At 48.2% G+C, this 72,089-nt stretch overlaps 2 pseudogenes; one reads left to right on the top strand and one right to left on the bottom strand.

The window, feature by feature from the left end:
• Positions 1 to 27,070: 27,070 nt before the first annotated feature.
• Positions 27,071 to 38,994, bottom strand: LOC149337674 (endothelin-converting enzyme 2-like; annotated as a pseudogene).
• Positions 38,995 to 62,102: 23,108 nt separating this feature from the next.
• LOC149337673 (uncharacterized) overlaps positions 62,103 to 72,089 on the top strand; it is a 25,075-nt pseudogene continuing 15,088 nt past the window's right edge.

Below are 72,089 nucleotides of genomic sequence, written 5' to 3'. Positions count from 1 at the left end.
TGTTGTTGGCAGAGCCATAAGGCCGTCATGGAGTTCAGTGGAAACCTGCGGCAAGCCTGCTAAAAACGCAATGTGGAAACCGCAATGTGGAATGTGGAAACCACATTGCGATCAAGTAGATGGAGCGACTGAGCAATACTCCTGAAATGGCTATAAAACGCACTGAAATTCCTGCCACCTGGTTGGGACACAGCCCCTGCGGTAGATGTAAAGGCAGGGGCACCTTGAGGGCTCAACAGCTCTTGACGCGCAAACCGAAGTACCTCGGGATGAGCAGTGGACTGCGTCGACAACGCCATGCAGCAGCTGTCAAAGAGGAGGCACGTAAAAGACGCTGTAGGCGCTCCGAAAGCTCATCTTTCCATGCGCACATAAGCGACGAAGGCGACGGGGTGCGTTGAGAAATACGCAGCTTCGTCGTCACCACGCGCACCTCATCTGACACGCGAGCCCTAAGGGCTCTACCAGATGCGGCGCAATGGTGACGCCACTGCTTCTTCAGACGGTCCCAGTCACCAGGCACGGCCCCAGCAACCGGCTTCTGGGACGTGCGCCGAGCGTTCAGCAGGTGCGCATCGGCTCTGCCGATTCTCGGCTGGAGCCCCGGATTTTTTCCACCCCGGGCCAACAAGACCTGCATCACCATGCTCCAGAAGTCACAGGGGATCGGCGGATATCTTTTTTTCCGAGGTGAGATCCCCTTTTACAAATCCTGGCAAAGCGAAATTTCCACCACGCTCGACGGCGCCGCTAGGCCTGACAGCGGCGCCAACGCCCGGCGCGGCGGAGCCCCTGCTCTGCGATAATATGGCCTCCCAACAAGCCACCAGCCAGGGATATGACCCGGAGGCGATGGCGTGGACCACCGTTCATCCCCAGAACGTGGGTGAGACAACAGTCATCATCATCATCATCAGCCTGACAACACCCACTGCAGGGCAAAGGCCTCTCCCATGTCTCTCCAATTAACCCTGTCCTTTGTCAGTTGCCGCCACTGTATCCCCGCAAACTTCTTAATCTCCTCCGCCCACCTAACTTTCTGTCGTCCCCTGCTACGTTTGCTTTCTCTTGGAATCCACTCCGTTACCCTTAAGGACCAGCGGTTATCTTGCCTTCGCATTACATGCCCTGCCCAAGCCCATTTCTTCCTCTTGATTTCAACTAAGATGTCATTAACCCGCATTTGTTCCCTCACCCACTCCGCCCTCTTCCGATCTCTTAACGTTGCACCTATCATTTTCCTTTCCATTGCTCGCTGTGTTGTTCTTAACTTAAGCTGAACCCTCTTTGTTAGCCTCCACGTTTCTGCCCCATAGGTGAGTACCGGTAGGATACAGCTGTTGTATACTTTTTTCTTCAGGGATATTGGTAAGCTACCATTCATGATCTGAGAGAACCTGCCATATGCGCTCCAGCCCATTCTTATTCTTCTATTTATTTCCCACTCATGATCCGGATCAGCGGTCACTACCTGCCCTAAGTAGACATATTCTCTTACTACTTCCAGCACCTCGCTACCAGTTGCGAACTGCTGTTCCCTTGCTAGGCTCTTGAACATTACTTTGGTTTTCTGCATGTTAATTCTTAGCCCCACCGTTCTTCTCTGCCTGTCTAACTGATTGAGCATGCTTTGCAGTTCTTGTCCTGAGTGGCTTAGCAACGCAATGTCATCAGTGAATCGCAAATTACTGAGGTATTCTCCATTAACTCTTATCCCCAACTGTTCCCATTCCAGTCCCCGGAATACCTCCTGTAAGCAGGCAGTGAAGAGCACTGGCGAGATCGTGTCTCCCTGCCTGACACCTTTCCGTATTGGAATTTTATTGCTGACTTTATGGAGAACTATAGTAGCTGTGCAATCGTTATAAAGCTTGCTACAACTTGCTACAACAGTAGCAAGCTTCAAGAGCGCCGCGCTCGCTGCCGCGGTAGCTCGCCGAGCGCAGGGCCGTGCCCTAAAAGCGGCGTCCGTCGACGCGGCCTCCCCTGCCGCTCCCGCCGCCGGCGCAAGCTCCGAGAACTCCGCTCAACGCACAGCGGGCCGGCCTCTTACGACCTGGAGGCCGCAGCCATTACCAAAACCGACACCCGAAGACTTCGTGGTAGTCCCCAAGCCGCGAACTCGAGTATTGCAAGAGGTATTCGAGGAGAACGGATACGGGCGGACGTTCATAGCCTACCTCGGACCGGACTGCTCGCAATTTTTCACAATTCTTCTGGTACGCGACCAAAATTTAATTCTGATTTACACTTCAAAAGCCGAAATTGCAGATAAAATTATCGGGGAGTTCGAGATAAATCTGCAAAATAAGAAGGTCCAACTTACAGGCCACCTAAGGCAAGACGGTGGTAACGTCTGTTACGGCGTGGTAACAGTACGAAATACACATACAGCGAAATCCCTCCGCTCAAGTCTCGAGTGGTGCCATGGCGAGATTCTGGAGATACGCAAATTCGGCACGTCAAAAAAGGCGCGAATAACATTTTCCGGAAAGCTGAAGCCGCGCTACGTACATTACGAGTGCATGCTCATCCAAGTCCGTGAATACCAGCGCACCATCCCGGCCTGCGGTCACTGCGGTGTTGTCGGTCACCCTATGGATGCTTGCCCCGGCCCAAGACCGGACAAATGTGGTGTGTGCGGCCAACAAGCCGAGCTCGTTGAGGGGGTGCGGGTCTTTCACCAGTGCGTTCCAAAATACTCTCTGTGCGGCGGAGCCCATACCACGGGGGCCCGCGTGTGCGTTGCAAAATATCGAACCCTCCAGCCCCTGCGCCCGGATCAGGGACCGACGCTGAAGAAGGGCCGCCGTAAACGTCGGAAACGGCGGCCCCGCCGAGCCAAGGACAAGGGAGCCAACCAGCCACCGAGCAAGCCAGGCGGTCCGTCTACCGGCAAGCCAGGCGGTACATCTAACGGCAAGCCAGGCGGTCTATCTACCGGCAAGCCAGGCGGTCCATCTCCCGCAAAGCCAGGCGGTCCTTCTACCGACAAGCCGGAGTTGCCTAAGGCAATACCACCACCACCCCAAGCCGACGTGGAGAAACGAACGAGTTACCCCCCCCCCCCACCCCACCAGGTTCTTCGCGGACGTGGGCACAAGCCGTCATCCAGGTATCCCAGGTGAGCAGCAAGGGCAGGGCAGCCCCTCCTCATCCCCCCCCCCCTTCCAAACCGCCGACAAAAACGGCCAAGCAATCCCAAATTTCCGCCCTCAAAGAGGAAATCGCTAACCTACAGGAGCGTCTTGCCCTCACGGAGGCGCGCCAAAATTTTACAACCCAGAGGCCCACTCCCCCCGCGGTGGAGGAGATGGATAGCGACACACCGGCGAACGCGCAGACTGCAACCGCGCAGTCTGCGCTTGAGGCGAGGGTTAGCGCACTGGAGGCCCAGATGAACTCCGCATTCTCCGCCGTAGAAATGCAAATCGTAACCACCATCAAGGCGGCTGTAGGCAAAATTCCTACCATTATAGCCGCACATATGACGAAACAAACTCTAACTACCAGGCGCTCCGGCCAACTCAAGCGTATAAGGAGCCCCTATATTAAGGCTGGTAGACCAAAAGTCGCACATGAGGAACAGGAGCCCGCCCTCAACCTGTCCAGCGTGACGCAACCTGCTGTCATTGGGGCACCCGGCTCAGAGGCGGGCCCCTTCCTAGTAAGCATGAATTCTAATCATAATCATGGCGGACATTAATAAACCGCGATGGTACTCACGCAGCTATTCGGCCCCTGTCCAAATTTTACAGTAGAACTGCAGAGGTTTCAAGGCCCGTACTAAGCAGGCCGACCTACGGCTTTTCCTAACAACGTCCTCCTGCTGTAGTGGCCCTCCAAGAGCCGGGGGACGCAGCCACCCACACAAATTACTCGGTGTATCAGCAGGATGCGCAGAGCTGCCTCTGCGTACATAAAAATTATACGGCCTCCGCGGTGGACCTGGATTACAAGGCGATTTTCTCGTATGCGATGGTGACGATCCTTCCGCTACGCAAACAGGACCCTCCATTACACGTACTCAACGTTTACAGCTCTCCCAAACTTCCAAACGTCAGATTTGCAGACTTATTCAGTCGGGCGTTAAAGGTGGCGAACAGGCACCCCCTCATAATCGTTGGGGACTTTAATGCCCCCAGCCCCTTATGGGGATACATACTTGAAGAAAAACGAGGACGCAAGCTGGCGGAACTTGCGTACACGTCGGGCCTTACTCTTCACACGGACCCTGCACAACCAACTCGCATTGGGAACTCCGTGGCACGCGACACGTGCCCAGATCTCACCTTTACCAAAAATATTAGATATGCAGAATGGCACAACACCGAGGAAACCCTGGGTAGCGACCACAATCGGCACCAACCCCCTTACAAGACCTCACACTAAAGCAACTCTTCCAGACTGGACCAAATTCAGATCCAACTACACTAACCCTACCCCTATACAGGATCAAGGTTACACTACCTGGTCACAACACCTCATCTGCCAACTAAAGGTACCGAACACCACGTTCAGCTCTCAGAGGCGAACCCGGCGGGGGACAACCAGCTTCTTCACCTCTGGGAGGCCCGGCTCAGCCTCGTCCGCCGATGGCGCCGGCAGAAGTACAATCGGCAACTCAAAATCCGCATCGCGGAACTCACCCATCAAGCGGCAGAGTATGCGGCCCAACTCGCCGAATCGAACTGTGTAGACCGATGCAACACCGCTGCTCGGCAAATGTCGAGCCGGAGCACATGGCGCCTTTTCCGCGCCCTCAATGATCCGACCCAAACCCGCACCGACACACAAAAACATCTTCAACGAGCAATTCACACCTTCAACGGAGACACAGCCAAACTGGCTGACGCGCTCCGAGACAAATATCTGTACACAGACCAGGATTCGCGTGGTCCGGCGTACTCGTATGCAGGTCCTGAGAACGCAGAGCTGGATCGAACGTTCCAGCTTCACGACCTCAAAGCTGCCCTGGCCAAAATGAAACGAGGGACAGCACCGGGCAGGGACAAGGTAACTCTGAAACTTCTCGCTAACCTACCCGAACCGGCCTACGAGCGGCTGCTCGAATACTTCAATGCCATCTGGACGGGAGGTACGCCTCTCCCAGTGGATTGGAAGACGGCTCTCGTCCCATTCATACCCAAACCAGGCAAACCTCTCAACACTGAAACCTCCGGCCCATATCTCTCACTTCTTATGTGGGGAAGTTGATGGAGACCATGGTCCGTGACAGACTATCCACCTACCTAGAAACGCACAACGCCTTTGCAGACACCATGTACGGATTCCGCCCACACCGGTCCGCACAAGATGTGCTGCTGCAACTTTATAGAGAGATTCTTGATCCCGTCGAGCACCCTAGCTATGACAAGGTGGTCCTCGCATTGGACTTGCGGGGGGGGCTTTCGACAATGTTACTCATGATATATCCTCTCCCATCTGTCCCAAGTGAACTGTCGGTACAACACATTCCAATACATCAAGCAATTCCTCACAGATCGGCGATCATATATCCGACTCCAAGACAGTGAACATGGCCCGTACCAACTTGGTACGCGAGGGACTCCACAGGGAGCAGTCCTCTCGCCTCTTCTCTTCGATCTGGCCATGATGAAGCTCCCTACCCTGCTGGGTGAGGGCCCGGGTGTGCAGCATGCCCTGTACGCGGACGACATCACCCTCTGGGCAACACACGGTTCGGTTGGACAAATCGAGGCCAACCTGCAGCAAGCGGCGGCTATTGTGGACGATTATGCACACCGCTGCGGCCTTGAGTGCTCCCCGAGCAAATCGGAATTCGTGCACATACGTCCCCATCCAAGGTGCCCAACCAAAATTGCCCTCTCCCTGCATAGTGGCCCGATACCTGAACACGATGAAATCAGAGTATTGGGACACTACATACAAAAGAACCGCAAGATTGACACCACGCTGAAGAAAATCTGCAAGGTGGGGGATCAGGTGGGCCGTATGGTCCGCCGGGTATCAAACAAACGAGAGGGGTTGCGATGCAAAGACGCCCTGCGGCTGGCCAATGCATTCGTAACCAGTCGAATCCTTTATTCGGCACCGTACCTCCACCTGCGCAAATGCGATGAGAATGTTTTCGAAGTGATTCTCCGAAAAATCGATAAGAGAGCTCTCGACCTCCCATTTGCAGCATCCAGCCAACGTCTCCTCGGCCTGGAGATGACGAACACCTTTGGGGAGCTGCGCGAGGCTCATCTCAGCAATCAATACTTGCGATTAAGCAAAACACGTGCGGGTTGCCGCCTACTGACCCGCCTCCACATCAATTACACAACCCAAAAGGAGAAGCGGGTATCCATGCCCGAGGCCTGGCGCTTCGCACTAAAGGTTCGCCCCCTCCCCAATAACATTACAAAAGATGCCCATGATGGCCGCCGCCTCGCGCGAGCGGAGGCCATTTCCAAGCAGTATGGTGCTCGACCAGGGGTTTTTACACGGACGCGGCAGGTCCACACCATGGGGGTTGGTACACGGCTGCCGTTGTCCACCAAAACAACCGAGTTCAGGGTCTCACCTTCCGTGCCCCCAACATTACATTCGCGAAGGAAGTTGCTATCGCACTTGCAGCTGCGGATCCAGCGTCCCGAGTCATTATCACCGACTCAAGAGAAGCTTACCGCAATTTTGAACAGGGCCAAATTCCAGATCGTGCTTTCCAAATTTTACACAGATGTGAGTACCGGGATTTCCCAACCCGGCGCACCATCATATGGGCCCCAGCACAAGCGGGGATAGAGGGAAATAAGGTAGCGGACACTACCGCCCGCGCGCTTAGCCACCGGGCATCGCCTCTCTCGCCGCCTGATCCGGCTTCTGATTTTAATCCGGCTATTACTTTTCGGGAGATCTCTCTCCTGTATCAAAACGCTCACGGCCGATACCCACCACCCTGTAAAGGCCTCAATAAGGCAGAGGAGCGTTGGCTACTTCGCCTCTACACCAACACGGTACTGTGCCCGGCAGTAGTCAAACATTTCAATTGTGCCTTTTCGGGCGAGTGTCCACACTGTGGGGAAGTGTTTGCGGACACGTATCACATGGTGTGGGCATGCCCTGCCAATCCTGCTTCTCTCACCCCACCCCACCCCACCCCACCCCACCCGAGAGGACTGGTAGGCTGCCCTGCTCGGCTGCTCAACTCTCCAGGACCAACGGGCCCTGGTGACAAGAGCCCGGGCCACCGCGGAGGCCACGGGGGTCCCGGACTAGAGATCCCTCCTAGTGATTGTGAGGGCCGGGCCCTTCAGGCACGGTCTAAGCAATACCTCTGTATATAATATAAATAAATGTTTTACACCACCACCACCCAGCAACCGTAAAACGCAAGACCCGCGTGAGCCCTTCTTTAGTGCTGGCGTCGTGAAGGATGCGTACATCCAACCGCCATATCTCTGAGGAGATACTGCAGTCGCTGAAACCGCGAGTGATATAAGAAAAGGGCGGTGGTATGATATGTGCACCGGCGAGGATGGCAGCGTCATTACATTAGCTGCACACACTGTCCGCGAAAGGCTCGTGGGAACATACGCCCTGTCTAACCTCCTCGCCGATAACCCGCGACGACAAGTCCACACAAAGACGTTGCCATAGAGGAGCTCATAAGCGTCCGTGAACATGAAATGGCTGACTAGGCGGCGCAACTCGCGCGCGTTCCAGCCTGGCCTACCCCTTCCAGGGCCCTGCACATCAGCGGCCTTATCGAGCACGCAGTTGAAATCGCCTAACATCACAACATTAAGCCCTCTAAGACAATACACATCTAAATCTTTAAAGAATATGTTTACCAAATTAGAATGCACAAGCGCATAAATGCAAAGGATTCTCAGGTGAAGTGCGTTAAATGTGCAGTCGAACGCCAGCACTTCCACATCTTTTCCGCGAACATACTGCAAATATATCCGCTAGCTAGGGGTTTCCAGTAAACAGCAGGTACTATTTTTAACGTGCTTCGAGACTCTAGTATTGCTCTCCTAGATGTTTGAAAATTTACTCAAGAAATCAGAGGACTGCCAAACTTTACATCCAACGAAACATTCTTGGCATACAGCTGATAGTTTTTATATATTATTTTCTATCGAGATGGCTAAAATGAATTCTGCCCGTCTCCAGGAGCACGTTGTCGAGCGAGCCAGCGTAGACGACCCGTGTAGAAAACTAGCGTAGCTTGAAAACACGTGAGGGAGCCACGAAAGCTAAAAAGAAAGTTGGTTTATGAGCAAAGGAAATGCGCAATAATTCGTTCGCATCTCGATGTACACCCGAACCGCGCCGTAAGGGAAGGGAGGAACGTGGGAGTAATATAAGAGAGAAAAAAAGAATTGCCCTGTTGGAGGCCTCCGGGATGCTTTCGACCCCCTAGAGATCTTCAAAGTGCACTAACATCGCACACCACACGGGCGCCTTTGTGGTTAAGATGAAGGCGATACGCAGAAGGCGCCCGTGTGCTCTGCGTTGTCAGTGCATGTTAAAGATCCCCTGCTGTTCGAAATTACTGCGGTGGTGGTGGTGAAGAGCATTTATTTAGTAATTTACAGAGAGGTGCTCGGGGAGAGGCCCCTAATGGGTGTCACCCCTTACAATACTAGGCGGAGTCCCTCATTCCGGGATCCCGTTGTTCGAGACCGCTACACAAGTCCGCCGAACCAGGGCCTGTTGGGCCGATAGTTCCTGGCAGCTGAGCAGGGCCGCCTCCCAGTCCTCTCGGGTAGGGGAAGGGGTGATTGGGGGGAGAGAAGGATTTTTTCTGCATGCCCAAACCATGTGGAAGGTGTCGGCCACCACCCCACAGAATGAGCAGCAGCCGTCAAAAGAAGGATTAAAGTGCTTGAGAACCGCCGGGCACAGCAGGGTGTTTGTAAAGAGCCTGAGGAGAATTCGTTCGCCAGCTTTACCCAGTCCATTCATAGGAACTGGGTATCGCCGGTGTTCGGCACGATAGTGCTCAGTAATTTCTTTAAAAGAAAGGAGAGGGCTGTGATCTGGGTTAAGCTCCTCCCAAGGGACGCCTGGTGCCCGGTGAGTGAGTGCGCGGGCTGCCTCATGGGCGGCTTCGTTACCTGGCATGCCTTGGTGGCCGGGGACCCATATGATTGAGCGATGAGTTGGATCGCCGTCGCGAGTACTGCGGTGTAAGATTTGTTGAGCGAGTGGAGTGATCCAACCGAACTCAAAGTTACGACAGGCTCCGCGAGAGTCTGTGAGGATGAATTTAGAGTCGGGATGGGAGGCTGCGAGGGCGATCGCCACCTCCTCCGCATGCGTTGAGTTGGGCGCTCTGAACGAGAGGCCGTCCACCTGTTTTCCCTCGTGTATGACTGCAGCCGTGTACCATTCCCCCCTGGAGCGGTAGGGGCCTGCAATGTCGACGTAGAAGACGTGTTTCTTTGAGCCATAGTGGCGGTGCAGGGCATTCGCCCCCGCCTGGCGCCGGCCATTATGGTCCTCCTCGTTCATCTTAGTCGGAAGGGGTCGAACGTAGGGGGCGCTTCTCCACAGTTCTGGCACTCGAACCCGTTCCATGGTATGGTGATCATGTCTGATATGTAACCGGTCCAAGAGGCGGCGACCGGACACGGTCTGGGCGAGACGCGTGTATTGGTTAACGAGATGCGCCTCGCGGAGTTCTCGATAGGTGTTCACCACCCCCAACGCGAGGAGTCGCGCGTTGGAAGTGGATATTGGGAGGTCGAGGGCTCTCTTGAAAATTTTGCGGAGTACAATCTCCAAGTGATCTTCGTCATGTTTCCGTAAGCAGAGGTAAGGAGTCGAGTACAGTACCCGACTAGTTACGAAGGCATGCGCGAGCCGCATCGCATCCTTATTTCGCAAACCTCCTCGCTTGTTGGAAACGCGGCGAACCATTCGGCCCACCTGGTCGCCGACTTTGCGGAGTTTGGCAAGAGTTGTGTCTGCCTTACGATGTTGATTTATGAAGAGACCGAGTAGTCGTAGCTCCTTCGCTTCACGGATGGGGCCGCTTGCGAGAGAAAGCTGAACGGAGATTTTGCATTTCGGAGAAGAGCGAATATGCACAAATTCAGACTTGGACAGGGGAGCACTGGAGGCCGCAGTACGTGGCATAATGGTCAACTATGCTCGCCGCTGCTTGCAGGCATTCCTCCATCTCTCCTATGTTTCCTGTAGTGGCCCAGATGGTGATGTCATTGGCGTAGAGCGCATGCTGAACACCGCCGACAGCCGCCAGCTGTGCCGGGAGATACATCATAGCAATGTTAAAGAGAAGCGAGGACAACACAGCGCCTTGTGGTGTGCCCCGTGTTCCCATCTCAAACGGGCCGTACTCGGTCTCTTGTATACGTATATAGGCCAAGCGGTCTGTTAAGAAATCTTTGATGTAATTGAATGTACGAGGACCACAGTTGGTCTCGCTAAGGTGCTTTAGTATGACGCCGTGTTTTACATTGTCAAACGCACCCTTGAGATCGAGTGCTAGGACTATTTTGTCGTTGTGTGGGTGTTCTATGGGTTCGAGAACCTCGTGATGAAGCTGTAAGAGGATGTCTTGCGCGGACTTACTGGGTCGGAAACCGAACATGGTGTCGGCAAAGGAGCTCTTGCTCTCGACATATTCTGAGAGGCGGTCACGGACCATCGTTTCCATCAGTTTTCCTACGCATGAAGTGAGGGAGATGGGCCGGAGGTTGTCTGTGTTTACCGGTTTCCCCGCCTTTGGGATAAAGGTTACCAACGATGTCTTCCAATCCGATGGCAACGAAGTGTCCCCGGTCCAAATGGCGTTAATATATTCGAGTAGGGTTTCGTATGCCCGATCAGGAAGGTTCGCCAATAATTTGACTGTGACCTTATCCCTCCCGGGCGCCGTCCCCCTGCGCATTTTGGCAAGGGCCGCGCGAAGGTCGTGAAGCTGGAAAAGTTGATCCAGTTCCGGATTATCGCAGCCTGCATACGAATGATCCTGCCCGCGCGGGTCTTGATCCTGACTGAGGTATTGTGAGCGCAAGGTGTTCGCTAGCTGCTTCGTGTTTCCTTGAAAGTTGTTTATCGCGCGATTGATGTGTTTCTGGGTCTCCGAGCGTGTTTGTGTGGGGTCTATGAGACTCCTGAAGAGCCGCCAAGTGTTGCGGCTGGACATCTGTCTTGCTGCGCTGTTGCATCGATCTACCCAGTTAGTGTGTGCGAGCTGGGCAGCATACTCGGCAGCTTGTTGGGTGAGGTCAGAGATGCGAGCGCAGAGTTTACGGTTGTGTTTCTGCCGCCACCATCGCTTAGTGAGGCTGCGGCGAGCTTCCCAGAGGTGCCTTAGGTGGTTATCCACGTCAGGTGCACGATCCGTAAGCTGGATATGCTTTTCTTGTGAACGGAGTGTTTGCATGAGTCCGTGTGCCCAAGTGGAGTAGTCCTGTTCCATGAGAGAAGTTACTGGAAGGACCTGGCGGAAAGCGTTCCAGTCGGGAAGTTTGGCTTGCGCAAGAGGGCGACGTAAGGGCCGAGTGTAAATGACAGTGTTCAATATGCAGTAGTCGCTACCGAAGGTTTCCTCGGTGTTGATCCACTCTGCGTGTTGGATGTGTTTCACGAGGGTAAGGTCGGGGCAGGTGTCCCGAGTGACGGGGTTCCCTACACGTGTTGGGTGGACCGGGTCGGTTAGAAGAGTGATGGCCAGCGTAGATATAAGTTCCGCCAACTTACGACCACGCGTCTCTTCCTTGCAATAACCCCTCATGAGACAGGGCGCGTTAAAATCGCCCACTATCATGAGGGGGTCGCGACCCGCGATCCTTAGCGCTGCGCTTAAGATGTTAGAAAAAGTGATGCTTTTGAGTTTCGGGGGGCAGTAGATATTATGTATGTGTGCGGGGCTATCTGTTCGCCGCAGGGGGAGGACAGAGACCATCACGTACGAATATTCCAGATTTAGGTCGAGATCAACCTCCTGCGCTGTGTAACCCTTATGGACTAGGATACAGGTGAACTGGTCTCGTTGAAAAGTGTTATAGCCCGTGAGCTTAACCGCATCTCCGGTTTCTTGCAACGCGAGGACTGCGGCGGGATGTTCGAGGTTGTCAATGTACGCCCTTAAGTGGGCGCGTTTGGTCCTGTTTTTGAAACTCCGACAATTCCATTGCACAAGGGACCTCTACTGCGGCACCCCTTCTCTCTCTTCTTTCACTCCCATTTTCCTCCCTTCTCTTACGGCACGCTTCAGGTGTCAGCCGAGATGAGAGACAGATAATGCTCCATTTCCTTTTCTCAAAAACCAATATTCATTCATTGAAATTGACTTTTGAGGAAAGGAAATAGCACAGTATATGTCATCTCGATGAACACCTGAACTACGTCGTAAGAGAAGGCATAAATTTCAAGATTCTTTTTTGTTTTTAATTGGTTCCTTAATTATCCGCTTCATTCAAAATTTATTTCAATTTACCTCAATTCATAAGCATTAACAACATTCGCAGTTATTTCATTTTAATTCAGTCTTAATGCACCTAGTGTACCACTAATTCGCATTAAATACGCATTAAAACCCCTTAATTTATAATTAAATCACATTTCACAATTAGTGATTAACCTTAAGGGGGAAGAGGGTCTTAGAAATAAATTTTTAATAATGAAGTCACAACTATGAAACCTTCAGGCAACATGCATTTTTGCGTGCTCAATCCAAATATCTAATTTACTTTTATGTGCAACAAGTCTCTGTGCACTTTAGCAATATGTTAGGTAACTTTTGCCGAGAATGTTTGAAGAAATTGTACTGCAGGGAACTTGTTAGGTTGCATGCCGTTGTTTTCTCTTGCCATCAAGCTATGCAATAAGGGTAAAATTATCAGCCTGCCTGTTATAGAAGGTGAATTATAGGATTTTGAAATCAGCAGTTCCTTCCCGTTTGAGAAGTGGCAAAATCAAAACCTTGTAACTGTACTTCTATGATAGGCAGGATAATAATTTTGCCCTTATAGCGTACTTTGCAATGTCAAGACAAGCCAATGGCATGCGTCCTAGCAAGTGTCCTGCGGGAAAATTCATTGAAAGCTCTCGGGAAAAAGTTATATAATATATTATGTAAGACCACAAGGACTTCTTTTACATGAAATTAAATTGCATATTTGGAATCAGCATGCTAATATACACGTTCCTTCAAGATTCCATTATTGTGAATTTATTAACAAAATTCTTATGCGAAGCATATTACAATAGGTAACCCAAGCCCTTCGTGACGGTTACACGCCGTGCACACCACGTGACACAATGACGTCACGACAGATGAGAGACGGGGCTCCAACTCGTGCCGTCGCTGCGGTTGCACGCCGTGCAGACCACGTGGTATGGTGACGTCACACCACGTGACACAATGACGTCACGACAGATGACAGACGGGGCTCCAACTTGTGCCGTCGCTGCGGTTGCACGCCATGTGAATCACGTGGTATGGTGACGTCACACTCCCGCGCATTTCGAACGCGCGTTCACACTCGGTGTAGGTGAAACGCTCGCTCCACCGGGCAGGCAGACGCGGCTTCCGTGGCAATCCAGGCGCTCACCCAACGCGCGTCTCGGGGTTAGTCGGCGTTCCGCTGTAGCCATGCCATTGTCTTCCCCCACGACGAAGGCTTCTAGTGGTTGTATTAAAATGACCAAGTATTCAACCAAGGAAAGCCATGTATTACCAAGCCTAGCGATCAATATGCTTCGCATCTGACTAGGCTTAACCTTAGCTAAGCCTCAGTCATTTTTTTTTCTAAGACCAGCTTCCCTCCTTAATTCACTCTTGACACTTTCTATAATCATTAATTATTGAGTGGATTTCGATTAACTGCACATTTTTCCTCGTTACATCTCAGTATTCAATCCAACCCTATTGGAAAAAAGGCAACGATGGGAATATTGGAAACCAACATCCAGAACCTTGGTGGATTATGGTAATGGAAAATACGCTGGAATGACTGGCCATGTTGGAATGACTGGGCAGGTTGGAATCACTGGGCACGTTGGAATCACTGGGCACGTTGGAATGACTGCGCACGTTGGAATGACTGGGAGAAGTTGGGGCAGGGGCCACACAGCAATGTTACCTATGTCGCAATGAGACAGCAAATTTCAAAATAGATGAAGCTCGCGCAGCCAGTTTTATTTTCTGTTCATGCTCCTCTTGCTCTTCTTTAGCCACTTGTCAACGCAGCTGGGCCTTATGAAACAGCCTTGTTGATGTACCACCGGTGCATGAGGGCTTGGGAAATCTGGGCGATGCACTCTGCAGAAAAGATTCAAATGAAAGAATTAGGATCCACAAGTTTTTGTTCTTGCCAGTATTAGAGTGCTAAGAAAGTAAACTCCGTGTTGTGGCCACAGAAATAAAGTGAACCTAAATCAAGAACCACTGAAGCTATTCGCACTCAAAAAGAAAAATAATTGGAGGTTCTTATTCAATATATCATATGCTCGTCATTAAGTACCATCATCAGCAGCATCACTAGCACCACTGCAAGACCTTGGTGCCTCTCCTATATTCCTACACATAGGCCTGACGTGTGCCATAATGAGCAAAATAAAAAAAGCCATCTTTTTTGTCCTCTGAAGGCTTTTAGTGGGGTATTAATAAGAGCGACAATATAAAGGTAACATCAGAAGGGTGACTGCAGTAGCACAGCTGAGATGTCGCAGACGATACACTAAGAAAAGAGGCATACAGTCCATTGATACATCAGTTGCAAAAAATAAAAACAGCCGCAAACAAAAGGTAAAACAAACCAGTGTCAATGCTCCAAGGGATATCACTTATTGCCTGAATTTTGAGGGACCATATGCAATGAAAATGTTTTGAGGTAGTCAATTTATTCTTCAATGTGAACAGGAAAAATTTCTTGAATTAGTGGTGATGGCATCCTGGTCTGAAGCGGGGCAACAACATTTAACATTAAGTTGTGGAAAAGTTTTGTAGAGTATATGGAACACACCTAAACGAGCGATTTCCCCTTTTATGCAGTGATGTCTGGTGGTCAAATGAGATGACTGATTACACATATGCTGTACGAAGTGTCGCTGTTGGATTAAAGGGAGTTGTTGGCATAGCTTCAAACAGTTTGGTGCAAAATTGAAAGAGCTAGGGAATACTTCAGTTTGGAATCAATAAAATTTTTATGCATAAACTGCGCAGCACGGCAAGAGCACACAGATCACGACATCTCCTGATAAACCCGAGTGCGCTTGTGGTGCCAGCAGCATGTATCGTGACATGCTCCAAATATGTGGGGCTGCATCTGGTTAAGGTTTCTCCATACCATTAACCCTAGAGGCGGGAAAGGAGGTCAATACGTTGTGACAAAACAATGCAGACAAGACAAGGACAACGAAGGAATAAATACGATGGCATCAGTGCTGACTATCGCCAAGGTGTATTGGAAACCACGTCAAAATATATACACTGTGGCCTAAAAAAACCACGAACAAAGGGCACCTTTTGTCAACCAGATTGCATGAGTTGAAAACAAAACAAAAACTGATAAAGAAGCAATTAAGAGCGTGAACTCTTCCTTAGGAAGCGATAAAGAAGGTGTGCTAACAGAGTGATTGCGGTTTTTTTTTTAATTTCAGCGGCCTCGATTATCTCACGCACAAACTTTTTTGTGTCTGTCAGGCAAAATGCAGAACGTGAATTCCGGTTCAAAGCGTTCAGGATCTGGCATACAATCGCAATTGCGACAGTGAATCATCAAAGTTCTCCCGCCAGCTTTGTTCCCATCATCGTGGCGGTCTTCTAACCTCTCAGTGGCACAACTGCCTGTTTTCCCAATGTAAAAATAGCTGCATTTCAAGGCGTTCGAACACACTGTCTTCTGTGCAGTGCGCGAAGAGACTCTTATGGCTAATCTCGGTTGACTACAGGTACTGAAGCTTCATAGGTTTAGAAAAACAATATCAACGCCAACTCGACTGCCTATTTAACCGGTGCGACGAATTGTGGATGTAGGGAACAGGTACGTACAACCTTCCTTTTGGGAGTTAGTCTCGATGGGGGCACACAAGGAATGTTTCAACTTCTGCTTAAAGCAATCGGCTAAAGACACTGACAAAGGTTCTGAATATCCAGTAAAGGACAAACGGCATATGAGCTGGGCAAAACTGGATGTCATGGCAAGCAAACAGGATTTCATTAAGGCATTTTTGAACCAAAGGTTAGCGACACCTCTTGACCAGCTTAGACTGAACCGAAGAAAATGGTAAAAGTAGCTTGTTTTCCCTTGGCTCGTAAGCCCAACAAGCGTAGCCACACAAGATTGAGATCCAGTAAATGTAATGACATATCCTCTATAATTTCAGTGGTGATTCAAAGTGGACTGAGGCTTTGACTGAACTCCTCTCTCACCTTAGACAATGCTTCGTCAGGATTGGAGATCCTGCAATAAGTCATGTAGCAGCTGCGCTAATACAGTTTTTTTTGCAAAAACAAGCTATTCTGAAATGTAACAAAGCTGGACTGAAGGTATGAGCTTAAAAGTGCGACAAAATTATTCACCAAAACACCTGAGACGTTTGGAATGCCACTGCTCCGTTTAGGTTAATGAATTCTTCAACACATTATTGATCCTGATTGAGAGATGGCGTAATAAAAATCCTTGATATCAACATAGCACCCCATGAAACTGGTGCGAGAGTTATTGTGTAGAAACTGCGTTACTTTCTGTGCAGATCTTACACGAGAGGAGTCACCAATGCTCAGCAACTTAATTTTATGTCGCAAAGAGAAGGCGATTTGTTTCTGACAGGTTGCATTGTCTTAAACTACAACCCTCAAGGAGCAGTCACCTTTATGGGTCTTTGTGGTAAAGAACATAGCTGGACAATTTTCTTACTGAAGTTGATGGCATTAGCCTGATGGTTCAACTCTAGATTGTTAATGTTTCTTGGCACTGGACTTTGCTTTTAAAACATCAGATAGTAAGTGGCACTCAAACTCAGAATACACTGCATCTGTGGCCTTGGACTGAAAGGCGCCTTTCGATACGACCACAAAACCACCGTTTATCAGCAGTTGAAAGCAAGATAGCCCACCCTCTTAAATACGACACAGTTCGGCCTGTGGGCAAGTTCCTAAAGAGGGTTAAAACTGTGGCACTGCATCAAAACACCCCGAAACACACCTGTCACACTCAGGTCTGGGCGCGGAAAAGGCAACTCGTCAAACCATGGCAAGCATCTCCACAATAGTTCTCTTAGGAGGATCGGAAAATTTTAGTCCATAAGCACGTCAAGGACCAGCGAGGCAGCGACTCAAAGCTGAAGGTGTGCACCTTGTTTTCAAACACTTGTGCCTGAAAACAAGCCAGGGAGTGGCTGGTTGACGGTGTCACGCACCGTTGACCAGGTGAAAGCCATCTGGAATGCCACTTTGCAGCCACTTTGCGCTCATTAGCCCGGAGCAGAGAAGCCAAGGCACGAGTGTATGAAAAATTCAGGGGCACTTTGACTGTCTAAAGTGGGTAGAGGCGGAAGCGCTTTCCGCACCACCTTCGCTGTTTCTGTGGCACCGGTGGCGTCACATATAATTGAGTACTAATTACTAAGTGATGACAAATCACTAATTAATGGTTAATTACTGATTCATGCCAGAATACTAATTTACTGCTAATTAATGACGCTTAAGCTTCGCCTTTAGTAGTGAAACGCTACAGCGCGTTGTAGCGCTGCCAGGGAGTCCACGGAACACCAACCGTTCAGCGCGATGCCTTGCCCTTTGAACGCAACGCTTTTTGAGGAAAGGAAATGGCGCAGTAATTCTCTGTCATCTCGGTGGACACCTGAACCGCACCGTAGAGGAAGGGAGGAAGTGGGAGTGAAAGAAGATAGATAAAGAGGAGCCGTAATGATCTTTTAACTCTCCTCTATCTGCACGTGGCAGCGGTGGTGGCTTGGCTCGAGCCAGTAGCAGGCCCGTGCAATTTCCTCTTCATCCTTCTCTCAGTCACAACAACAACAACAAGAAAATGAAAATTGTATTTGAGGAAAGGAAATTACGCAGTAACTGTCTCACAAAATTCAGGGGGGCGCTTTTTTGACCTAAAGTGTGGTCACTGATGCCCCTAAGAGTGGAACGCGACAGCGTCTTGCAACGCTGCCAAGGAGTCCATAGAACGCCATCGCCCATTCGGTTCTACGCCTCGCTCGTCAGTAAATTGGTTTTTGAGGAAAGGAAATGTATCTGTCTCTCATTTGTCGGTGGACACCTAAACCTCGCGGGAAGGGAATGGAGGAGGATGAGAGTGAGTGAAGACACCGTATTCACTAGACGCGCCTTTGTTCATTCCAAACCATCGAGCTGGCATGGCGGAGTGGATAGCATGCTCGTCTCTCACGCCGAAGACCGGGGTTCGATTCCTGAGCTCGACCGATTTCTTAATCGGTTTTATTTATTTATATGGCCTGACTAGTAAAGCTAATTAGGCTAATTGGGTAATTAGGCAATTAACTAAGCTCAGTCCCGCTTAATTGGAGCATCACTATACGATCCCTTCAATTGGTTGCATGGTGACTAGCCAAAGTACAATTGGCCCCGTTTGAAATTCGCGCACTGTGACGTCACGACCATTTCCACCAACTGAAAAGCGTGACATTTTCTGTCGACAACTGCTGCTTACAACGATGAGACATTAAAGGCTTCCGCCTTAAAACAAGGTGCACAACGTCGACGCTGAGTTGCTGCCTCGTCTGCTGCTTGAAGCATATACGGGCCAAAATTTGCCATTGTTCCTTCGAAGAGGACTATTCTGGAGCTGTTTGCCATACTTTGACGTCTTGCCTTCCTGCGCCTGGACCTGAGCGTGACAGGTGTGTTTCAGGGGGCGTTGGTTGATGGGGTTTCGTGGTTTTAACCATGGCACGAACTTGCCCGCAGGCTGAACTGTAAAGGGTTTAAGATGGTGGGGCTTATGCATTCAACTGCTGATAAAGAAGGTGGTTTTGTGGTCATGTCTAAAGGCGTCTTTCTGTCCAAGGCAACGGAGGCAGTTAATTTTGAGTTCAAATGTCACACAGCAGCTGATTTGTTAATAGCAATGGCCAGAGCCAAGAAACTATGTAATAATCTAAAGTTGAACCATCTGGCTAATGTATCAACTTCAGCAATAAACCAGCAGAGGTGCCAACGAGAGGTCAAAAGACCACCGTTACGATGTGAACAAAGCTAGCAGGGGGAATCTGATGTTTCACTGTCGCGACTGCGATCGTTTGCCACATCCTGATTGCTGTGAGGCGTAATTCACTTGCTGCATTGTGCTAGACAGGCACAGAAAAGTTTGTGCATGAGATGATCGAGGCCACTGAAATTGTAGAAAAAACGCAATCAATGTGTTTACACACCTTCTTTATCGCTCCCTAAGAAAGAGTTCATGCTCTTAAAAGCTTCATATTCAACTTTAGTTTTGTTTTTGACAGATCCAAAGTGAATGTTACAAGGCGCCCTTTCTCCATTCTTTTTTTAGGCCACAATGTATATATTTTGACGTGCTTTCCAAAAAACCTCGCTGAAAGTCAGCGCTCGTGCCGTCGCATTTCTTCCTCATCCTTGTCTTCTTTGCGCTGTTTTGACACGATGATTTACAAACAAGCCCATTCATCCGTCTTGCAAAAGTCAATACAGTCAGAGTAGCTGAGACAGTTGAGGCATCCTTCTGAATAATGCGGTCATAAAGACAAGGTTGGGACATAAAGGCAAAGACTGCTATTGAATGGCTAATATTAATGTACTTTAGTAATGTGCTTGGTTTTGTTTATGGGGGTTTAACATCCCAAAGTGACTCAGGATATCAGGGACGCCTTATGATATTGCATATTGATATGCTGGGCTTCATAAGACAAGCAGTACAATAGTTTTTTAAGGCGAGCCGTAGAACAGGAAGCAATGAATCTACACTAATATCAAAGAATGAAGGCTCAAGCATGAGAGTGTAGCTAAAAGGTTATAATGACAAACATGAAAAGCTTTGGAGAAATTCAAGTCGATGACACTTGCCTAAAATAAAGAATCTAAATTTGGGTGAAATTCTGTTGTGAATTCAAAAAGTTGGATTGCACATGAGTAAAGAGAATGGGAGCCGTGATGACTGGTATAGATATATTAGTTTGAATTATGGTGGCAAGTAATATGCGGACTCATTTCGTGCTCTAACAGTTCATGCAAAATGCACATCAATAAAATAGGAGAACAGTTTGGGGATCAGAACGGTTTCCAGCCTTAATTAATGACAGGTCAGCTTCAGGTTGTCAGGGATAGAACCAAGAGGTTTAGATTGGCTAACAGTTATTGGTAAAATCTGTCTGCAGATATCCTCAGTAGTTTAAAGTATGTCAGAAGGCTTCTCACACACCCCTCAGGTACTCGAAAGCTTGTGCTTATCAATGACTTTCGAGACATGATGAGAAGCAATGGTTAATGCAGTGAAATGGGTAACAAATAACTGTTTTTTCTCAAGAAAGTGCCCATGGAATATGCTGTCAAACATAAATTCCCAAGGATCCTTCAATTAAGCCCAAAATGACAGTTTATGGGTAGCCACATTGTTATAACCATCACATCCAAAAAAAGAGAGACCAGAAGCCTTCCTTATTCACTGAAAATAAGGGAGAATTAGGAGACATCATTCCGGCACACAATATCACACGGATGAAAAGAGTAGACTCCATGGACACCATATTTCAACTGAGGTTTATTCCACAACACAGCCCTTTTTATGTGCAAAGGGGTACTAGTGATCCCTAGGGCTGAAAAGTATTTCCGCGACCAGATAACAATTATTCAGGCCGGCAAAAACCAAAACACAAAAAAACATAGGGGCAAAGGTATCTTGCCACTCACATTCAACACATCGGCACGCCTATGCATCACCTACCTGGCTGACCTAACAAACATATTTGCCTCCAGATAATCTATTTATTTTTTCTGGAGCGCTACAAAAGGGCTGCTGACGTAATTCTCTTTTTCAGCAGAGATACAAAAGGCTTAAAAAATTTCTCAGCCCTTTCAAGTGCTAAACTTGCAGAAGGCATGTGTTTCTTTCAAAAACGCCTTGCATGCTCGCTTGTGCCAGTAAAGGCGATGTGCTCAGCTAAATGAACTCTGCCACTAAATGAATCAGCTGTCCTGCGATGTTCAAGCAAGCGTTCATTGATGCAAGCCTCGTCTGTCTAATGTAATGTTTGCCACATGCAAGGAGGATGCTGTACTCTATGTCAACCTCATGTTTAACGAGGGGTTTGGTGTGCTTAGTTTTGTAGGCAGGCTTTTTCGTAACGTCATTTATCAGGTGGCACATGCATTCCATCTTTCCCAAGCTGAAAATATGACATGTACACCGCGTTTGTCACTGGACTTCTTGAGGCGGTGTGACACCTGATGGCAATAGGGCACAATGACAGGTCACTGTTGCGAATGTGCGTTGTCTTCCGGCTTGCGCTGCCCAGCACACTTCATCTCTCGAACCTGGCTTTCTACCACTAAGGCTACAATTTCTCCTTTGAAAACTGCCTGCTCCAGTCTCCTTACTTGCGCATTGATGCTGTCACGGAGTCGTGACAGCGTCAATGCCGAAGTAAGGCGACTGGAGCAGGCAGGCAGAAAAAAGAAATACATTATCTGAACGTAAATATGTGTTGGGTCAGCCAGGTAGGCAATGTTTAGTCACGCCAATGCATTCAACTTGAGTGACAAGATAACCTTACGCATATGTTTTTGTTTTTGTAACCTTGAATAATTGTTACCTGGTCGAGGAAACACTTTTCAGCCACAGGGGTCGCTAGTACCACTTTGCATGTAAAAAGCTCATGTTGTGGAATCAACCTCAGTTGAAGTCTGGGGTCCATGGAGTCTACTCTCTTCGTTCATGTGTTTTTGTACACTGGAATGATGTCTCATAATTCTACCCAGAACCAATTAGCCCAGCTCTCCATGCTTAGCAAAAACAAGGCAGCAGTAATGAAACCAGTTCTCATGTGTGCACTTTTTCTTTTACATCTGTGACCTGCGATGAGTGGTAAAAACACATATTTAAGTTAACACACATGCATCATAATGTTAATATTCATAGTCAAATAGTATCACATAATGCAGCCAAAACATGCACACATTTCGCACTTCATGCATAGAATGCAACGGTTAAAAGACGAGCAATAATGAATGTAAAACTTCAAACGGCCTGCAACAGGCCCATTCTGACAGCCAACTAATATTACTCATATAAACAAGTAAACATATCAGGCCAGAGCTATCCAAACTCCTCCAAGCAGTAGCATTAAGCAGAAGAGCAATGAAAGTAAGAGAACATTTCATGGTAACCACAAAAACAAAGCATAATGCAGTAACAACTTGCAACACAGCTTTTGACTCCATATGGTGGCCACAAAATCCATGCCATTGACTGGAAGACAGATGTGCCACCTGCGGATACCAATTTCCCATTATCACTATGACGAGTACAAAAACAAGCATGCGAACTCAGTCCAACAGTGAATATCACATGAATGTAAAAAGATCAGGAAAAATATACTTGCCCAAGTATACGCCTCAATACAAAGGAAAACTACTCTGTTTAAAATGCATCAGTTCTCCTAGCACTAGTAAATGAATCTTGCTATGAGCAAAACAAATCTGCGTTCGAAAGCATAGATAAACATCGTAATAACTGAGACAATTATTGCGTCACTTCTTTTCCTCAGAAACCCATTTTCAAACAAAGCATAGTGATCGAAATGCAAGATCCTATACTCTGGGGAGCCAGAAACGCTATCGGTATCATAAAAGAAGGATGTTCACATACTTATTTAAAAATTAAATCCTGACGGCCGGAAATTAAGTTTCGTTGGTAACTGCAACCTGAGACAGTGCTTTCTTTATAGTGGGGTTTGAATTCAGATGCGGAAAACGGGCACTGATCGTGTTGGAGGGTTCCGGATTAATTTAGACCACCTGGAATTTCTTAACGTGAGCTGACATCGCACAGCACAGGGGCATTCTTTTTTTCATTTCACCTAAATCTAAATGTGGCTACTGCCATCAGGATCGACCCCACGACCTAAGGTTCAACAGTCTAGGGCCAAGCAAAAACCGCGGCGAATAAAAAGTGTTTGAATCCCCCTCAAAGTGATAACGCTATCTTGAAAGACAATCGTACATTTTACTCACAGCCAAAGTGCCGGTCCTTGAAACGTGCGCGGTGGTGTGAACAAGCATGGGCAGAAATGCGTAGAACGAGGCATATACGAGGACAAATCTGTGCTCAACAAGAACAAAAATTGCTGAGGCTCAGCTTGGTTAAGCCTGGGGAATGCGAAGCATATTAGTGGCTAGGCTTGGTAATACATGGCTTTCCTTGGTTGAATACTTGGTCATTTTAATACAACCACTAGAAGCCTTCGTCGTGGGGGAAGCCAACGGCATGGCTACAGCGGAACGCCGACTAATCCCGAGACGCGCGTTGGGTGAGCGCCTGGATTGCCACGGAAGCCGCGTCCGCCTGCCCGGTGGAGCGAGCGTTTCACCTACACCGAGTGTGAACGCGCGTTCGAAATGCGCGGGGATGCGCGGGTGTGGCGGCTAGGGGTCCCACGGCGACGGCGCGAGGTGGAGGCCGGCTCTCTCATCCGATGTCACGTGGTGTGACGTCACGGTGTCACGTGGCGTGACGGCTAGGGTTCCCACGGCGACGGCGCGAGGTGGAGGCCGGCTCTCTCATCCGATGTCACGTGGTGTGACGTCACGGTGTCACGTGGTGTCACGGCTAGGGGTTCCACGGCGACGGCGTGAGTGGTAGCTCTAGCAATATGCTTCGCATAAAATGACTCTTCTGGGATTCCACGACTGTTTCTGAACGCAAGCTCATTGCTGTGCTCTGAAATACACATTCCCAAGCTATGCATGACGTCTTCGTGCGGAGTAAAATAAAATAGATCTTCTACATCGACACAAGCCGATAGACAGTCCCCCGTGTTATCATTATTAGGTGCTCAGGTTGTCGTAAAAACATGGTGACGCTGTTTGATCGGCAGCACGACGTGCGAGGCGGCAGCGTTGAAACGCGCGTCGAGAGAACAACCTCCATGGTATATGCTTTCTTGAGACTACAGTGAAGGTGTGTATTTTCTATTGTGGAGTTCTCTCATCCAATGTGAAAACCAAATCAATTCTTAGTATGAAATATGCTGTGTAATTTAGATCCTCATATTTTGTTTACATATATCTGCATTTCTGTTTTGAAAAACAGTGTTGTACTGGTAATTGTTTACCAAGGTGCATGATAAGAGTGCTGTAATCAGCCTTGTAGAAATATTCTGTGTATATATTTGTATTCGTAACCCTTCTACAAAGCAGCTGTGTGGCCAGCTATGTGGTTAACAATTTGTAAATTGAATTAGTAATGTCTTGAAATGCATGCTCAGTAAAATTTTCTGAATGAGATTGAGTGCTCGGATTCAGGCATGCAGGGCTCTGCAAACCTGCAATTTATTATTTGTAAACAATGAAATTAAACTCTTCCTCAAATATTTTGATAATGCTAATCTAAGCCCAAGTATAAGTCGTTACTTTTTAAAAAATTTTTGTGAAATTGTCAAGTCAACAAATGCAAGTGTAAAAAAAGAATTTTGGCATGCAGTTTTTATTCTAACAGGATTTGACCCACTGAGATTGTTAGTGCATTGATGAGTTTCATTTTGTCAACCATATAGGCACATGCATGCAGTATCTGCTGCCCAGCATCGGCCATTCAAATGCAGCCATGGTTTGTGCCATGCAAAACAAGTAGGTACAGTCGCGGGTAAAAAAGATTAGCACACATGAAGGAACACCAGAGCGCCGGAATGACAACGCGTGGAACTGCGGGTGGTGAAGAGGCTGATAACGAGAGTGCCGGGCTGTTCTAATTCTACAGTATTAAGGGGGTTTGCCACGGACAGCAAAATTACTGCGGACTGCCACGGACTGCCACGGACCGCAAATTAGCGGACTGCCACGGACAGCAAAATTACTGGCTAAAAGCAGTGCTATCATATATTGCTCCCGCGAGTTCCTTTTGACGAACCATCGCGGGCATAAAAAAAACAGTAATAAAAAGAAGCCATCTTTGCTCATGATAACCCAACCGAAATAAATTCCGCAAGCACAGTCACGTAGGGTCGGCACTTCAACGCTCGGGCGGTGCACGCTTGATAAAGCTTACTGCCTGCTGGCTTCTGTCCTGGATGTCATAATGAGCGTCTTTTTCCCCTTTCTTTAACTGCTCTTTTAAAAGATACATCGCCTTCAAAGTGACGTTTCATACTTTCACAATATTTGCTGGGATGAAATTAATAATTCTTTACGAAGGACCCCATAGGTTCAGTGTGAAATCAGAAAAATGCTTTTAAAACTTTTGCTTCCTTGTGTTCTTATGGGAGGTTGCACCCCAGTCGGCTCCGGCGTCCGAGAGCGCCCCTTATATTTGTAATCACCGTGTTGGCCTAAAGGTAGTTCCGAGAGATTCAATCTAACTAAGTCGGTAGAGAGATAATTCTAAAAAGCCCATCCTTCAAGAAATTAACATCGAAAATCGACAACGATGAGTCTATTTTTGAAAGTTATTTTTAGAGAGATCTATTTGCCGTATGTGTGTTTATAGGCAACCGTCGATCCTTGCCATCACTACGTTAATACAAGACTGCTGCAACACCACAAAATTATCATGCCGGATTCAATATGCTTGTCGTGCACTGGCTGCACAGGCTGGCAAATGTAGCTTGTTGATAGCCCTTTCCCGGCAAAATGTTTTCTCTTTAGAAGTACCTCTCCTTGCCAGAAAGAGCAATACTGACTCGATATTGGATTTTATATTTGCTGTGAATATATTCCAGTATTCAACGCTTGTTTGTACGACAAGTTAATCTCTTCACTAGCAGGCTTCTTAGCAGTGGGAATAAAAACACGATTGCCCTGGAAAACCGATATAAACATATATTTGTTCAACTAGTCCATTTATCTTAGATGACCTTTGAATGCTAGTCTGCAACTTACCAAAATTTCTTACTTCGCAAAGGCATGAGTTTCTTGGCTGCGTTAAATACTGTTTGTTCGTTCTGACCAACCATATTAAAGCACAGCGAAAACACCCATGGATTGGCAGAAAGATTATACGTAGGAAGGTTAATTTAAAGTGCGCAAAAAATTGAGTGACAAAAAACCAGACGGTACTTGGCAACAACAAAAAAAAAAGTTTAGTGATGCACTGTCACTTGCGGTACAAACATTTTTCTAGAACCTGACGGAAATGCATAAAAAATAATTACGGTGCGAATATCTTAGAAGTGCAAATAAACAAAAAAGCAACCCTTACAAAAATATTTTCAGTCTAAATTGGCATTTCATTAAATTTCCTGAACAGAACTTCTTGATAATAAATTCGCTTTGGACTCAGATATTCTATTGAGTTACTCTAACAAATTCGCCACCGCGTTCAAACTGAAACGGAATACAGTGTTGGAGTTAAGACTCCATTCAGCTCACTCGATAAGTTCTTGAGAGTGAAAATTGACGTCAACATTGCCAGAGAGGTATAAAATCATTACCTAGGGTAAAAAGTAATACAGTAACGTGTCCTCTAACGTTTATAAATCCTGATGCATACGCTGCAAATATACGCTTTTCAGGCTTCTACCAAACCAAAGCCGTGTGCACAACTTTGGCTGAAGCAACATTTTATCATTTTATAACTGAAACCACCAAACATTGTCGCAAATATCCCTATCCCAGCACTCTGCAATCAGCGAGCAAGAAGCTCGGAGAGTCGGCATTACAAGACAGCGTGCACATGCGACACAAGTCAATTCACCGGCCTCAGACATGGGTGCTCATGCTTACTTACTCGGTTCCAGTGCCACTATTCAAATTCATTCCACAAACTCACTATACCATCAAGCGAACTGGCTCGCTCGTCTTGGAAAACATTCAATGACATTTCCTTTCGACCTCATTCAACCACGGTCCTCCACCACACGAGAAGTAAAACAAAGTCACAGCTGAAGGTCAGAAAAGTTAGCACCGCTGCAAAGGGTTCATGCGCGAACCAGGCACGCATCCGAATGCGTCAGCAAACTCCGCGACATGCCTAAATGTCGTGCCGCACTGTCCATCGGCCACGCCCGGAGGTCCGTTGGTCCTCAAGCACCGCACGTAGCATGCGGCAACGAAGAAGAGCTGCTCCGGGGACAGGAACTCGAGGCCGCGGACACGCAGTTCTTTGAAGTCGTGGTGCGCTCGGTACGCGTACAAAGCAGCTTTCAAAGAAAGGGGCTCCAGGTACTGCGCGTATGTGGTACTCTCGACCTGCGAACGCAAATATGTAGCTTTCCATCTTGGACGAAGTTATATCCTGCTGCGTTTCATTACGCTTTTGAAAAGGGAACTCGCTAACTTACGATCTATACCTTCCGTTAGACGGCAGCAATAAGCCTAACCGCTCACTGGAATGCGACGACCAGGTCATATGAAATCGTATCAGGTGTTAGACCAGTACTTATTCGCTATCGACAACTCAGCACGATCGCAACCAAACATAATTTTTATTACTAGAGCCAGCCCTTGTTTTTGCACTGAACACAACTAAGCCAGGAGCAGAAATAAATACTTTTAGAACTGTGAGGACTGGAGACAACAGGAACTTGTAAAGACAACGGCAATACCACAGCGGTCTGTCGAAAGCGAAATGGTTGGTGTAACGTTGATAGGCAAAAAGAGATAATGTGCTTTAGAGAATACACTCTAGTTGTTGATATCCTGGCCGAAAAAGTAAGAAAAAATTACTGGTGAGATATCAATCGCCGATGGCAGCCTGAGGTGATAAAGTAGACCCTAAAGACAGAAGAAAAAAAGAAAGCCGCAGGCACCTGCCAGTTAGGCGGAGAAAAGAAATAATTTCTTGAGTTAAGGTTGCAGCGCTAGGCAGAGGAACAGAATAACTGGAGAGCATTGGGAGAGGCTTCGTTTTGCTATGGATGCACTCTGGTTGGTTATCACAACTATTATCATAAGCAGCACCTCTCCTCTCCCTTTTACTATACTGTCTCAATCGAAGGTCGCAGTCAGCGCGGACAGTAATTGCAGACACTTTTCGATCTCACTTTCTGAACAGGCACACAAGCTGCGCGCCGGCGGAAACCACCGTGGCACTGTGCAGTCTTTCCAAGGATGTTTCACATACAGTATGCCAGGATGGTTTTACTCCGTGGAGATCAAAAAGCACACCTTCATATTCGAGGACCAAATTTTTTCAAGCATGTGCAACATTTGATCGAGCAACTTTACTTAGGTCGCTGGACTGAGCGCCTTCAATAGTAATTCGTTTGGTGGTGGGCCTCTCAAGAAAACGTAAAAACAAAATTGCCCTGCCCCCCCCCCCTCCCCTCTTCTCCATAGTAACCAGCCAGAAAGTCTATGGCAATGGATGTTTCATCACAGCGCTATGGCAAGCACAACTTGTAAACCCTTGCGCTCTCACACCTTCAAAGATATTACAACCTATTATTAAGACAGTCATCGCCTTTACCATCACCCATGTAAAGGCCTGAAGAAGGCGGATAAGCGGCTCCTTCTCCGCCTTCTCACCAATACATTTCTGTGCCCGGCAGCACTAAAACATTTTGACCCCTCCTTTAACAGCAGCTGCCCGCACTGCAGTGCGGCATCTCCTGTCACCTATTACATGGTGTGGGCCTGCCCCTCCAATAGCTGTTAACAATGCAAGAGCGGGGGCCAGTTGGTGCTTCACACTGATCAATTCGCGCTACAAGGAACATACACACGGAAACACAAACGGACGAAGCGCATAAAATGCCCCTGCCCTGCCCCTCCAACCTGGCCATTCCCCCCATCCCCAACCCAACCAGGGAGGACTGGGAGGCGACCCTGCTCGGCTGCCACGAATTATAGGCCCAACAAGTCTTATATAGGCCCAGAAAGTATAGGCCCAACAAGTCGGGTTCGCCCGAGTGAGGGCCACCGCCACTGGGGTCCCATACTGGGGACCTCCACCTAGTGCTTCTAAGGATCAGTCTCTTACGGGTTGATCCAAACATACTTCCTGTCCCTTCTTAATAAATGTTCTCACCACCACCATCCCCGATTAATCGCTTACGCCACGTCTCCTGGCCTGCATGGTGAATGCAATATAGTTCACCGTCCCTGTCTTTGACCAAGGTAGCAGTCGAACTCCTGAAGCGAGGTAGCGCGTCTCCGTCACTCACGTATGAAACATGAATCGCGAGAATTATTTCACCCTGAAGAGACGCTGTCCTCTTGAAGTAGTGCGTTTTTCAATCTCTGTATTTTTTTTCACCCAACAAGAGGTGGGCCTTATACAGACGTTTTTATGAAAGAAAAAGAAACCAGCTTTTAGTTCCTAACTGTTCTCTCCGTTAGGTTTCTTTGTCCCTGGCAATGTTTTAGCGCAAAAACCTGTACAAGACGCACGATAACACCAGTGGCCTCAATTATGCAAGGTCATTACCAGTACACGAAAGCCACTAGTAGCTTCTTAACAATGCTGAACACTTCGCTTTACTCTCACCTTATTGGATGTGGCGTTGTCCATTCACTGAAAGTGTTCCGTGAAGGCTTGTATTGCCTCCGGAGTCACAACGTAGGCCCATAGGAGGAGCAGGCTCAGCGCTTCAGCCACGCGACTGCCGATCCCAGCGTAGTTGAGGGCGGGCGTGGCTCTGTGGTCGTAGTACGGGAAGCTGAAGGCGTAGGGCAGCAGAGACACGTCGGGTTCCTTCCTCTCCATGTGGAGTACGTACAGACCCAGCTGTAGGATGATCTCGGACAAGTGTCGGGAAGACGGGTCCAGGAACGACGCTCGAGCTGCGAGTTGCCAGTTGGCCACCAGCGACTCGCCCATGTCAACCAAGCCTTCCTGGTGGACATCTTCCGCGTCTGCATGCCCGGTTCGGAAACAGCATCACGGAGAGCCGCTTCCATTATTGATCTATCGCCTACATGGCTTGGGATAGGCAATCCCTAGACATTTAGTAGCATCTCTACGCGAGACAATTTCAGATTAATTTCAGAGTCTCCATTGTACTACGTCGCAAAAATGCCTCGAGCAATCAGGTTGCGGCCATTGAGATTGTTATCAACTGGGGCTGGAAGGTGAACACTTTGGGAAAGGTGCTCTGTCTGCCTGTGTTGCCTGCGCCCTCTTATGACAACTGGGGTGAAGGTGAAGTGAGGGCAGAATCATGTCGGAATTCCGCAGACAGGCCGGCGAACATTGATTGTGTGGCATAGTCATTAGCATAGTCAATGTGGTATAGTCACAGTGCATGAAATAGCTAGAGTGGGAAACAGAGCTCTGTTTTAAGCCTTCGTGGATACAAGCAAGGCGTGACAAAACGTGAGTAGTGAATTCCTGTGGAAGATACTCAAACATTAAGGTACTGGCCATGAGATAATTGATTTCCTAAAAGAAATATACCAGGAAAATAAAGTTGAAATTGCAGAGAAGAGATAAGAAGCATGAAAACGGTCGAGGTACGACGAGGATTATGACAGGGTTGTCCGCTATTGTCGCTTCCGTTCTTGCTTGATATAATACATATGGAAATAGGGCTACAAGAAAGTAATCTAGATTGTAATCTGTTTTCCAGAATCAGCGGAGAAGTCATGGAGCAGTGGTTCCCTGGTTTAATGTATGTGGGCGGCATTTTAGTATTAGCTGATAGCCAGAAAGATTTTCGGACTATGTTAAAAACTAGTGGAGCCAAGAGATGCCCTAGTCTCCACTTCGGCCGCAGCTAAGTAAGGTGTGTTGATTTTTAGCGATACAACTGATCAGGTGCCCACAATACAAGGCCATGAAATAGCCAGACTGGCAAAATACTAATATCTCGGAGTATGGGTAAACGAAGGACATTTATATACGGAAAAGCGCGAACAGACTGTGGGCGAAAGGGCGAAGAGATGCGGCGATAATGAAACTTAGGGCAATATGGAGGCGGAACAAATATGAATTACTGATAGGAATTTATAATGGCGTAATGGTGACAGGGCTTGCTTTTGTGAATACGGTTTTCTGCCTAAGGGCAAAAGTTCAGTCGGAATTCGAAATGAATCAGAAAGCTGTTGGAAGATTAGCACTAGGAGCGCGCGGCAAAACCACTGACCCGACAGTAGAAGGGGACATGGGCTGGCGATCGTTCGAATCACGGGAAGCTGAGAGTAAAATACTATATGCAGAACACCTGAGGCCATTCGACGATAACAGGTGGGGAGCAAAGGTGTTTAAATACTGCGCTGACCCAAAGTGGTGGAAAAGGGCTACTAAACTAAATAATAAATATCCTCCAGGAAACAGGGATGGAGAAATAAAGTGTTTTAAGGGACAGGTAAAAGCCGCAGCAGGTAAAAACTTGAATAATTCAATGGAAAAGAAAGAGTGGAGGACTATAAAGAAAATGGAAAAGGAAGAGCAGGAAGGAATCATTCTATCATAACTCAAGAGGCAGTGCCCCACTCATTGAAGCTAGATCGCGATGTCTTAGAACGCGATGCTACAAAAAAAAGTTACCAACATGACAAATGTACAGTGTGTGGGAAAATCTGTAGAAACAATTGAACATCTTATTCCAGTGCGGCGGTATTCATCCGGATATCGATGCAGACACAGTCACTCTCCGCGAGACCCTATGGTGTAAAGAAACAATGGTCACATTCGAATGTATCTGCGGCAGACGTTAGCAAAAAGCGATCAGAAGATTGGTGGATTAAAAGCATGGTTGTGGCGTAAGGTTACAAGTACCGGATTATAAACTCCATTTTAAAAAACGTCGAATTTATAGACTGACTTATTGCAGCAGTAACACCGTTTAAGAGAAATCAACAAAACCCGTGTTGTGGCCACCGCCATCACCCGCTTGAATGTGGACGCTGCTATCTTCCGTTAATCCAGTTGAAAGTAGTTGAGTTCAGAAAAAGTCTCCAGAGACACTTAAGACCGCTTACTTGCTAGAATACCTAAACCCGTCCGCTCACTTCGAGACTCGCTTCGTGAACGCAGTCACCACGCACTGCGGTGTGATGTAACTCGATTCCATACAGCTGGCAAGCTCTACATGACATGCTGGTGCATGGCTCTACGTAGCCGCCCAAGCGACGCCGCCACACCTGTTCTCATCTGCGTGCTAACTTCGTGAAGGCAGTCGCGCCGTACAAAGCCCGCGCTCCGCCTTAAAGGTATGACGCAATAGCTAATGTGTTGCTGCCAATATAGCAAGAATTAGTGTTTTTCTACTTAACATTCATATATCACTGTGAGTCTGCATACCACTCCTGGCGCAGTGGTGCAGCGGTTAAGCGATGCGCAACTGCACTGCGATGACCGGTACGGCCACCGGTGGGGCTTGTACGATCCAAGTTGTCCCGAGCAACCTCACGTGGCCAATCATTAATTTAAGCACAGCCTGCCAGGTTGCATGAGCGCGCCAACTTTCATGACTGTCAACACACACACAGACTAACTTTGTCATCGGATCCCTTAGGGGATCGTCCGAAGACATATGAGTGGAGGAAATGAACCCAGACATTTAAAAATCTCTACAATGTCTATATTAAGGATGTGCAGTGCAATGGCTTGGCATGGCGGGATGGTTTTGTTTAATGGCCCGGATATGACAGCCTTAGATTGCCGTTCAACTATTACGTCTACACTTTAATGTTGCCCGTTCACCCAGCAGTGTCATAATATCGTTACATGCGGATATTATTTCTGAAATATTCTTTCCACAGAAAGGGATGCTGGCATCATCTGTATCGATAATAAAATTGCATAGAGTTTACAACATCGTTAATGTTTATATTAAAGAGGAAAGGTCCCACTGAGCTACCCTGTGGTAGGCCGGAGTGGACAGATTTAACTGCAGAACGGGCACTAGTTAGCTGAACCACTTGCTTCCTCTGAGACAAATACGCTGTGTAATTTGCGAAGCCTATCCGCAAATTCCGTAGCGGTGTAAATTTTGTTGTGCAAAGCTGTGTAATTTTTGCACAAAGATGTTTAATGTTTGCTGTATAATTTATTTGCGGCGTTAAGACGACGTATCCTTTGTATAACGAAGAAATACGATGGGAGCTACTGTCGGTCCGTACGTTACTTTAAGGCCGTAAGGCTGTTTAACACAATGCGATTGTAGCCGCAGCGCTGCGTGACTTCCGAATTTCCGACGCTTTGCGACAGAACGGCGCGTCGGTGCAACAGAACGTACTTGAACACAACAGCTCCCACGCGACGATCAAAGAAACCAGTACGTTGCATTTTAAAGTATTCATTCATTTTATGTGACTTGATTGCCAGCGAACTTGATTGCGTGCAAGGTAACTGTAGGACTAGTTAGAACTGCTTTCGGGCCAATCTTTGTCCGGGCGCCTGTCCACGCATACATACCTGATTTGTCGTCGTTGTTCTCGCCTGCCGGTTTTTCGAAGTACTGCAGCACAAGAGATGTCGAGTTCCAGTCGTGGACCACGGTCAGGTTCTCATCATGAAGCTTCCAGCGGAGAAGCTGCCGACGTAGAGAGTGACGAACGTCCAGAATAAGTGCCCAAGCCTCTGGCCGAAGATTACCAGGGAGAGTGGCGCCGCTCAACCTGAAAATATGCGCCATGCGTTTGGTTTGGTTTATGTGGTTTAACGTCCCAAAGCGACTCAGGCTATGAGGGACGCCGTAGTGGAGGGCTCCGGAAATTTCGACCAACTGTGGTTATTTAACGTGCACTGACATCGCACAGTACACGGGCCTCTAGAATTTCTCCTCCAAAGAAATTCAACCGCCACGGCCGGGATCGAACCCGCGTCTTTCGAATCAGCAGCCGAGCACCATAACCACTGAGCCATCGCGGCATGTGTTCGTTCAGTTTTATGTGTAATGAAATAATGGAACCGCACATCTCTGAGGTTCAGGAAGCCGTCCGCTGTTTAGTTCTGATTTCTTACGTCGTCACCGCGACACGGCCGTGGTGCAATGCAGACGTAGGTACGACTGGTGGCGGAACGAATCTCGATTGCTCTTGGTCGTTGGGCGTGGCATACATAGCGCGAGTGGAAATAGCGCTGTGAGGAAAATGTGAAGTCAAATGCTACTTTACCTTGAGAGGACGGACAGAAGGGAAGGGTGTGAGCGATGTGCGCAAGCGATACGCAGAAAAGCAGAAGAGCCAGGCCCCACATGTAGTAGTGTCCCAGCGACAAACGGAATGCAGTTCAATCCGCACGCGAAGCGACGAATGAAAAACCGCCCCAATGTTTTTCTCCTCACTCGTACAGAGATATTTCTCATATAGCCCGTAAATTGCTGAAAGCGACGCATTGCGGTCGGCTTGCACAATACTGTATGCGCTATTCAACGGTGCAACGGACAAGGTTCCCTCTTGCCATCTCCACGCACATCTTTGCATGAAATAGGGGTACAAAGAAAATAACTACCAGTTTTTTTGTTTTTTTTTACGGTTGTTGCACTTGTTTTATATGCGCGCATGTTACTGCCTTTGGAACGTGATTTCTCTTGTTTGTTTTTCTTGTATGCTGTTGCTTTTTGTTGTTTTTATTCTGCGATATGCGCTGTTAATTTTTTACTTGTTTTGACGTAACCTGTTTGTTCGTTTTTTCTGTGGGCTTCACGCATGTCTAATTTTTAAGTGTATTTACAGCTGTATTTTTTGTTTCACTTTCGTGTGTAACCCACTCCTCTCTGTAATGCCCTCTGGCCCTGAGGGTAATGAAATAAATAAATAAATAAATAAATAAATAAATAAATCCCTTTGCTAGGCGCTTAGAGAACTATTTTTTAATGATATTGGGGCCATATAATTAATCCCATGAAAATGGTGCCTGCAGTACTGTTTCCAATTTTCGTCCGTTTGCCTCTGGTACTGCTGCCACGCTGCCTGTGAGACTTGCACAGAATAGTCGCTCCATAGGCAGCTCATTCAACAGCTTTGGAATAAGAGATAGCCAGCACTGTTACGAAGCAGTACCTCGGCTTTCTGGTCACTGCTCTGAGAAAACTGTACTCGATATTGATGCATTTTCAGCCTTGTCTTCGGAACGAAAGTTGGCACATTTTTCTCAGAAAGGCTTCGTAGGTTGAAAGTCATCCATTTAAATCTTTATCAAGGTAGTCTAAATGCCAAACAATTGCCAATTGAGTTTCATTTGGGCATCAGCGCAGTTCCTTTTATCTATCAGTACTAGCTCCCCGAACGAAGAGTTGACTCTCCGTTCAAATGCAAGTTATTGCGAGATTGAACTTGTTCTGGAATCCAGAGGAAAGGCACAGAAACATGCTTGCGCGTGTCTCGGAACCACCTTAAGCAAGAACTTGGTTTCACTTTCCTAAAAGACAGGTGTGAAGTATTGCCACAGTTCAAAACAAAAACTATCAGCGCGTGGTACACTACGACCCACCTGTGAAGCAAGGCGGCGCCGGTGACCACGAATGTTTTGCTGAAGCAGAACGCGCCATGCCCGAGCTCCAACTTCTGCTTGGTGCCGTAGAAGTTGAAGAGAAGCTCCTGGTTTCCAAACCACGCTGCCACCTGAACCGTGCACCAGGATAGTAGAAGGTGCATTTCTTTGTCCCCGTACTCCGCCCACATCTTCAAGAAGTCATAAAGAAATGGACGTGAATTGGTGAGAAACTGGACATCTTCATCCTCGTTCGTCCCCACTCCGTAGTCGAGCAAAGCTTGCTTCCACCGCTCCAGCGTCAGGTTTGGGACTAGTTGGTGCAAATAATAGTCATTCACCTTCAACGGCTTATGTGCGACCGTGTTACTCCAAAGATAGTACAAAACTTTATCTTCAAGGTCTCGCATTTCCTCAAATGTCACCGAATCACCGTGAGTTAAAGTGCTGCTTGCTACCATAAGATTTGTTTTCAAAACTTCGAAATAGTGTTCCCTGCTGCCAGGGGAACGAAGTTGCTCTTTTGCCCTCCGGCCTAATATGTAGAATTCCTGTGATGGTCGCAACAACACATTCTTTTTTCGTCCACGAGAGCTTACATCGACACTGAGGATGCCATCCCAACGAAGTCTGATCGACAGGTGCAGGAGGGTCCGGAGAAGATCTGGATGCTGCGCCCTGAGAGGCCACACGATGTTCGCCGTTTCCAGGGCTGATACCACGTTCGGCAGTTCGTTGCAGCGGGCTCTTCCAACGCATTCGCAACTGAGGTAGAACGCTGCGGCGCGTTGCATCACACTTTGTCCACTCTTGGGTACCTTCATATCTTGAACAATGTGGGACACACGGGTGAGAGTGTACAGAAGTGCATCGTCACTGACGCTGACCTCATAGCGTCTACTCCAGCCATCGCAGACGTATTGTGTGAAGCTGTCGCAAGGGTTCACGGAGGAGTTGATGGACTCTCGCAGCCGCTTCGAGTAGGCAGCGCATGCCAGCGTGTCGTAGGTCTCGTAGTGACGTTGCTCGATGCGCGTTCGAAATGCCAAAAGCGCCGTCACTATAAAGGCCAGAAAGACGCAGGGAATCCCGGCGCAGGTCTTCATGCACACGCGGCTATTAGTGGCATCAGGACTCTGAAAAAGGACGTCATGGGAAGATGAATTAAGTCTCCACTATATCGTGGACAAACGTAAGGGTGTCTGATAAGTCTCGTGTATTAGAAGCACATGAGCCTGTATAGCGTACGCGGACTTCCCTTTGCTTGTGACAGTGAGATGAGCTAGACGTTTTAACAGAACAAAATGGAGAAGGCGCTTGCTATATGGTCTTATTAAATAAATATATATTCCAGCGCAGTTGTTTTTAAAAATAAATAACTGTCCACTCCGTAGCTGGGACCTTGTGAAAATTTTGGCATTGTGAATTTTGAAAGTTCAAGGCATCTCACATGTATCAGCGAGATAACTTTACAGGACGTCAGGATGCGGTAGAAAAATTATTCTTGCGCAGTCAGGTAACTGACTGGCCTAAAATGTTTCAGGGAATGAAAAGGGGTGCATGTTCTGTCTTCTGGTATCAATATCACGTGACTGGATCGCGAGGCAGAGCTGGAATATTTTTTGCCTAGAGCGCTCATGGCGTGTATTTTTGCCTATGGCCTCAGTTTAATTCTGGGGCTATACACGCCGTCGGTACCGAATGTTTCATAAAACATGGCTTCAAAATTATTTAGTCGGTTTGCATGAGTTATTTTGGCAGCGAGTGTATAGGGGGGCCTCCGGCTTTGTCAAGCTGTCGCTTGTGACAGCTTTTACTGCGGGTCTCCCGCGCCATGTATTCATTTGGCGCAAATAAAACCATTATTATTATTATTATTATTATTATTATTATTATTATTATTATTATTATCCATGTAAATATTGACGAGTGGGGCCGTGTTGTATCCAAGAAGGTTAGATTCCCTGTAGCTGCTAGGACCACTGGACGAAGGTGCCTGTTCCTACCCAGGAAGTAATGAAACACTTTAATCGCTTTATTTCTTTTCCTTCGTGAAATGCGCGTAGAATGTGACAACGTCGTTTCCTGCATAACCTTTTCTGAGTCGTTACTGCTCTGCTATATCCTCCACAAAATTATTAACACATACGAATGTGAAGGCAAGATAACCGCTGGTACTTAAGGCTTACGAAACGGATTCCAAGTGGAGGCAAGCGTAGCAGGGGGCGGAAGAAAGTTAGGTTGGAGGATGAGATTAAAATGTTTGCGGGGATACGGTGGGCGCAACTGGCAAAGGACAGGGTTAATTGGAAAGACTTGGGAGAGGCCTTTGCCCTGCAGTGGGCGCAGTCAGGCTGATGATGATGATGCTCCAAAAATGCAATGCAGGACCACAATAGCCAATACCAAATGTACCCAGCTTCAATCTACAATTTGCCGAGAGCAAGCGGCAAAGAGCGAGAGGTAAGAAGGCTGCGAAACTGCTATTAATTCCGAGAAACAAACACCGACTATTAAACTGATGTTGTTTTCTCATGCTTATACGGGCTCATACTTATATAACGACGTCCTGGAAGTGTGCGCCGTTGAAGGGGTACAATGCAAGTATTAACTGCAAAACTCTGTGAGCTTATGAACGTCTCGCCTTTCGAATGCAACAGGTTCTCATCAGGGCTTTCTGTGAGGCCTAGCGAGGCTTGTGGTCGATAAAGTGTACTGAAACCAGTCATGCTGTTGTCCACAATAATTGGTAAAAACTTATCCTTCGGTTTTCGCGGTGTGTTGCTTACCATAATTTGAAAACCCGAGCGCTTCTGCCCCTCATCAGGACGCTCCACGGCGGGCTGCGCCCGCGCGCTCAGTGACCTTGCGTTCGGCTGGCTAGCAGGGAAGCTTGGCTTGGTCGCTTCCTCAGCCTCGACTCCCACTTGGACACGGGTCGCGTTGCGTATGGTGCGCGTCGGGTGGCGTGGTTCTGCGTCAGTGCTCTGGACTTGCTCAGCTGGAACGGTGGTGAGGACACCAGGAACGCCGCTCGGGGCATCACCTGAGTCGTCGCTTGCTGTTGGAAGCGGCGCTTGGCCCTCGCTCGAAGGTGGCTTTACGGTACGCTCTGTTTCCGTGAGGCCGAGCGGTTGTAATCGGCTCGCGGGGACGTCACGACGCTCAGTAGCCGGGAGCTGGGACGACGTTGGCTGCTCATCGTTTTTGGTGGTACCAGGAACGCCTGCTGCTCTAATTGTGGATGTCTCGGTGAGGACAGGCCTGACTGGACAGGCCTGTCCAGTCAGGAGTTTGCTTACCATCATCGGCGACTTCTTGGGTTTTTGTGTCGCTGCGATGCTCGGGTGACCTCTTTTTCGCTTCTTACGCGAGGTTCTGGACGAATCCTTCTCCCGTTCCGGGTCTTTCGCGTGTTGAGGAGCTTTGTTTTTCGCTCTCTTGGAGATTCTGAGGACTTTGACACCTTCGTGGTTTCCTTGGACGCCGAGTCGGGATCCATGGCCGACACCGCTGGGAGGCTGCTTCTTGTTGTTGTAGCCAACGACAGAATGGCACATACCCACTCTGGGGGATCGGCCAAGAATCGGGTGGCAAAGGTTGGTATTCACCTGTACGTAGTAAAGGCAAAAGGAAAGCACACGAGAGAGGAACACCGGGGGAGTCTACCACTAGAAGGGCACGGAGAGGATGAATGCTACGCGTGGGCACGTTTTCTTTTGAACGCGAACAAAAGTAAAGAAGAAGAAAACACCAAGTAAAGCGCCCTTCCAGCTGGTCAACAGCACCAACTACGAAAATTTCATATTCTGTCTAGCAGTCTAACGATAGGAATACTTTTCGATGCTGGATTCGCGGGCTGCGTCGGCCATAAACCCATCGCCGCTCGGCGTTCACGTTTATGGACGCCAATTTTTTAAATACCGACGCGGGTAGATCAGTGGTAAAGGCCCTTTGCCACTCAACCGAAATACTTCGGTACGAACCCAGCTGCGGCAACCGCACCTCGATTAAGGCGAAAGGGAAAAGGTGACTGTGTTATATCAGCAGGCGTTAAAAATCTTTAAGTGGTCGAAATTCCTCCGCTGCCATCCACTTCGGCACCTTTCTCTTTCTTCCGTCACTCCCACCTTCATCCCTTCCCTTACGGCGTGGCTGAGGTGCCCACCCCGAATTTGGATATTTACTGCACCATTTCCTTTTCTGAAAACCAATCTTTACTTTTTTTTTCAAAGCGTCAAGCGTTGTAATCAGGACGTCAGTGGGGTAAATTGGTCAAACTGCCTTGGCCTCTGGAGTGGACACTGGCCATCAAAGAATGAGTTTTTTTTTTTTGCGAATGTGCCTTGGATGACGACCTTGGCAAGTACTAGAGTGTCCCCCTTGATGCTTATTTTTAAAGCGAGAACTATTGGACTTTGCAGACGGGATAGGTACGGGGGAGACCAGAAAAGTGAAAAGAGTACAGCCTCTCAATTTTTGCAAGAGCTGCTGTGTGCAACGTTTTTTTTAATCAGTAGACACTGATATGTACTATTCGAAGTACCGTATTGTTCACGTCTAACAGTTCATAGGCTACGCATGATTTTCGCGATATTTATCCGGGCTTCTGAATGGGATAGGTGCTGCAGGACGAATTTGTTAGGAGGGTAAACGAAGGGAGGCTGGGACTAGGACACCTGTTTTTACTGTAGTTTGTGAACCAGTTTCTCTTGTTTCTGGTCGTTACCGATCCTTTCATCCGCACGGTGTGCCAAGTGGACTTGGCCGCGTGCTACCAGATTTTGTTGTGTCCACCGAAAATGCTTCGGGAAGGATTTCTGGTTACTGCACAAAGAAACTGCAGCTAGCGCTCGTTTTCTGACAATGCGTTTGTCCAACGAATATTTGTGTGAAGTGAACGAAAAGAACTGTACCGGGCCTCAGTTTTTCGACAGTGGAGGCCCAGACACTGACTTTTTAAAAATAGTCAAGAAAATGCAGATGCCTTCAGGATCAAAGGCTGCTTCTCAAGCTACATGTGGGAAGGTTTTTCTTTATGAAGTTTTCAGAGACAAGGGATATTTTTCTACTGTGCGATCGCGTTATTCAATTTTTAAGCAGACAGAAACAATAGACCATGTTTTCGTACACTGCTAGGAAGATGTATACTTAAGGATGTATTACAAAAAATGATAAAGAAAGGTTTTCTATTACACTCACACGGCATTCGCTAATTACGTGTAGGCAATGAAGGCGGGGTACTCTTTCATTTAATTATGCTGATGAACCTCCACTGAATATGGCTGTCGTGAATTACAGATGACCACTTAAATCCGGAAGCCAGACCTGCTCGAATTTACTTTCGTGAAAGTATGCATTGGTTTGCCTCAATCTGAAAACATACATCGGATATTCCCGACTCGCACTCAAGAGTACTGCCCTTATTACTTCTGAGGTAATTTTAATTTTATAAAACGAACCTGTGGCTGGCTAACCACAACGTCGTCAATATATGCATATATATTGGCCTCAGTGACTGCCTTACACCTGTTCTTGAGCATGAAACGACCACCTCAACCATGACGTAATCATGCAAGGAAGTCGCATGCTACTGCACACACTTCTTGCTAGCACAATGACCTCGAACATGAACCTATTCAAAGGAAGACGCGTTCTTCACGCCACAAAAACAAAAATAATTCGAGAAACCAGTTGACTAACAACTTTATTAAGTAACTTGCAGATTGAGAGCCAGGAGTTTGGGATCTGCACACTAACAAACGAAGACGTCATTGATAATTACAACTTACAACATTCCTGTAGTACACAAGAACATAAAAAGTCATTTACAGTGCCGTTATTAGCACTTGAGCATTCAGGGTGAGAATACGTAACAAAAGTACGCCTGCAATTTCAAAAATGACGTTTCTGCAAGTATTGTTTAAGCATGAAGCAGGATAAAAAAACATATTGAAAATATGTCCCCCTCCTCCCTTTAAAAAGGTCATGCTGCAAAACTTTTTCAAAAGCACCCATTTCATACGTCAGACGGATTAATACGTCCAGCAGGCTAGCGGGGTGAAGTCACTTCTTCCTTATGGTTGTCAAGGCGTGGCCCCCACTGAAGGGAGCGTCGTACCTGCACACAACGAAAGGGGAAAAAAAATTGTAGGGGGCAGTGAAGCTCCGCTCTAAGGGTATCACGCCATAGCGTTAATGAGTTGTTGCCCGTACATGCGGAATTGGCCATTCTCCACTTTCAATTCATAGATCCCCAGGGAGTCCGGATGCCACTCCTGGCGCAGTGGCGGAGCCGTTTAGCGATGTGCCACTGCCCTGCGATGGCAGGTGCTGCCACCTGTGTGGAGCTTGTGACACCCAAATTGCTGTTCCCGAGCAACCTCTCGCTATCAATCATTAATTTAACTGCCACCAGCTGCCGTGGTTAGTTTGGTCACAATCCAGTGGGCAGGCTGTGATAGCGTCAAAAGGCCACGTGTCTTAGGTGAGGTTGCTTCTGCGGGGATTTTTCGCTCACAACGCCGACACCGACAATGCCGAGGGCGACGACGACGACACCGGATTTTCTCCAGAACTGGAGCCTTAAATAGTGTAACCATCTAATTTTGTTTGCTTGTTTTCTTGTGTACATTGATGCGCAGGTCACTACTATTCGTGAATAACTATGTGGTATTCGCCTACGACCGCTTAATAATTTATAATCGAATTTTTTTGTCATGCAGTTTCGGTTGCAACAGCCGAACGACAGTTGTGACGTCAAAGTGTGGCGGTACGTCACACGAGGCATGGAAAAACTGCGATATAATCGCTGCTTCATCCTTTTAATTCACTACAAGGCTGAAGCCAACCTTCCTCAAGAGTCAGAATGACAATGAATGTAGAAGCAGCGATTACATTGCAGTTTTTTCAAGCCTCACGTGACCTTTAGCCACATTTTGACGTCACAGTCATCGTTCGGCGGAACCGAAAGATCACGTGAAAGAGATTCGATTTTACATTATTTAGCGGTCATAGCAGAACACGACGTGGTAATCCCTGTATAATAATGTATTATCCCTCATTACAAATCAGAAAACACGCACCCAAAAGTTAGGTGTTTATACACCCTTAATGCTGTCGGGATAAAATCGAAGCCACTCGTTTTCGGTGAAGAAAAAAGAATGATGAAATTGAAATGCTGCAGAAAGTATGGTAAAACTTATCACGCAAAACAACAAGCCCCCGGCACAGTGAAATAGCACTCTAACAAAACACTTCGATTTTCATGGCCCTTCACTGGTGGGAAATTTCAAACGAAAACGATATGGAAGAACAAGTAAGCACGTTGAGCGGTATTCACACAAAGGATTAATTCCTCTCCATGTGGAGGCAAGTATGCATCACATGACGGTAACATCACATGTTTCCCTCACTTGCAACTCGTAGACACGTGCAAGTTGCTCCTTGCGGATATTAGATGCTAACCTAGGTATTTTTACTATGCCCGGTACAGCAAGTGCCAACGCTCCAAAAAGTCTTAGTGCGGTTTGGTTACAGAAACTTCTGCCTCCAAGTTAAAGCGATTTGATACATCATACCCAACAATTCCGGACATAAGTATTCTTAAACGAGATCCATCTTACGAAAGCAGTTTTTTGACTTACCGCAATATTCGCCACTTGTTTTATTACGCGCTGATAACATGAGCTACGAGCATTTCATACTATTTTGTTGTTGTGCTTTAATATACATTGCATATCTCTTTTATTATTTATCTGTTGTTAGGCTTATTACTTGGTTCTTTTTTCATGTGTTCATGTAATTTTGCTCTGCCCTGCATTTTTCTATTCATAACATCATGCCCATTCTGTTAAAAAGTGTTCAAAATGTGACGCCCCCATTACACAATGCCTTACGGGCCTGTAAGGTATTTCAAATAAATAAATAAAAATAAATCTGAAAACAATGATACTATACTGGACCTAGCCTCGTTCCTGCACTAGTTGACCTACTCCTGACAGGCGTCTTCGAACCAAGCTCGATAACGCCGCGACCGTTGTTAAAGTAATGCGTTACGTCGATTAGTTTAGTTTCTATTGCACTGTAACGCTCAGCAAACTGCTGCCCATGTTCTGCCGTATTCTATAGTGGACTTAATGACTAACAACTGACTGCGGTGCTTCCGACTAACAATAAATTCAGGCTTGATATGTGTAGTAGGATACAAGTTAAGAAAACAGGAGTGGATGTCACTGGGCCACGATCTGCGGCGTCCTGTATTACTCCGCTAGCCAATGACAACAGCTAACAAAATGAGTTTTCTTATGTTTCATTTTATCAAACAAGCCAGGAGCCAAAATTCCTAAGCTTGTAAAACTTTTTGTTCTGAAGAGCTTTTTGTTCCGATAAAAAGAACAGCTATAAGAACGGACTACTTTTCGTCATGGAGGAGTTTTGTGCAATGGCCCTAAATGTGGACGGTGTTCTGTTCCAAGCAGCAACAGACGCTTCAGTGGCAGCAACGCAAAAAGCTCTTTATTCGAGGCAGCAGCGTCCTTTTATAGGTAACGCTGCATGCCGGTCAGGCACACGTCATTTCCGGTACAATGTTATCAGACCGACTGGCTGATGCAGAACATTCCTTCCTCCTTAATCAAAGCTCCACGCGTTTCTTTCCGCGTTCATAACTGGAGGCTTGAAAGCGATCAGGAGGACGTCTTGTGCGATTACTTCTTCGCAAATGGGCCTCTTCGGGTGTAGCCATGGTTGATGCGGTGGAACTTGAAGGCTGCGCTGCCATGTGTCTTGGTCATCGTGGTGCGCGGGCCAGCCAGATAAGGTGAACTGCACGACTTTGGAAAGAAGGCGATCCCTTTTAGTCGCAGCAGCAACCTGGCTCGCAGTGAGAGGCGTTGCCCAGTCATTTTTCGTGACCCTCTTTAGTATTCCGGCTTGCTCGAGCTTTTCCAGCTCCTTTGCTACTACCTCTCTGATGGCAAATGGTATTGACCGTGCTTTTGAGAACACTGGTTGAGCCCCTTCCTTTACAAAGATGTGAGCTTCGAAGTTTTTGACGACTCCCGGGGTGCTCTTGAAAACCTCGGGATACCTTTTCCGTAAGGCTTCTATCCTCTGCTCCAATGACTTATCCGTGGACAGGCTGTATACTGCTTTCCAGTTTATCTGCAGTTTTTCCAGCCAGTCTCTTCCCATGAGAGCGGGCATCGGCGTTCCCTTTCCCATCACTACCACCACAGGCAAAGAGATTTCACTTGCGTCCTGCTTGACTAAGACGTTTGCTTTTCCAATAACCTTCAGTTTTTCTCCGGTGTAAGTGCGCAACGACACATTGGATTCCACACATTTAACATGCGGGAAACACTGCTTATAGAACTGCTCTGGTACGATCGTGACCGCAGCACCTGTGTCAATTATCATCGAAACAGTCTTCCCTTCAATGTTCAGGTCGATGCTGTAGCCCCTTGAACTTTTGCCCGAGAAGAACACAGTTTGACAACTCAAGTCTTCGGATTCGTCGTCCGTAGTGTCGACGTATCTGACAGCTTTTGCTTTGGCTCCGCTTTTGCAGACGGCTTGCAAATGCCCTTTTTTGTTACAATTTCTGCAGGTGTGGTTGCGATACCAACATTTTTCTCCCGCATGACGCTTTCCGCAATGCTTGCAAGCACTTCGCCACTCTTCCTCGCGTTTATCTTTTGGCCATGCAACCGTCCTCGATTTCGTTTCTTTATCACGGCGACGTTCGCCCTGAATGACGTTGACACTGCACGGTTTTGTGTCACTCATGCATTTGCTTCGCCTGTTGTGCCGCTAGCTCTTTATCTAGCGGCGTTTGGCACGCCAGCTCGAACGTCAAGTCAGGCTGTGTAAAAAGAGCCCGTTGCGTTTCCTCGTCACGCAAACCAGCTACAAGCCTGTCTCTTAGGGCATCATTTAAAAACGTGCCGAAATAGCAATCTGTTGCAAGATGCTTCAGTTCAGTGATGAAATCTTTGACGCTTTAATTTTCTTGCTGCATTTGGCGATTAAATTTACAACGCTCTGCGATAATTGAATGAGCTGGGCTGAATTGAGCTTCCAGAAGCTGTTTACTTTCTCCGAAAGTCTTCTGAGAAGGCAAATGAGGCACAATTATCTTCTTTAGCTCTTTGTATGCTTGCGCACCGAGTACGTTCAGACACAACTTCAGTTTCTTGTCTGCAGAGACATCATTTATGTCTACGAAGTTCTCGAAGCGTTCAAAATACGAGCGTATGTTGTCGATTTTCGGGTTGAATTCGGGCATTCTGCCGAGCTTAGTACCATGTCCAGGTTCTGCCATAATGAGCAAATTTCACTTATCTGCGTTCTTGCGCTCCTCCGGCGTTCCTGCGCTCCTCCGGCGTTCCTGCGCTCCTCCGGCGTTCCTGCGCTCCTCCGGCGTTATTGCGCTCCTCCGGCGTTATTGCGCTCCTCCGGCGTTATTGCGCTCCTCCGGCGTTCCTGCGCTCCTCCGGCATTCCTGCGCTCCTCCGGCGTTATTGCGCTCCTCCGGCGTTCCTGCGCTCCTCCGGCGTTATTGCGCTCCTCCGGCGTTATTGCGCTCCTGCGGCGTTCCTGCGCTCCTCCGGCGTTCCTGCGCTCCTCCGGCGTTCCTGCGCTCCTCCGGCGTTATTGCGCTCCTCCGGCGTTCCTGCGCTCCTCCGGCGTTCCTGCGCTCCTCCGGCGTTCCTGCGCTCCTCCGGCGTTCCTGCGCTCCTCCGGCGTTCCTGCGCTCCTCCGGCGTTATTGCGCTCCTCCGGCGTTATTGCGCTCCTCCGGCGTTCCTGCGCTCCTCCGGCGTTCTTGCATTACTCCTGGCCGCCGATGAGATCGTGGCTGCAAGGGCTCCGTGTCGCCTTGCACCGTAGGTGGTTCAGCCTGCCTGGCCTCCGATGAAATCGTGGCTGCAAGGGCTCCGCGTCGCCTTGCACCGTAGGCGGTTCAGCCTCGTCACTGCTGCAGGCCGGCGGTGGTTTACTGCGCGCCGGATCCCATCCTCGTCGCCAGATGTTCTGTTCTAAGCAGCAGACAGACGCTTCAGTGGCAGCAACGCAAAAGCTCTTTATTCGAGGCAGCAGCGTCCTTTTATAGGTATCGCTGCATGCCGGTCAGGCACAAGTCATTTCCGGTACAATGTTATCAGACCGACTGGCTGATGCAGAACAGACGGAGCTTCACTGCAGACTTAACTTCTATCCGACTATAGAGCTTGTAATTTCTTTTGAACATATGTATTGGATGTACTCACCACGGTCTCTGAAGAGCTTTCTGCCCTTTAAGTCGGCCCAGTCGAGTTTTGTTAAGCGTGGAATCGCAAATCCACGCTCAAAAGTCGCGTTGCAGAGGTCATTTGTGCATGAAACGAAAACCAGTTTCCACGCAAGAGTGAAGAGGCTCATTGCTGCAGAATATCTCATGAATGTTTTGTCGAAAATAACCGGACCGATGAGCCGAATGTCGTGTTTCATGTTTATTTTTGCACAAACTACAGTTGATAAGCGAAAAAGCAATTTCCGCTCTCAGAAATGGTTTGAATGGGCAAGTTATTTCGCAAAAATTTGCCTTTGTAACACGTACTGTTTTTGGCTTCCCAGTGCGAGCGATTCTTCTGATGAACCCTCTGGGGATATTGCGGGTTTAACTTGCTACCTTGTCTCTAACAGCTAGTAGATACGTTTACTCTTTACTACCGGCAAGTTAATCGAGACAAGGGTTAATCGGGACAAGTTGCTACAGTGACTAGACGGGCACCACTCGTAGATTTCACTTTTCCTGGTGCCCACTTTTCCCTGACGCCGTAGTTGCGCACATAAACGGCATCTCCCGGGACAAAGTACCAACTGGCGGAATCAGCCGCTCGATTTTTGGGCATTTCGTGGCTCCTAGGAGGAAAACACATGTCTAGTCTTGTACGCAAACGGTACCCAAGAAGAAGTTCGGACGGTGCAAACCCTGAAGCCTGTGGCGAATTCCTGTAGTTGCAAATAATTCTCGCCAGAGCAGTTGCCAACTCCACACCAGGCATTTTCTTCAAACCCTCCTTGATAGTTCTCACGGCCCGTTCTGCGAGACCATTGCTTTGAGGGTAATAAGGTGGGGTCCGGATATGCTCGATTCCCTTTTTCTGCAGAAATACAGCAAACTCGGACCCGGTAAAGGGGGGACCGTTGTCGGTAACTATGTTGCGGGGCAATCCAAACCTGCTAAACAAGGTTCCCATGCAATCGGCAGTGGCAGTAGCGGTTGCTCTAGATACTGGAATGGCTTCTATGCAATTGCTGTGAGCGTCGACGATTACCACCCTTACAAAAATTTTTAGTAACATTCTTTAGAAAGTCTTTAGACAATTGTTAATAGAATCTATCAACATTGAACAGAAAGCCTTTTAAATGTCTTTATACATTGTAGTAACAACCTACCAACCGTCTTCCGACAATTGGCCACCGATATCCAAAAGACTCATGTACATAGAAAGTCTTTATACTTCCTATGATCTCCTTATCGACAGTTTCTATACTTCCTATTGACCCCTTACCGAAAATGTCTACCAACACCCTATCAACGGTCTTCCGACAATTGGCCACCGTTATTCAAAAGACTAAAGTACATAGAAAGTCTTTATACTTCCTATGATCTCCTTATTGACAGTTTCTATACTTCCTATTGACCCCTTACCGAAAATGTCTACCAACACCCTATCAACGGTCTTCCGACAATTGGCCACCGTTATTCAAAAGACTCATGTACATAGAAAGTCTTTATACTTCCTATGATCTCCTTATCGACAGTTTCTATACTTCCTATTGACAACTTACCGACAATGTCTACCAACACCCTACCAACGGTCTTCCGACATTTGGCCACCGTTATTCAAAAGATTCAAGTACGAAGAAAGTAATTCCTACATTAACGTTTGTGAACACTGTATCCTGCACTGCTGAAAGAATAATAGAAGCAAAATGCAAATTATTACATTTATTGTGCACAAGTGTACATACGCACTACAAGACATGCATGATGCATCAAAATATTTCATGGAGAACAATAGAGGAACAGAATATTGCCTTTGGCACAGTTCCCTTCAGTTCCCTTTTAGTAACAATGACTGACACACACAAAATGAAAAACATAACAAGTTTTAATTCACGCTGTTTCGGCGAGAGGACCAGCCTTTTTCGAGTATAGTATAGGATTCGAAACAAAAGCTGTGTGCTTCAAATGCTGTAGTACACTTGAAAACGGCTGGCCCTCCAACCGAAACGTCGTCAATTAAATCCCGTTAGGTTTTTCTTACATATATACGAGGTGTTTCATGGAACGCTAAGTAATTTTCAAAAAAACAAGTATTTTGAGATGAATATATGGCTTTTTCAGCATAGCATTACCAGTGTTGGCAGGCACCAGAAAACTGATGAATCGTCTTACGTAGTAAGCTGGTTAACTAATTTTTATTGATGAAGCTTTTAACAATCAGAGTTAGGCGTCTAGTTGTAATTAGAGATTTGTAGCAGTTACACGCACTGGAGGGGTTGCTTTCCCTGTGTGCTTTCAAAAGCGCATGTTTTTTCGCACGATGCAGACAAATTTTGTCGAGCCACAGTGGAGAAAGAAATCATGTTTTGTACATTCTAAAAACTGATATGGCTACTTCTAACGACTGGATAAAAGTCTCTAACTGCAATCAGTTGAAAACCTGTGTTAGTTAAAAAGTTAAATATCAGAAATTAGTTAACCAGCTTACTAAATACACCTCACCAGCTTTCTGGTGTCTGCTAACACTGGGAACACTATGCAGCAAAAGCCATATTTTTGAAAACTACTTTCTTTTCCCTGAAACACCTGGTGCATATAGATACTGCTCACTTTCCTGTACAACACAGAAATGAAATAATTTCTTCTATAACATGAAGGTTCCATGAGCCACATAACAATCCCGTGGAAAAAAACTGTGCATGCATGCACACACACCACTCCAAAACAGCTAAAAAATCCCACACAGTGAAACAATGCTTACACTGTCTTAAGACCAACATTAAAGGCTGCAAACACTAGTGAATTAAAAGTCAAACAGGATGCCAAACATATGCTAAATGTCCACATGAATGTAGATATCAAGCTATGAGCTGATTTTAATAAACATACATCAGCACAGAAATGCTTAAGCGACTTTGTTGCTGCACTATCCTGACACTTGTCCTCAACATCAGGCAGCCTGCTTGTTCATCATCATCATCAACCTGAGTACGCCCACTGCAGGGCAAAGGCCTCTCCCATGTCTCTCCAATTAACCATGTCGTTACTTGTCTGCATCACCAGTGGAAGAGGTAGCGTCCTAGTGATGAGACGTGAACACCAACAGGTAGGATCCTCCACGGCGGAATGCAGCAGCAAGAGAACTGCACAAGAAAACATTCAAGGTATACAGTTATAGTAACTTCTAATAGAATAAAACACAGAGAAGCAACAATCAGTTAAATGTGCACTAAAATGCAGCACTCCGAGTGAGTTTGATAAGGCTGCTGAGTAACAGCATAAGCAGCAGTCGCAACACTAAAGCTAAATTCAATGCTTCCTTGAACAAGAAAAAGCTATAACATGCTGTTGTGTTCAATTCTGCCCTCACATTCGAAGACTGAATGATATTCACAGAACTGACATTAACATGTTACGGCTAATTAGGCTACCACAAAGAGATATTTAGCCATTCCAGTCATGTGAAGATAACATGCAGGCCATCAAATATGAAAATTGCCTTGTGTTTCTGATTTGTCTGTACAAAAATTCAGGCAGCTTTTGTTTTCAAAAGTGATGGCACAAACACATTGCCATATAACGCGTATGTTTCTTTCTCTTAGAGTGGCTAGGAGGGAGTAACATAACGTTACTTGCTGTTCATTTTATTTACCTGCTTGTAGATAATGTAACATCATTTGGAGCTATACCAGGTAATAGGGGAAAATGTATGAACAAAGAGTACAGAGGTGAGCAACTTCGTCAGGGCAAGAGTGGCACGCTCTAAAGCAAATGAATCAAAATATTAAGGCAGAAACTGCGTTAGATACAACACTTGTAAGTAAAGATGCATAGAACTACAAGCGATAAAAGCCTCAGCAACGTGCCCCTAAGGGAGCAGCTGGACTGGTAGTTTTTTATTTGTCCCGCAGCACGACCCTCCACTGCTGAGGCCTGCTCATATCTGTTTAAGTTAAGAATACAAGGGAAACAAGCAAGCAAGTGTTCTAAAGGAGTACTTAGGTTGTTCTTTAAGAAATTACCTGTCACTAATCGCAGCAATAAATACCTTGAGAAAGTAAATTAAGGTATTTACAGAGCTTATTGCAAACCTTGATGGCACGGGAGAGAGGCAACATCAAACGCATTGGTTCAAGTAAAGCAAGGGGTCTTGTTAAGGTCACAGCAATATTTGTTGACTTAGGCTCAGCTAGTGTGATGCAACCACTAAATGAACGTCGGCATGAATAAAAATAACAATGCACCAATACTCAATTCCAAATGCATTTCAACTGTACAGTGCAGTCAGCTGTGACAAAGGGAGTGTGAAAGAAAACCTCAGCAATGGTCATGGCATATCAAATAAGAACCTTCCTTCTGTACAGCTTCAATATAAGCTTTACAGGGTTTCATGTAATGCAAGGATAATCTGATAAGGTATCAATTATTGATGCTAGCAACACCACTTGAACGCTACTATTCAATCAAGCATTGCCCGTTAGGCTATGCCTGCCATACAGTTATCACACCACTGGTTCAATTCAAACATGCCATACTTTGTAAGAGGTAGGTACAGTCGCGAGCAAAAAATATTAGCACAGATGATTGGGGATCACAATTTGTATATCTCACCACGCGGCGCTGCGGTACGCAGACCTGCCTAACGGGCCGTTTCCATGTTTGCAGCGTAGGGGGGGAGGGCATGAAGTAAGCTTTATCAAGCGTGCACCGCCCGAGCGTTGAAGGTGCCGACCCTACGTGACTGTGCTTGCGGCATTTATTTTGGCTGGGTTATCATGAGCAAAGATGGCTTCTTTTTATTACCTTTTTTTTATGTCCGCGATGGTTTGTCAAAAGGAACTCGCGGGAACAATAGATGATAGCGCTGCTTCTAGCCAGCAATTTTGCTGCCCGTGGCAGTCCGCTGAACCCCCCTAATACTGTAGAATGGGAACGGCCCGGCACTCTCGTTATCAGCCTCTTCGCCACCCGCAGCGCCACGCGTTGTCATTCCGGCGCTCCGGTGTTCCGTCGTGTGTGCTAATCTTTTTTACCCGCGACTGTACTGCTGAAGTAAACCTATAAAATTTAGTTGCTGTTTTTAGATTACTGTATAATGATCATGAAGCAGATAATTGTTTTAATTTGGTCTATACTGTGATCAAGATTCCCAAGCACGAGAGGCATGAGGGAAAAAACTATAAAAAAACATTTCACACTATATCACCATGCACTTGACTAGGAGAGTGCTTTCGTGATGCCAGCAATATCTTTTCCTTTTATCTTGGTCCTCTTTTAAAAGATAAAAAAAAATGAAAGAGAGAGGGAGCCTGGACCAGAAGATTCTTGTCAGGCTAAAAAAGACAAGGAAAAATACTCACTCATGTACCCATCCTTTTACAAGTGGCACACGCTTGATATCCAGTGTCAATGGCTGATAGGCTGCACCAGCAGGTCTTGATGACATCTGCCTCAGGTTGAGGTAGCACTGGCTCGATGACAGATGAAAGCTGATGCAAAAGTAGCGTGATGATACCGGTGGAGCAGCTGTAAAAGGCTTGACTGCGGAAGCATTTGAAGAAAGGCTGCATTAGAGCCACGTCTTCATAAACATCACCAAAGAGGTCACATCCCATTAAAACCTCTAGCTATTCAGTTCAATGTGTTCATGAGTGGAGGCTAACAATTAATTGCCTACGCCTCCAATAGTTTGCATAACAATGGTTTAAAAAGCTAGTCATACTTTTCTTAGAGCTATTATTCGCGAATCACGATATAATTTATCGCTTCGAGCTGAAAATATGGGAATGACATAAATGTACTGAATGTAATTCAAATAAAGTGACAACAAAATTTCCATTGTGCGATTACCTCAGCTGCAATGCAATGGAATGGTGCTGCGATTTTTAATCGTCGTTTCGTTGACCAGAACTAGCAAGAAACACAGCAGTTGACCTGACTGAGATGTGGAACGGGCAATGCTCCATATCCAGTAAACACTCAGACAGCAGAATCGAAAGACGCTCGCCGATACAAGCACTTTTCGTTCTTATGGTCTCCTTTTCACGCGCTGCTCCTGTTCAGTCGGAATAACGAATCAAGCAGCACCCCATAGTTCTCAGCGTGCAACCAAATTCTATCACAACTTCTCCGCCGAGGAGCTGACGCAAAGAGCGCAAGGCGGCGGGTTAAAAGTTGCGTAGTTGGCAAGCAAGCGTGTCAGAACACCTTCTCTCTGCAAACGATCGCGTGGTGCTCGCATTTTGCACCTCACTGCGAACAAGACGTGAAGTACAATCCAAATGCATTCGCAGCCCTTATGCATCCCCCCGACATATAGCAGAAGTCACTTTCCAGTTCTGCACTTACATTCGTCAACGTTCGCGGCAAGCCGTTTCTTATATCGGGCATCGGGCGCCGGCCGCTCTCGGCGTGGTTGGGTGCAGTACGTGAGAGCAGTTTTTGAGCACTGCATGCGCGTAAGAACGTCTTCCGCAGCACTGGAGCCATCTGCCACCTTTCGAGTTCAGTCACACTACCACAACACTAACGAGGCCGCACATTCAACACAAACAAACTGAAGAAAGACAACCACAACTTCGCAACCGTCGCACCCCGTCAACAAAGAGTCATTTCAGCGTACTAAAAAAGGTAGTGTAGCGCGCGGCCAACATGAGACGCGAAATCCGCCGCCAGCGAACGGGAAGATGGCGCTAATGTCGCCTAACTTTGCACGCGTTAGAAAAAGAATTGATAAAGCCCTTTTGCCACATACTTGTTGCACTAAACGACAAAACATTTTGTTTCAATTAAAAAGTCGGCAAACTGATAATAATTGAGGTGAAAAAATGCGACTACTCACAACCATCTGTCTCTGGCGGCGCTGCGACCGAAAGCTTGGAAAAGCGGGCAGCTACAGGCGACGCATCAGGGGCCAGGAAAGCCGCAGCCGCTGCACGGCTGCACTGTCTGCCTAGTTTTTAGGCTATAACTGAGCTCCCCGTAACTGCGTCGCAGAATAAGGAATGATGATGATGTTGCCAAACGCTGCTGGTTTCGGTTTTTATTTTCGCATATTGTGTGGCTTAGCGTACACAGCTTGGCTCATGCCATTTAGTGTACATGTGTGTGCCTAGGGAACACGAGCGTTCGCACGCCGCTCTAGGATGACGTGCAAAAATTTTAAGCCCGCGCTGCAGCATCGCCTCTGTTTTGTGTGTGTTTATATCACGCAATTGGACACCTTGCACGCTCTTTGCTCGAGCCAGCCCCGCCGACAGTCGCGCTACCGTAGTCTTTTTGTGTGCTGCATTAATTGAGTTTTGCCTCTGCCTTTCGCAGTCCTCGGCTCTGCCTCACGTCCGCTGATGTCAGTAAGAACAAGCGAAGAATGAACACATGCTTTTGCATGTCCTCTCGATTAGACTGCGTTAAAACCCAACTATTTTTTCCCGAGTTCCTAAGTCGTTACATTACGGGAAGATAGAAAATACAGCTATCACCACGTTTTCCCTCGCCACAGCTTCGTACCGTGTTTGCGTTGAAGGAGATGCAAGTGAAGATGCGGAAGAGGCACTGGGCCGGTACTGTAGCTGTGCTCAAAGCGGGGGCTGCTCTCACCTTAGCTTTTTCCATACTGGAAGCTCCTCTGTGGCTCAGTTCTAGTGAAAAATGTAACAAGTCAAGAATGAGGGCTTAAAGTGCTCGAATTGCCGTGCACCTTCCTCATGCAAAGCCCTTGCTAGCGGAGTTGAGTACAGCGGGCCGCTGTTACCTGGTTTGTTTCTCTATACTTCTATTTATAGAATCGGCCTCAGAACATGAACTACACCCAGCTGTAGTTTATAAGAAAGCACTTTAAATAAACTCGATTTTATTACCCGTGTCCCTGCTTCAGTTTTGAGCTTCATTTCCGGCTTACATTCGTTATATGCTGGAAGCATCCCCCCAATTAAAAAAAATAAAATTAATATTGCCTTGCCCGAAATTTCGTGTGTACAGACGCTCAGGAACAAAGCAACTTGAGTTCTCGAAGCTGTAAGCCTACTCACGTTACACAGAATTTCCTCGGAGCGCGAAGCGGTGCGGCCGTTTTGGGGCGGGGTTTTCAGTCCCGTGCGATCAGCCATTGCTGGTCGCTCGAGGAGGAGGGTAGTGCGATGGTTTAAGTTGTGCGCTCCCAACGTGGAGTGGCACAAAGTGTACGAGGCGCTTTTGCACGGCGGGCAGTACGCAGGGTATTACGAGGGGAAGAAAGTGTGCTTGTGGTGGAGTTTGGTTCAGGAAGGAGTTCTCCTGGAGCTGGAGATATAATTTGGCGCCTTTTGAGCTAGCGAGAACGTGTCATTCAATGGCGTGGAAAGACATCGGTGCGATACTAAACTTGAATTTTTTTTCTAGCTCGCAACAATAATGTCTCTGAAACCTTAAAGCGAAACGTTTTTAACACTAAAGTGTTTTAACACCGTCGTACGGTAAATTACTGTAACTACTGCACGTTAAAATACGACCTATCAAGAATTGCAACAATAGCAACACCAACGTGCTATCGAATCGGCAGAGTGGTCGTACAGCTCTGCTGAAACTCTTTGTTAGCTCTGAAAAGTTAAATTTGTTTAATGACTGCCTGAGTACAAAATGTAAGGTCGAATACGCAGCAGAAAGCATTGTTTTCATGTAGAATGAACCATCACTGAAATTAATTTTTCTGTAACGAACTCATCATTGTACTTATGGTACACAATATCAAACTAACTCCTATTTTTGCTTAGAAAGTTTTTTTTTAATTTCCCTGAAGTGCGAGGCAATAGTACTTGAGCATTCTATGAACTCATGCACTTTGTACCAAAATTATTTCATTTGCTGGTAACCTTTTTCGGACAGTACTTCATACAATAAAAAGGTGTCACTAAATAAATGTCTTCAGTTCAAGGCGCATTTCTGATTTTCGGGGTAATTGTTCTGTTATGTGCTTTGCCTTTTTTCCCTCACTCTAAAATGCGAAACAGTAAGGCTGTCATTGAGAACATTGAACTGAAATTTCTAAAAAATCACAATTTCTGCTCGGCTATGAGAATGTGACTGCAAATGTTTGTTTCGTCTTCACGGTTGGTTTAGTTGCCGCTTTGAAGTTGTCGGCTACAGTACTTGATTATTTTAGGCATTTATTCTCATGGCCAAAAATGCTTTCTTGGTTTCTAGTAGATTTCTATTGACAGCAGGATATAAAGCAGTAAGAAAATTGTATGAACCTCCTATCAACAAATGTTAATAGAACATGCCCATCTAAGAAAATGGCACTGCTGATGTTTGTTTCGTGTTCAAGGTAGCTTTAGTTGCTTTCACATCTTAGGCTAGAGTACTTAATTAATTTAGGTATTTATTCCGATGATAAAACGTTCTGTCCGTTTCTAGTATATTTCTACTGACAGCAGTCCATAGAAAGCAGTAAGGAAATTGCATGAACTTCCTATCAACTAATGTTAACAGAATATCCTCGACAAAGAGAATGGGACTGTAGTGTTTTATTTCGTGTTCAAGGTTGTTTTAATAGCTTTGAAGTGTTCGCCTACAGTACATAATTTGAGGCATCTATTCGCATGACCAAAAATGTTTTGTCAGTTTCTAGAGTATTTCTGCTCACAACAGTACGTAAAGTACTTAAAGTATTAAAATGGAATATACCTTCTGCTAAAACGTTTTCCCATAGCCTTATTTGATCCCAAACGCATTTGCTGCGAATAATGTTGGTCGCTTTTCGATATAGTGAAATTGTTGACTAGCTGCAACAGATTCCACTATGCAATCAGGCAAGATGTCGTCACGATTATGCGAACAAGATAGTGTTAATCACCTCAAACACCATGCAGTTTGTTCATTTATTTCCCTCGATGTGTCAAACTGCACCCAGATTTTCTAGTAACTTTCTATTGACAGAAGTAAATACAAAGAAGTAACAGTCAACCAACTTTGTATTAACAAAGGTGCATAGAATGTAAAAATTATTTTCTAGTAACTTTCTATTGACAGGAGTACATACAAAGAAGTAACTTCTACCAACGGTGTATGAACAATTGTTGATAGAATGTAACAGTTAATACAAGGTTTCTAGAGTCAATAGAATGTTAATACAAATTGTAAAGAAAGTTGATATCCATTTTTGTAAGGGCAACAGCATCTTGTTACCAATAGGCCCTGCGTAGTCGGCATGCAGCCGTGACCACCTCTCGCGCGAAATCGGCCAGCTGACGGGGTTCCGTGCAGGTGGCATGGGCTGCGCCTGCACACAGCTTCGAAACTCTGAGACCATCCTACAAATGTCTTGATCTAGACCGGGCCACCAAAAACTAGCCCTCGCCTTGGTCTTCATGGTAGACGCACGCTGATGAGACTCGTGCAGCATCTTCAACAGTTTTTCACACTCCGCACTTGGTATCACGACACGATGGCCCCAGTACAGCAGTCTCTTCTCCACAGACAACTCATGTCGCCTTTTCCGGAATTCCACCATTTCCCTGTTGTTACCTTCCACGACGGAGGGCCATCCTTCTGTCACGTACCTGCATATCGCTTGCAAAAACCCGTCAGCTGCTGCAAGTGCTTGAATCTCTTGGTGGGAAACGGCTGGTTGGTCCCATTCGTCCATGACAACCACCATTTCCGACAGATCTTCGGCTTCCGCTTGCGGCTCCTGCAGCGATTGAGGCAAACGGCTTAAAGCGTCACAAATTAGAATCTGTTTGCCAGGTTTGCAGACGAGCTTGTATTTGTATGCCCCGAGCAAAAGCGCCCAGCGCTGAATTCGGGCGGCAGCCATGACAGAAGTTTGACGATCCTGTCTGAGAAGACCAAACAAGGGGCGGTGGTCCGTTACAAGCGTGAACTCACGTCCCAACAGGTAATCGCGGAACCGTGTCACGCCAAACACCAGGGCTAAAGCTTCTCGCTCAATTTGGGAGTATTTTCTCTCAGCTGAGGTAAGTGTTCGTGATCGGAAACCAATTGGCCTGTCTTCTCCATTTACTCGGTGGAAAAGGGCAGCTCCGACACCGTAAGGCGAAGCGTCGCATTCCAACATCAACTCCAGCTTCGTATTAAAGTACGTTAGCACTGGGGCTGAACACAAAGCTTGCTTGGCCTTCTGAAATGCCGAGTCTTCTTTTTCTTGCCAAACCCATTTTGCACCTTTTTCAAGACGGCTGTACAACGGTGCCAGCATAGTGGAAAGATTTGGAAAAAACTTGTTGTAAAATGTAACCAGTCCCAAAAAGGACCGCAACTCGGCAACATTTCGCGGTAAAGGGGCTAGCCTGATTGCATCCACGTGCTTCTCGAGCGGGTGTAATCCTTCAGCATCAATAAGATGGCCAAGATACGTCACTGATTGTTGACCGAACTTGCACTTGTCGCAACGAAGTTTGATACCGTTCTCGCGGAAACGCTGTAGCACCGCTTGCAGGCTTGCGTTTTCAGCTTCGCTGCTCTCGGCTATCAGGACATCGTCTAGATAAGCCTGAGTCCCTTTTAGTTCTTGCAACACCGATTCAATTTTCCATTGGAATATCGCTGGCGCTGATGCGATGCCAAACGGTAACCTGTTGTAGCAAAAGAGCCCCTTTTGTGTGCTTATCACCGCTAATTTCCGCGAGTCTTCATCTAGCTCGACCTGATTGTAAGCATCGCGAAGATCTAGCACATTGAATTTTTTTTCCTCCACATAGGTTTGCAAAAACGTCGTCGATGACAGGCAAGGGGTACTGATCAACATCGCACACAGGGTTTAGTGTCACCTTGAAGTCCCCACAAATGTGCACTGTTCCGTGCTTCTTCAAAACTGGCACGATGGGCGTTGCCCATTCAGAATGAGGGACAGGCGATATTATTCCTGCTGAGACTAATCGGTCAAGTTCCTTAGACACTTTATCACGCAGTGCAAAAGGAACTTTCCTTGCCTTGAAGAACTTTGGGTTTGCTCCAGCCTTGATGTGCAGTCGGGCTGGCGGGCCTTTCATGAGACCAACGCCCTCAGTGAAGAGGTCTGAGTGTCGCTGGAGCAGCGTCGGCACGTCCTCCAAGGTTTGTCTTGCCACGGAAGCCTTCGAATATACGCTCAGCACCTGAATGCGTTCGTCTGTTAATTTTTTCAGCAGGTCCCGACCGCAAAGACTGGGGCCATTGCAGTCTAAAACAGTCAGACTGCTCTGCACTGTTGTACCTTCATATGAAACTGGCATTGTCTATGCACCGAGGAGCGGCAACTTTCCCAGATAGCATGAACGCTGTACTTCAGACTTCTGTAGCTGCGGCCATTGATGAGAGTGCAATTTGTAAATGCTCTTGGGAATGACGCAGACAGGGGAGCCGGTATCGATGTCCATCATTATTTCGATGCCATGCCACGTAAACGGTTTCCTGATGGGGGGTATGAGAGAGCGCGGAGTGGTCAAGGACCAAATTTGTGACGCGCTGCTATCACTCTCATCGGGTTCTGTCGTCTGTGCCGTTACTGCTAGCATTCTACTTCGCTCATTTGCCGGACACATTTTAGCTAAATGCCCTGGCCGTGCACACTTGTAACATTTGCGCTTGATTAGTCAACAAGCCTTGGTCTTATGACCATGCTTACCGCAACATTTGCATTGGTGCACGCCCTGAGACTTCGCGCGCGACTCATATTGACCAGAGAGCTTTAGCAATCTCGCTTGTTCTTGGTCCGTAACAATACCTTGTGAATCGCGCTCAGCGCTCTCTGCGGCAAGGACAAGAGCCTCGGCTTCTTCAAGAGTCAGATTTTTCGTCGCTAGCAGCTGCTTCTGCACATTCTTGGACCGGACGCCGCACACAATACGGTCCCTTATCATTCTGTCCAGCGCATTCCAAAATTGCAATTGTGTGCCAACTGCCGTATTGCCGCTATGAATGCATGTACAGATTCTCCTTCTTGCTGGCAGCGATGGAAGAACTTGAAACTTTCAGAAATTTCATGCGGTACCGGATCGTAGTAGCTGTTCAGGGCCTGCACAACTTCTTTGTAGGTCTGGGCGCTAAGCTTTCGCGGTGCTACCTTCCAGTTCAAAATTTCTATCGTTCTTGTTGCAAGCGCAGCTAGCAGCAAGGCTCTTTTCTTAGCATCGTCCGTCACATCATTCGCTCAAAATAGGCTTCCACCTTGACAAGGTACGCCTGCCACTTATCTTTTTCGCCTTCAAATTCCGGTAGCCTGTGTGCCATGGCTGGTGGTGGGCTCCTTCAGCTTCGCTGTCGTGCTTGGGCGTATATGCTGGCTTCCTTGCTGCAGCAGAATCCTCGTCGCCATTGTTACGTCCTACCGGCCGAAGGCCGGCAGCAACGTGATGAAAACAGGCCGATTCGCAGAGCAGAAAAGACGCCCGTTTATTTCCAGCTCGGAAATATATAGAGGAAAGAAAAGAGATAAAGAAGGAAAGAAGGACCATCGACGCATGCGCGGAGAGGCGCATGTGGTCCGGATTGTGTTATCTGCAGCAGTTGGTTTTGCATTACTAAAAATTAGTGTGCTGTGGTTGAGATTGCCAAGGCAATTGCGGCTTCCTCCGCTGCTAGTGAGAATGGAACTTTGTTCGAACCCGAAGCTATAGGGTGGAGTGTGTTGGAAACTACGCTCAAGGCGTAGGCTTTATGATTGGCATATTATGCTGTGCCCACATAGACTGCATCGATATTTGCGTGATAGTGTTTGTGCAACGCCGTGGCTCTGACTTCTCGGCGAGCTGGGTGGTGAACCGGATGGACGTTTTTGGGGAGTAGATGGATTGCTAAATAGGGTTGAATTGCTCCCGTGGACCTTCCTAATGCCAACTAGCCGACATAGTACGATGAAAGACCGCGCTGTCTGGCGCACTGTACAAAAGCAGCTGGTGGGCTGGGCTCTTGAGAGTCCCTGACAGCAGCAGCTCCCAGCCACCCTACGCGATACCAAGCCGACTCATCAATAGGCTGTAATTATAAGGCTCAAAAATCAATAAATGTTTTCCCCAGTACCATGAAATACGCCCTTATACTGCGCGATCTGAGCGTCAGTAATAACCCCTGATAGTCGACATTAATCCAAAGTCCTCCGCGTCGACGTCTCATTCTCTCTTCCTTCTTTCAATCTATCCTTGTACCCTTCTCTACCATCAAGGTTGAAGTGTCTGCCGAGAAGGGAACGATTTACAGCGCCTTTCCTTTCGCAGGAAAACAATTCTTTCATCTTTCTTAAGACCCCCCGCTGTGGCTCAGTGGTTAGGAAGCTCGGCGACTGAGCAGGCGTACCTGGGATTGAACTCGACACGGCGGCCGTGTTTCGCGTTTCAGAGACGCCGACAGTCATCACACTTCAAGAAACGAATACCCCAGTTAAACTCCTGAACTATACAGCCCACCTACCCACGAGCTCATCCACACACAGAGTGGCCACACTGGTCCACCGGAACTATACACGACCGCAGACCACCCGATGTACATAGCAGATGTGTACTGTCCCTTGGTAAAACTGCTTACCAACGCCAGAAAAGGCCCTAGTCTCTGCATCTTAAACGTCTAGAGCCCCTCTAAAGGCAAAGTAGCCCCTTGAAAAAAGCACTTCAAATCAGCGCCAAATACCACTCATGGAGCTAGGCGACCTTAACGCTAGACACGTTAGTTGGGGATACGCATCCAACTGCAGAAAAGGCGCGAAACTTTGCGAACATTATGAAAACGAGAGAATCACACTCGCAAACGACCCGCAACAACATACGCGCATTGGAAACAGTGGTCAAAACAACACCATTCCCGATCTCACCCTCCCAAAGAACTTCGCGCACTGTCACTGGTCGAACACGCACACCTCTCTAGGTAGCGACCACTACATTGTTCAGACCTCCCTCTCACTAACTTCCGTTGCCCACCGCGTCAGAAAACAACTCAAGATCACAAGCTTGGATCGGTTCCTCAACCTCCTTATAAATGTCCCACCGACATCGAACATCTAGCATACTAGATGGCAGACCTCACTAGGCATGTAAACACGGCCACGTATGATATACCGAGCAGTTGGTAGTGGGGGGTGATCGATAGCAGACTACTACACATGTGGGAGGCCCACTCCAGCCTGCAAAAACAGTGGCTTAAAAACAAGCACAAGCGCTCCCTGAAGCTTAAGAAATCGGCCCTGATAAGACATGGAAGCACGCAGTGCAACGAAGCCGACCACAGTGGGGACAGGTGCGCTACCGCCTAGCTGGAAGCCTTGGGTTAAAGGGCGCGTGGAAATTCCAACGCTGAGTACTAGGACCCGTTCACACCAGGACCATACAACATCATCATGTAACACGTATCATATATAGCCTAGATATGGACTACGACACCCTGATCCAGAACTTCGAAGCCACATACTTCATGACAACACCCAAGACTGCTCTTCCACCCTACTTGAGAGAGCAAACCCCTGAACTAGACGAGGACATAAGTGGCAAGTCCGAGCAGCCATGCTCCAACTTCTCACCAAATCTGCACACGAAGCTGATCAAATCGCCAATAAGGCTCTAAGAAACTTATTTGACAACTCTATCCAAGCTATACCGAACCTCTTCAACAAGCACTGGAATCAAGGCACTCTCCCTGAAGACTGGACCCACGCTCAAGTTACCTTCATCCATAAACCCCGCAAACCACCAAGCCTGTCAAATTTCCGTCCAGTCTCGCTCAACCCTTGTCTCGGCAAGCTTTTAGAACACGTAATCCTCAACAGGTGGAACACTCACGTGCAAACCAGCAACCTATTCCCCCACACGATGCCGGGGTTTCAAAGATCCCTCCTCGCAGGACATAATGCTTCAATTATCCGAACACATCCTCCACCCCCGGCACTGCAATCGAACCCGAGCGCTGCTTGCCTTATACTTATAAAAGGCCTTTGACAACGTATACCACACTGCAATAATAGACGCTCTATCCAATACGGGTTTTGTAAGTCGAACGCACCCCGACATCGCCGCTCTGCTCAAGGATCGCACCGCAGCAATCGGGAACGGTCCGATGAAATTCTCCGCTTTTCCTCTCGATATTTGAGGAACGCCTCGAGGATCGGTGCTGTCTCCCTTTTTAACATCACAGTCGTCCCGATGGCCCACAGACTTTCACATATTCCGAGTATCTCCCATTCTTTCTACGCAGACGACGTTGCCCTGTGGGCCACCACAGAAAATGTCGGAAGCATAGAAGAAACTCTTCAGGTAGGAGCGAACGTGGTCGCGGAGTGCGTGGCCTCCATAGGCCACTCTTGCTCCCCTGCCAAGTCCCAACTCCTGTTAGTGCGACAAACCCCAAGTAAAACGGATGACCGCTCCATGTTCATCACTATAGAAGGGCAGCCGGTGCCAGAAGTATGCAAGCTTCGCGTGCTAAGCATGTTGCTGGAAGACAACGGGCATAATACGAAGACTATCTCCGAACATACTGCCACCAAGCACCAGATCATTCGTCTGATCGAACGCATAAGCAGTAAACACCGCAACATGCGCGACCACGACCTCCGCATATTGCTACAGGCATTCGTCATAAACCGGATACTATACTCCCTGCCCCTCACCAAAATGGAGAAAGAAATATAAGATGCACTAATCAGACAAACCTACAAGGCGGCTTTAAGTCTGCCCAAACGCACCCCCATCTTTGGTCTCTTAAGCACGGGATTCCACAACACACTGAGTGAGCTAATGGAAGCACATCGTGTCGTCCATATAGACAGACTGTCTTCCACTACCACTGGACGCCACATTCTAACCTCACTACAGCTCCGACCGATCGGTGCATCTCCCAGTAACTCCAACAAGGTTCCGCAATACGAACCCGCTGTAGACTACGTAGACGCCGCAGACTACTCCCACCCATAAACTTGCGCTTTTTGCGTACTCTCCAACAACCTACAGCATACTACACCAGGCTCTGTCAGGGCAAACACCTCGGTAGAAGCCGAAGAAGATACATGCTACAGCCTATTGCCACGTATCATTGCAGTGTGTGTTCGTTCACGCTCAAGGCAGCAGGAAAGGGTCGTTATCACTTTTGTTCGTGGCGCGAGAAGCGACCAGACTAATCTCGATTGTTCGCAGCCATCAAAGGCTGCATCTAGGTTTTTCCAGATTTCTGTAGATGATCTTGTCTTGTTATCTGGAAGTTTCCTTGCCGGCTTTAAATTGAGCGATGCCGGGAGCGGCGGACATTCGTAGTTCGACGACCGCCGAGCACGCCTGTTGCTTACGCCGCCGCCGAGTGATTCAGTTCTTTTGAGGGCGCAAGTCAGCCCAAATAAAGAGCTTCGTTTGCAAGTATTTCTGGTGTCTTCCTGACCGCTGGACTGCCGTCACTACAACGTGACATCTGGTGGAGGTGCTGGGTAGCCTTTCATGTTCCGGACACCCCCAACAAGTCGTGACGCCAGCCCTCTGAGTCATCTACCACAGGACCTGAGTCCAGTCCACCGCGCAAGCCGACGCCTGCAAGGGGACGCACCTGAGTTCGGGACCCTGCCGGACCCTACCCGGAAGCGAAAGCAAGTACCAACGTCCATCATGACCTTGCCCCAGACGACCACTGAAATCATTCTGCAGCAGCCCCGGGTGCCACCAACCTTCGACGCTTCGCCTGGCGCCGACCCCGAGGAATGGCTGGAGCAGTTCGACCGTGTGGCTGTCTTCAACAACTGGGACGATGCCATGAAGTTTAGGTACGTCTTCTTCGCCCTGGAGGGACCAGCAAGAGTCTGGTTCGAGAATGAGGAAGCCAGCCTTGCCAACTGGGAAACCTTCAAGGAACAGCTTCTGAAGACCTTCACAAATGTCGTGCGAAAGGAGAGAGCCCAGCAGCTGCTACAGTCTCGCATACAACACCCAAACGAGACCGTTGCAGTGTATACTGAGGAGATGAAGCGTCTCTTCCGGCGTGCCGACATGAACATGAAGGAAGAGGAGAAGGTGAAGTTGCTTATGCGAGGAGTTAAAGAGCAACTCTTTGCCGGCCTCGTCCGCAACCCACCGAAAACCGTCGCGGAATTCGTAGAAGAGGCATCCACAATGGAAAAAACCCTTGACGCCCGAGCCCGCCAATATGACCGCCAGCAGCGCGTCTTCTCAGCAAACTGCCTGGACACCGTTAACAACGATAACCTGCGAGAGGTTATCCGTCAAGTTGTGCGAGAAGAGCTCCAACGATTGCTGCCAACGGGAACGCAGCCGCAGCTTTCATCGCTCGCTGACGTCGTCCGGGACGAGGTTCAACAGGCCTTGGGTGTGACGCCGACATCCACGCAGCCTCTGCAGCCCCCAGCCATGACTTATGCCGCAGCTGTGCGCCGTCCTGCCCCTCGACGACGGGACCCAAGCCCCTATCGCCCTCAGCCAGCTGCGTTGGACCGCCGCCCACTCGCCCCAACCCGCCCGTCCTACGAGCGACGCGCGCAGCCGAGGAAATGCGACGAGTGGAGAACTCCCGACCAGCGCCGCCCACTGTGCTTCCACTGTGGCGAAGCCGGTCACGTCCTCCGGCACTGCCCATACAGACGACTGGGCATCCGAGGGTTCTCTTACGACGCTCCACGACCCCGACCCGGGCAGCGACCAGCCGAAATCGAGGAGTTTTTGCGCCGGGAAGAATGCTCACCGCCCAGCCGCCTATCACGTTCCCCGTCGCCTTCGTCTCCGCGCTTTGTATCTCCTAGCCGAGGCTACGCAGTGCGTGGACGCTCCCCCAGCCCCCGAAGGTTAAACTGAATAAAGCAGCCTCTGGAGGTGAGGTTGCTTCCGAGCGCAAGCACAAAGATCCTCCATCCACGAAAACCCAAGTCCATGCCTCAACTACGACGACAATACCGACGACAACACCGACGACAACACCGACGACAACACCGACGACAACACCGACGACAACACCGACGACAACAACGCCGACAACAACGACGACAGCACCGACAACGACGACGACGACAACGCGGCCAGACTTGAAACTTTTACCGCTGCCCAGTGAAGTAACGTCGGAGTACGCCCACCGCAGCCTTACTACTCGACGAAGCCGAGATCGGACACCGAAGACAACGTACAATACGAGAACGCGAACAAGTGACCTTGAAGTTACGGTCGACGGTCACGCGGTTACTGCCTTGGTCGACACTGGAGCTGACTACTCTGTCATGAGTGGCCCACTCGCTGTCCGACTCAGGAAGGTAACAACAACTTGGGATGGCCCGCTGATCCGCACCGCAGGTGGCAACCTGATTACGCCGTCAGGACGCTGCACCGCGAGAGTTAGTGTAAACGAGAGAACCTATGCGACAACCTTCCTGATCCTACAGCAATGCTCGCGAGACGTGATTTTGGGAATGGACTTCCTGAATGAACATCGAGCGATCATCGACCTTCGATCTAAGTCGATCAAGCTTTCCACGGACAAAGCCATATCTGCAGCGACGACAGCGACTCATCCCGTTGCCTTGAACGTCCTCGACGAAGCATTGAGCGTGCCGCCCCGATCAAGTGTCGTCGCCTGCATAGGTACTGGAGACATCGAAACTGCCGAAGGCGTCATCGAGGGGAACACCCAGCTACTCCTGGATCGAGGACTGGCCGTCGCAAGGGGAGTCGGCCAAATCCGAAATGGCCAAGCCCAGGTCTTGCTAACCAACTTCACCGAAGAATACCGGCATCTAAACAAAGGTACGACGATCGCTTTCCTCGACGAGCTGGCAGACATAAGAGACATATTTGCCCTACCCGACCAACCCGTAGAACCATCTGACCAACGCCATCAACCAACGTTTGATATCAACCCAGCATTACCACGGAGCAGACAAGACCAAATACGCAGTCTTCTTCAAGAGTACAGCGATTGCTTCTCATCAGCATCGAATGTGCGACGAACGAGGCTTGCCAAGCACCGAATTGTCACAGACGAACACGCCCGACCACTGCGACAGAGCCCCTACCGCGTATCGCCGCTAGAACGCCAAGCTATCCGTAAGCAAGTTGAGGAAATGCTTCGTGACGACGTTATCCAGCCATCAAGGAGCCCCTGGGCAGCACCAGTCGTCCTAGTGAAAAAGAAAGACGGCACCCTTCGCTTTTGCGTCGATTACCGCCGCTTGAACAGCATTACGAAGAAGGATGTCTACCCCCTCCCCCGCATCGACGATACATTGGACCGGCTGTGCAACGCTAAGTACTTCTCATCGATGGACCTGAAGAGCGGCTACTGGCAATTTGAAGTCGACGAAAGAGATCGCGAAAAGACTGCGTTCATCACGCCAGACGGACTCTTCGAGTTCAAGGTGATGCCATTCGGCCTCTGCTCTGCCCCAGCGACGTTCCAGCGAGTAATGGATACGGTGCTCGCAGGCTTGAAGTGGCAGATTTGCCTAGTCTACTTAGATGACGTTGTTGTCTTCTCCGCAAGCTTTGAAGACCACCTCAGAAGGCTTCGGATAGTGCTGGAAACGATCAAGTCTTCAGGCCTGACACTGAAACCAGAGAAGTGCCACTTCGCCTACGAGGAGCTGCTGTTCCTTGGTCACGTCGTAAGCAAGGATGGAGTTCGCCCCGACCCCCAGAAGACGGCTGCGATCGCAGAGTTTCCACAGCCTAATGACAAGAAGGCTATACGCAGATTCCTTGGATTGTGCGCTTATTACCGACGATTCGTCAAGAACTTTTCGCGCATCGCTGAACCTTTGACTCAACTTACCAAGGCTGACGTGCCTTTTAAATGGGAAAGGCCACAAGAGGAAGCTTTCAACGAGCTGAAGCGCCGCTTACAGTCCCCTCCTGTGCTCGGGCACTTTGATGAAAACGCCGAAACCGAAGTTCATACCGATGCAAGCGGGGTGGGCTTAGGAGCGGTCCTCGTTCAGAAAAATGGCAGACAGGAGAAAGTTGTCGCGTACGCTAGCCGTTCACTGTCGAGAGCCGAAGCCAACTATTCGACGACAGAGAAAGAATGTCTCGCCATTATTTGGGCCACGTCCAAATTTCACCCCTACCTATACGGACGACCATTCAAGGTTGTGAGCGATCACCATGCTCTGTGCTGGCTGGCCAATTTGAAAGATCCCTCCGGCCGCCTTGCTCGTTGGAGCCTGCGTCTTCAAGAATTCGACATAACTGTAGTCTACAAATCTGGCCGCAAACATTCCGATGCTGACTGCCTATCGCGAGCCCCCGTAGACGCAGCACCGGAAGAGGAAGACGACGATGCTTTCCTAGGACCGGTAAGCGCCAGCAGTTTCGCGCAGCAGCAGCGCTCGGATCCTGAGTTGCAAAGCCTAGTTGATTATTTGAAAGGCAAGACCGCCTCGCCTCCCCGGGGGTTCAAGCGCCAACTGTCGTCCTTCATCCTTAACAATAATGTCCTCCTGAAGAAGAACTTCGCGCCCAACAGGACAGTACATCTTCTTGTCGTGCCCGAGAATCTTAGGCAAGAAATTATGCAGGCATGTCATGATGAGCCGACTGCAGGGCATCTCGGGATTGCTCGCACGTTGCACCGCATCCAGGAGAAGTACTATTGGCCACGGCTAGCTACCGACGTTTCCCATTACGTGAAAACGTGCCGTGAGTGTCAGCGACGCAAAACGCCTCCGACTAGACCAGCCGGACTCCTGAACCCCATACCACCGCCAACTAAGCCCTTTCAGCAAATAGGGATGGACCTCCTCGGCCCCTTTCCGACCTCTTCATCAGGAAACAAGTGGATCATCGTGGCCACCGACTACATGACCCGCTACGCCGAAGCAAAAGCGTTGCCTAGTGGTACCGCAACAGAAGTCGCAAAATTTTTTGTCGAACAAATTCTGCTGCGACACGGCGCCCCGGAAGTGCTCATCACAGACAGAGGAACGGCGTTTACAGCGGAGCTGACGCAAGCCATTTTAAACTACAGCCAGACAAGCCATCGGAGGACCACTGCCTATCATCCACAAACCAACGGACTCACAGAGCGTCTGAACAAGACCATCGCAGACATGCTCTCCATGTACATCGACGCCGAACACAAGACGTGGGACTCCATTCTGCCCTACGTGATCTTCGCTTATAATACTGCCGTCCAGGAGACAACCAGGTTTACCCCATTCCAGCTGGTATACGGCAGGAAGCCCACGACAACACTCGACGCAATGCTCCCGCACGTTTCTGACGAAGACAACCTCGACGTCGCCGCCTACCTTCATCGCGCCGAGAAAGCCCGAAGACTTGCGCGGCTTCGCATTCAAGACCAGCAGCACACCGACGCCCGACGCTACAATCTGCGCCGACGAGACACGCATTACAAGCCAGGTGATCGTGTTTGGATATGGACGCCAGTTCGCCGCCGTGGATTGAGTGAAAAGTTGTTGCGACGCTACTTTGGCCCGTACAAGGTTCTCCGTCGCATCGGTGACCTCGACTACGAAGTCATCCCCGACGGCACGACAGCATCTCAGCGACGCCGCACACGCCCGGAAGTCGTACATGTCGTACGCCTGAAGCCATATTATGAACGCTAAAGGACTGGAAGTTTTCATTGTCCGTATTTATTTTCATTTTAAAGCATCGAGACGATGCTTCTTGGGAAGGGGGGTAATGCCACGTATCATTGCAGTGTGTGTTCGTTCACGCTCAAGGCAGCGGGAAAGGGTCGTTATCACTTTTGTTCGTGGCGCGAGAAGCGACCAGACTAATCTCGATTGTTCGCAGCCATCAAAGGCTGCATCTAGGTTTTTCCAGATTTCTGTAGATGATCTTGTCTTGTTATCTGGAAGTTTCCTTGCCGGCTTTAAATTGAGCGATGCCGGGAGCGGCGGACATTCGTAGTTCGACGACCGCCGAGCACGCCTGTTGCTTACGCCGCCGCCGAGTGATTCAGTTCTTTTGAGGGCGCAAGTCAGCCCAAATAAAGAGCTTCGTTTGCAAGTATTTCTGGTGTCTTCCTGACCGCTGGACTGCCGTCACTACAACGTGACACTATAAAATAATCACCTACAACTCTCAACCAGCTCGCCCATTCAAGCAGTCATAGTACCGGCCCGTTCGGGCAAACCCGGTAACGAAGTGGCCTATTCTGCTGTTCTAGTGTACGTCAACCGAAGTGGTGGTGTAAATTTCTTCAGTGCTCATAGAGAGTTTGGGCGCCAGATGACCTCGCTACATGGTCGGTATTCTTAGTCGGGACACAGCACGACGAGGCCGCGTCTCGCGCCAGCTTCACTAGAGCCCTTGAGACTCCAGTGGGGAGCAGTTGAGGAGGGCAGTCTCCCATGCCTCTCGTGGGGGTGGGGGAAGGGGGAAGGTAAGGATTCTGAGTACATGTCCAAACCATGTAAACGATATCGCAGATCTCTCCAGAGTGCGGGAAGCGCCCGTCTATGTTCGGATCAAAGTGTTTTGTGATGGCAGGACAGAGAATAGTTCCTGTCTGCAGGCGCAGCAGAGTTCGCTCCTCCGCCTTCCTCAGGCTTTTGGCAGGTGTCGGGTAGAGGCGGTGGCTGTCGCAGTAATGAATTAAGATTTCGCGGAACCACAGAAGCGATTTACGAGCTTCTGAGCCAGGAGAGCTACAATGAGGAGCGCGGTGTGTGAGCGCTCGGGCGGCAGCATCAGCAGCCTCATTGCCTCTTAGACCCTGGTGGCCAGGAACCCAGACTACGTTTATGCGAGTTGCATCGGCGGGAGCCCGTCTTATAATTTGGGCGGCAGCGATAGCTATTGCAACTTCCTTCAACTGAGCGGCGCCTACCAAAGACCCAGGCAGTACGACAGACCGGCTGATCACATATCACGGCATCCCGCTACACTACCCCGAAAAACTTCAACTTTACCCAAGCCACACACGTCCCTGACAAAACAACCGACGACCTGGCGACAACTCCAGGCTCGCACCTTTCCTTGCCCAGCGCTCCTTGCGCTTTTCTTTCCTTCTAGTCACACCCCCGAATATTTCCTCTGTTGGATCCAAAGAGCCACATCCGATCCATATTATGTTCATCTGCCGACAACTGCAACAACCAGTCCAATGGGCCCTCGCCGAAACGGAGGGGTGGGAGGTCGCGGTCTCTACCTCCGACCCGTCCTCGCAACTGAGGCTGGTGCAGTGGGCGGAGAAGGTCGCCGTCAGACACGGGCTGCCGGCCACGACCCACGCAGGAGCCATCCCACCACTGAAATTTGAAGTATAAGAGCTCCGCCATTAATAAAGTTTATCGCCACCACACCGCGTTTTGTTGGATCCGAAACGCAAAAAGCACCCGTGTGCTGTGCAATGTCAGTGCACAATAAAGATCCCCAGGTGGTCGATATTATTCCGGAGCCCTCCACTACGGCACCTCTCCCTCTTTTTCCTCTTTAATTCCCACCTTCCTTCCTTCCCTTACGGCGCGGTTCAGGTGTCCGCCGAGATATGCGAGACAGATACTGCGCCATCTCCACCTACGACGAACCCCGACGCAGAGCTCGCGCTCGGGCGCTCCACAAACACTATGGCACGGAAACGTATTCTGTTTGGGTGGATGCCGCATGCAAAGGCGAGGAGAGAGACAGAGAGAAAAACTTTATTCACACAGGAATTCGGGGCACGCCCCAGGGTACCCGCACGACCCCACTGCACTAAAGTGTTTATGTTCCTAAGGTCCATAACACTGACAGCCCGGCCGGTGGCGATGGTCTGCAGTACCGGGTCCTCCGAGCGCAGCAGAGTCTCCCAGTCCTCCCAGGTCTTGAGGTTCTCTAGGTCCCTCGGAGGAGGGTCCGCCGGGCAGAGGGAAATGATGTGGAGGGAAGAGGCGAAGGGTTCTGGGCATAGGGCGCATGCCGCAGTGGGTAAGGAGGGATGATAGTGGAATAGGTTAAGGGGTGATGGGGAGAGTGTGTCTCAAGTCTGCGCCAGAGTGTTGTGTGTTGGTTATCTAGGGAGGGGTGGGCGGGGGGTAGAGCTTACGTGAGGCTCTGTATGCCTGGGTCAGCTCACTGAATGAGTGCATGCGATCCTTCGTGAATATCCGATCAGAGGCCACCTGAGCCCGGTTTAAAGAACCTCGGGCTAAAATGTTGGCGGCCTCGTTTCCGGGATTCCCGGAGTACGCAGGCACCCATATCAGCTCCACATGACGGGGCGGGGGTGCATCGGGCGAGTCCAGTATGTCAAAAGCGGGGACAACGACTCGGCCTCGAGCAAAATTTAGAATCGCAGTTTTAGAGTCACTTAAAATATACCGGGCTTCCGTGCGAGTGATAGCAAGTGCAATGGCGGCTTCCTCTGCAGCCTCTGGGGACGTGTCTGGAGGGAGAGGTAACGTGAGGAGGGTGGATTAAGAGGAGTCCA

This window comes from Amblyomma mixtum, chromosome 7, assembly GCF_055824585.1.
Source record: "Amblyomma mixtum isolate Tamu chromosome 7, ASM5582458v1, whole genome shotgun sequence".
NCBI lineage: Eukaryota > Metazoa > Arthropoda > Arachnida > Ixodida > Ixodidae > Amblyomma > Amblyomma mixtum.
The sequence above is the reverse complement of the archived record's forward strand: the minus strand, read 5'-3'. Positions and strand labels throughout refer to the sequence as shown.